A 72,089-nucleotide genomic window follows, 5' to 3' on the forward strand; every position below is an offset into this window, starting at 1 on the left:
TAATTGAGACACATGAAATACATCATACACTTTGCTTAAATCCATAGGTAAGGCTAACCTATAAGCTACTTTGCCTATCCTTTGTAGTATTTCATATGGACTAATGTACTTTGGGCTAAGTTTTCCTTTCTTCCCAAATCTCATCACTCCTCTAATTGGTGATACCTTTAATAACACCTTGTCATCAACTTCAAACTCTTCTTCTCTACGCTTCAAATCTGCGTAGCTCTTTTGGCGATCTTGAGCTGCTTGAATCTTAGCTTGAATTTCCCTTACTTGCTTCACTGTATCCTCAATCATTTGAGGCCCTAGAATCATTGTTTCACTTATGTCGTTCCAACAGATTGGACTACGACACTTTCCCCCATATAACGCCTCAAATAGAGCCATTCCTATGCTCGCATGATAACTATTATTATAGGAAAATTCAATCAATCTAAGCTATCCTCCCATCCTCCTTGGAAATCTATAACACAAGCTCTAAACATGTCCTCCAAGTTTTGAATGGTTCTCTCGGTTTGTCCATCGGTTTATTGTCACCTTATTTAATTCCCTGTAATCAATACAGAACCTCATGCTCCCATCTTTCTTCTTAACAAACAAAACTGGTGCTCCCCAAGGAGATGCACTCGGTCTGATGTATCCGTTGTCTAACAAATCCTGTAGTTGCTCCTTTAATTCACTCATCTCTGCAGGTGCCATACGATATGGTGCTTTTGATATTAGTGATGTCCCTAGGACTAAGTCTATGGTGAAATCAATTGCTCTCTTGGGTGGTATTCCAGGGATCTTGTCTGGAAATACATCCAGAAATTCATTTACCACTTCTATATCTTCTAGCTTTGTTACTTCATCATGATCCATGTTTCTCACGCTGCAAAAGTACACTGGATGCCCCTTTTCATGTACTTTGCCAACTTTAACACGGATATCAACCTAGGGCATTTGGTTTCACCATGCATCCAATAAGTCATTGACTTATTCTCACTTGTGTTCATTTTCACTTTTTGCGAATGACAACTGATTTCTGTATTGTACTTGCTCAACCAATCCATTCCCAGGATGACATCAAAATATTTTAACCCAAACTCGATGAGGTCAGACTGAAACACTTTCCCCTCGATCTCTAAAGGCACTTCTCTAAGGGTTTTGGTACAATTCACTACCCCACCCGTCGGAATGGTTATTGCTAAGTCCACTACTTCTACTGTTTTCAAACAGCCTTCAAGTTTCAAAACAATTCTTTTCGAAATGAAAGAAGAAGTTGCACCAGAATCAAACAAAACTTTAACAGGAATATAGTGAATAGAAAAAGTACCAGTGATGACATCTTTCGTGGAATCAGCCTCATGCCTACTCAACACATTCAGTTTTCATGCGGCTCCACTTTTCTGCTGATTGTTCCCATTGTAGCTGTTATTGTTGTTCTTCGCTCCATTCTGCTGCGCTCCTTTATTCCTAGTGAAATTATTGTTGCTTCCCTGAAAGTTCCTTTAGGTCCCTCCTGAATTATTATTCTTCTTATTCTCATTAGAACCTTTAGAGAAACACTCATACTCTCAATGCCCCAGCTTGTTACAAGCACGACAAGTAACCAAGTTGCCCTCACATTCCTTTCCAGGGTGGTTGAATTTGCACCTCTTGCAAAAATAATGGCTCTCATTCTTGTTATTCCCTTGGTTATTGTTTCTAGCCCCTCCATTGAAGTTACGTCTTCCTTGACGATTGTTACCTTGGGAATTGTTGTTGTTGTGGAAGTTATTGTTGTTATGGTGGTATTTTTGCTTCTTGAAGTTGTTCTGGTTACCCTGTTGGTTCCCAAAATTTTGTCCTACCTCCTTCCTCTTCTCTTTCACTTCCACTTCAGCCAGTTCCTTCTTTTTCTTCAACTCCAAAGCATACAAGTGTGCAGCAGTGTGCAGCTCTGCCATACACCTCATCCAAGGTTTCAAACACTTGTCCACATAGCTTTAGCTGTAAATCAGTAGTCAAACCACTCTCCAACTTCCTAGCCTTCGCCTTCTCCGTAGAAACGGACTATTCGGCAAAACGAGACAGCTCAATAAACTTTGTATAGTATTCAGTCACTGACATCCCCTCCATCTTGAGGTTTGAGAACTCCTCAGCCTTTTGCTTCTGTAAGAAGCTAGAGTAAAACTTATCTCTCACTTTCTCTTGGAACTTAGTCCAATTGAATCCAGGTAGCGCTCTAATAGTTGTCTCATTTTGCTGCCACCAAAGATCAGCTTCACCTCTCAAGTAATAAGTAGCACGCCCACCTTAGAATTTTCTAGGCAACCTACTGCCCCAAACAGTTTCTCAAACTCCCTTAACCAATTTTCCAGTATGGTAGGGTCAAGTTCTCCTTGATAGGTTGGTGGTTTGCTTTGGGCCACCTTGTTGAAAAGTTCTCCCTGAGCATCCCCATTGTTGGTTGAATTCCTGGCCAACTGTTGGGCCACAACTACTAATTGCCTCACAACCTCACTCAAATTACCCCCATTATTACCAGAATTACTTCCCCTTGCCATTTTGCTTCTCCTGAATTAAGAACAAGGGTTTATATTAGAGATGGCTTTGGTTAGCTCTCAAGACATACACTCATCTATTACTTAAGACCCTTGAAACATTCACAGTAAAATTTGAAGCTAACAAATTGGGATAGAAAAAGCTAAAAATTTCCTAAATTTGTAGCTTTGTCAATCAATTATTGATTGCTAACTAACCATACATTTAATAAAGCATCACATAAATAAATAAAATCATTCCCGTGGATCCCCATAGCTTAGAAATAAATTATTGGAATTAATTTGCTAGAAATTTGGCTATTGGAATAGTGATGTGAAATGGAAGATTTTGAAAAATAAAATGAATTATTTATCAATAACATAAATAATTTAACAAGGAAATAAATGGGATTTTAATTAATTAAAATAAACTAGAATTACTGAAATAAAATTGAGTTCTAGAAACTTATGTACTACATAAGCTCACTGACTCACCGTGGTCATGCCACTTATTAATTTAAAACTGAAATAATAATAGTAATAAACTGTAATTAAAACTGAGTATCCATAACAAGGAAAGTTATAAAATCTAATCCTTTCGGATGTTGTCTCTCTTGTCTGCCGACTGCTTGTAGCTACCAGGGTGGAACTCAGGATCATCTGCCTCCTCCATTGGTTCAGGTGACTCGGGTTCAGGTTCTACCTGCACGAACTCTCCCTCTTCCTCCTCATCAGAAGAAATTTCTATAATGATTGGAGTGGGAGGTGGATTTGGATTAGAAATTTCCATGAGTGAACTATCTTCCTCCCCTTGCTCTCCGCTCTCTGCTTGACCATCCTGTGAAGAAGAAGAAGAAGAACTCCCTAACTGATGACTAGGAGAAGGGGGATTTTGCCCCACTGGATTTTTGAAATAATAGTCATGGTATGGAAGGTGGAGTTGTCGACAATGGGCTTTCTCGACCCTAACAAGATAAGAAATCAAAAATCTGTAATCCGGGTACCATTGTCCATAATAGTCCCTATATTTGTAGTAGTTCGGGATGTCCCTGGTAAATAGAAATCAGAAATTTTGTATTTGACAGCATAATAAGGAGGCTTATCAGGCAAGCAACGGACAATCATAGTTGATATACGATCAGGGCATATCAAAAACCCTGTCCCTTAAAACATTGCTCCTGTAGAAACAGTAAAAGCGAATCTTTTGGACATAATCATAGGGATGTTCATTAGCTTTCTTAGTGAGAGTGCCTAGTTTGGTGTATCTGCTAGGAAGATTCGGCATCCTGTAAATAAAAGGCTTAGAAAAGAATTCCCTTTCCCAAAGAAAACAAAATAATACAGTGCTTGCATGAATTAGGTTCAATGTTCAATCAAACAATTTTTTTCTTATTTCTAAACACATAAATACATATCCTCAAGCAATATATTCACATGATTAAACATCCACAACCTAATATTAATGCATACAAGAACATGATTATTTCTAACTTATATGCCCAAATTGTTTCCTACCCATTCTCACCAACATTCTTTAAAAAAAAAACTGTAAACACATAATACTTACCTTAATCCTTGCTTTCCTGCAAAATAAACAAACTAAAAAAATATTTTTGACTCCTTTTTAATTTAAATTTTCGAAAATAATAGGGAAAAATACCAAGGAAAATTCGGCCCTCCCCCCCCCCCCCCCTAAAAAAAATTTCAGACATTCACAAAAATAAAAAAAAAATTCGGACCTCTTAAAAAAAATTCGGACCCTTTTCAAAATAAAAAGAAAAAAAAATTTGGGTTTAAGTTTAATCATTTAAATATTTGATCTTCTCAAAATAAAATAAAATAAAATAATTCTCCTAAAAAATTTTCACCAATAAATAAGTACTTGGCCAAGTTTAAAATTAAAACACTTTAAAACATGTTTTTGGCTTCAGTGGTAATAAAATCTCAACCAAAGCTCCCAAATACCACTTTGTAACACCCTAGAAACTCCTTTCTTTTAAAATACCTATTTTGCCCTTTTAAAAATTTAAATAGGAACATTTAAGATATTATCGCCACCAAGAAAACGGTTAAGGCAACTATCAAAGACACACAGCGGAAGACTCACCTTTAAAATAATTTAAAACGACTCAACTTAAAAAGTCAACTCACGAAAGTAATGTCAAACCAAAGTAAAACAAAGTCAAACCTACAACTTGGAACCATTGTAGGCCCTTAACCAAATCAATTCAACTTAAAAATTTTACGTTAGTCTCGCAATAGAAATGTCATAATATAAATAAAGCAATAACACATCATATATTTATGGAAACTAGCATGATTCGCTCTTCACTCATGCCCACCATAAATGTGCTTCATCACCTGAAAAGCTTCTCTCTACTTGTTTCCACTACTCTCCATTAAAAATGGGTCATCATAGGGCCAAGATAAAGACAAGGCCAACAAACACACAAAACACACAATCAACAAAGCTGAGTACATAAGCATATTTAACACACTAACATGCAATTACCTATCAACACATAACTTACCTTGTTGCACCTGTTTTTCAAGCATACAACATTCAACAAACCTTTCAACTCGACAACTACATAATTTTTTTAGCATTGATTACGCATCGAACGGGTTTCCCAACTAACCTCCCCCAATAAATGAGGTTACCGACACGGGAGCTAATTGTGTCAGCATCAATAACCACTCGTAAGTGGCGGAATTCCTGCACATAATAATAATAAAAGAATGTACAGCGTCCTGTACTCCAGTAGAAGTTATGGTTAAATATAAAACCCCATAACTCCCCCCATATGTTCATACTCAAGGTATATACGTTCCAAGAGTTTTGGTGCGTAATCTCTTTCACTTTACGTTATTTACATATTACTAAACTTGGTGATGACTCAAACCATAATCATTCAATCAACAATAATTATTCAAACAATCAAACATACCAACTTAATTCTTGAATAATTAGTGACCACATAATTGTTGAACCCTTTTTAAATCTACCTCGGTGTCAATGACACTTTAAACGCATAAAGCGCCACAAATCCTATCCCTCGGTGTTAAAAACACCTTAAGTGCACTAAGGCACCAACATACAATTTATTCCTCGTGTACATAGACACTTACATAGATCTTTTCCCATGCTTAAAGCATCCATAAAAATTATATGAACCATAATAAAATTTTCTTTTAATATTCCAAGCCAAATTAAACATTTAGTTTAATTAAACATGCTCTCGATCATGCCATAAATAAAAGTGTGGTTCATATACACTATTCCAAACTATTATTTTCCAACCATTAATCCAACACAAATAATTCATGTTTCGATATTCAATCAACAATAACAACCAAATCATAATTTCCATTCCAAATCTAGCATGATACTACTTGTAATCAATTAAACACATTTAGCATGCTACTACATCAATAAAATTATGCTAAGTACGCGAACGTACCTTGAATACGATCTTAATATTGCCACGACTAATAAAAATCACTCACTTCGAAATCTCCTACAATTTTAAATAATAGAGGAGTATTAAAATCCTCTCTACACAAATTTCCAGTAATATATACTATTATTAAACCCCTCATAATTTAATTAAAATAAGCTGAAATTATATGTAAAACATCATACTTTAATCCCAATTAATGGGTAATTAAAATTTCTTAAAGAAACTTGATTTTTAATATACTACCAAAAATCCCAGCATTATATTTTTATGAAAACTTGCTGTAATTAGGCTTTAAAACACTTAAATCAAAGGTTTAAACCATCCTATATCATAATCCTTCAATAATTAACAATTTGTGAATCTAGGGTTTCAAAATTGGGGTTTTTTTTAATTAAAATTAAAATCTGAAAATGAAATTACATGCTACTTATAATCAAACATCATAATCTAATCACAAAACTAATAATTAATAATTAGATCTAGGATTAAATTTATTTTTAAAACAAAAGAATAATTTTTTTTTTGGTTCGAAGATCCGGGCAGCAGCCACGGCACCACAGCCGGCTGCCGCCGTGCTGCTGGTGGCCCCGCTGCTGCTGCTGGTGGTGGCCGGCGGCCCACCGGCGGCATAGTAGAGGACGGTGGTGGTGAAGTCCGAAAAAGGGGAAGGGGAAAAAGAAAGAAAAAGAAAAGAAAAATAAGGAGAAGGGAGAGAAAGTTTACCTTGGGTTTTCTCCACTTTGGGCAAAGTTTGATATGCCTCAAGTGTTAAATATTTATACCCTTTCTCTAAAAACCCTTCTTCCTAAACTTTCCCTTTTTAATCTTTCCTAATCCCTTTCCTAATAAAACTTTAGTAAAATAAAACTTTCTTAAATAAATTCCCAATTTAAATAAAATAATTAATTAAATAAACTTTCCTTTTATAAAATATTTCTAAACTTATTAAAATGAATAATTAAAATACTATAAATAAAACATTTCAATTTATTTAAATACTTCTCAAAACACTTATTTTAAATAGAATATGTATAATAATACGGGGTATTACAACTATCTCTATATTTAATTACTTTTTCTAATTTCTCCTAAAACTTCGCGCATGGAAAAATGGAGCAAGTATTTAAAAACGAAGGGAGAAATATTTTATTATTAAATAAAATCTGATATACTAAGTATAATCGAAGTATTGAATAGAACACCTTAATTAAGAAAATGCACAACATTATAATAAGCTAAATATACTAGTATGATTCGTTTATATCTCAACTCCTACATTAAAAATGCAAAGAACTACCTTCATACTATAAGAACGCGGACACATTCCTGAAGATGACTATCTTCTTTCAGAAAGGCTACTTCGAGAAAGTTGCATAAGTATTGTTGTTGGACATGTTTTTTATACATCTCCATGCTTATTCACCCCCTTAATGACTCTAAGTTATTCATAGAGGCGAAAAAAACCAAAATTTATTTAATGGTTGAGCTCGCAGTCACTCTGGAAGAGTTTGTATAGATCTTCCAAATCCTATGACGTAATCTTCTCCACTAACATTTCCTTCAAGGTTAGATGATGATCTTATGCATTGAAATAGGAGGAGATTTTTAGAAACAATATCATTGATATTTGAAGCTTCAAATCTACTTCCTAAAAATCATTATGTTCATCGTATGGTTTGATTAGAATTTTCATCCTTAACAAAAGGGCAATCCACACGATATATATATATATATATATATATATATATATATATATATATATATATATATATATATATATATATATATATATATATATATATATATATATATATATATATATATATATCGCAACGACGGGTTTTTTCCATTTGATATTTGGATGGTATGTAAGAGTAGAGTTAGTTTAACTAAGCTTAGTGAGGAAACTAACAAGTCTAAAATTCTCGCAAGGTGCATGGAAAGAAGGAAAATAGGATGTGATTGGAAGTTTAGAACTTATTATTATATCAGTCACTAAGCCTTATTAATAAGGCATGCAAAATTCTTCAAAAAAAAAAATAATAGTAACCCATACAATAGACAAACAAAAATAATTGAAATACACAAATTTTTATCAGACAGATAAAATAGTACATAATCTTTAGTGTCTAATCATTTTCTAATCTATTCTAAGAAAACAATTTTTTTTTTTAACTTAATAGGTAATATATGAGTGATGTATTTTCTACAAATTGGTTAGCAAATGCCTGAATCTAGGACTCCATGAGTTATTTTTCTACCATATCCAATTCAATTCAATTATTTAATGACGAGCACTTTATTTAACCTAGCAATAATACGGAGTACTTACTATGAATACTATATAAGAAGTATACTAATTATCATATTTAGTTTATAAGTATTATCAATATTTAATTACTATTTTCTCTAACTATCATATATATTCAGTTTATGTTTTATGTTTCTCTTATTATAGGAAGACTATTCAATACATAAAAATAGTGATTTAGACCCTTCATTTTAAGGAGAAGATCTTATCCATTCATTCATTTGACCATGATTTTTTTTTTTAACCTAATGTTAATATAAACTACTTTTTTAACATTTAAAAAAAAAAAATACTTCTCCATTGGTAATGTACAGTATAACTGTTTTGTTCTCCATTGACGAATAATAATACCAATATTTACAACCTCATAGGTGGTTTTGTTGGAATTTAATTTCCATACACATAATACTTTGTATATAACACTAGGTCGTTAGGAGTTCGATTAAATCAATTATAATCAAATAGCATATGATAAATTCATTGTAGCATTAAATCGCAAAAAAAGGAAGCAGAGGAGATGACGATTGATAGAATTTTGGCAAATAAAGTTTTAATTTTGGACTATCATGAGGATTAGAGTCTCTTTAGAGAGGAAGAAATATAGCAATTGATGGTTTTGCATGCAAAAGAAACACAATAGATTTATTACGTAATTTTTTAAAAAAAAATGTTTTAAGTCAACTTAAGGAATGACATGGAATTTATACTCACAAATAATGTACGGCTAAGATTTAATAATTATAATGGCTACAATATTATTATTGTAGTCATTACAAAATTGTTCTATATAAAATTCGTGATTTTATATACAATATGGAGTACATATTATTGTACGTATCATGCATTAAATAAGAATATACAAAGTAAGTATTGTAGATTTAAAATATTAGTCAGATATGCCACAATTATTTTATGGAAAAAGGTACTCCGTAGATTTTATAGAGAATGATCAATATTTTATATGATTAGGAACTTAGGGATCGATATAAATGGTTGAGGTACTTGGGTGTGAATTGTGTAATCAACATAATTATCACTTTTAAGACAAGTCGGAGTAATGAAATCTCCAAGTCGATCTTGAGACCCAAGGTAGAATGGAGAATAGTGTTCCATTTAAGTCGTCCGATTTAAATCAAAGACCATCCAAAGCTTAGAAAAACTAAACTTCTCTACCTTAATCATGACTTTATATATTTCGTATAAGTTTGTACTCCATTGAATTCATAAAATTGGCTTGTTTATCTGTTTGTCTTTATCCTTTAAAGTTGTGATGCTAGGTTAGTTTGATCATTGACGATGACATAAGGTAAAAGTTATTAAAGGTAGATAGTAGTTTTTTTCGAAAAAAAAAAAAAAAGTTAATAGTAGTATTAGTAACAATGATCTTTCTTTTCAAGTAGTTATCTGTGTTGTTTTAATTACTCAAAAACTATCAATCCCTAGCTATTGCTGAATCATAAGTATTTTTTTTTTAAAATAATGATATGAGTAAGTTTGTAAATTATGATTTGTGAATGATATTTTGTCAGAACTTTTTTGATAAAATTCATTTTTGTGAGAAACTACCTAATAAGAGGTAAAATGTTACTTCGTATACAGTACTACCTCTGGCCAGATTTCCACCGATGACAAGATTTTTTTTTTTTTTTTTGGCATTTTTACATCATTTTATCTTTTAATTAGATAGTTTTTACAATAATTTTTTTAATTTGATAAATTAATATTTCCTAATTTATGCTACCCTTCGTCCTCCTTTCTTCTACTTTCCCTTAACGCCCATACAAAACTCTCTCCTATCTCAAGATTCTCAACCCATTTACAAGCATACTACATTCATTCTTTGTTTCTCTTTCATGAGTCTCATCATCCTGTTCTTCGTATCCTTATGTAGAGTTTTTAATAAGAGTGTTCAAACATTTCTCTTACTAGTACTAATATTGATATAGAGTTATGAGAAAGTTTAAGAGGGCGTTTGGTTCGAATAATGAAAACGGAGTAGAAAGAAAACAAACAAGAGGGGAGAAAGGAATCATTTAGGGCTTGATTGGCATTGTTTTTGGTTTTCAGTTTTCAGTTATTTTGAAAATCAAAAACCAAAAACAAGAAACAAGAAAAAGGTGTTTCCACTTTTCTGTTGTCAGCTTTCAGAATTATCAAGATTTTAATAAGTTTGACTAATTTTTTATTCATTATATGACAGATATCATATTATTTTAAAAAACAAAATACCAAAAACAGAAAACACAGTGATGTCAAACGAACCCTTAACTATTAGCTTTTCATTTTTTTGGTTTAATCATGGAAAGGTTATTTGTTAAGAGAAAGGTAAGGATATTTGTTACCCTAAGTTTTTGAGAGGTAACAAATAAAGGGTAGCCATTACCCTAAGGTAATGGTAAATATTGTTACCATGCCTTCAAACCAAACACATGGTAACGGTATTGGTTCAATTAATCTGTTTCCAATTCAAAAAATACACTAACAAAACGCCCCCTAAAGGTATTAATGAAATAACACAACTATTAAAAGTGTTACAATACAGTAATAATTGTAATATAAGCCTCCATCCGTATTTTCTTACTTGTTTCATTTCTCAAGACATGTAATTTTAGTGGGAATAGTAAAAAGTAGTACTCCTTCTGTTTTTTTAAGTGTCCACTTTTCCAAAAAAAAAAAAATTGGCCATTTATTTAAGTGCCTCTTTTCCAAATATATAAAACCCCACTAGTGGAGTAATTAATGGGGAGAAAATTAGTAAATATTTTTAAAAGTTTCCAAATTAATAATACACGGTCTCAAAAGAAAAGTGGATCAAGTAATAAATACAGAGAGAGTATAATCACTAGAATATACAGAAAACGATTACAAAGAATAAAGATTTCACAATGTATAAATATCATTAAATGTTGTATCAAACGCACTTACGTTAATTTTATTGAAAGACGATTAATATGAAAGTAACTTTAACAATTTTTATGATAACTTTAACTCTGTTAAGAGTAACAATTAATTTGTAATGAGTTTAATTTATTTTATTTTGTATTTTTAATGAATACATTTTATATGCAATAAGCTAGTATGATTACATTATTATTATAAGTATTTTTCCAAGATTAAATTTATGTTAGGATATAGTAATGTTTATAGTATATTAGGGTAACTATATATACATATATATATATATATATATATATATATATATATATATATATATATGTAGAATCAAGATATGTGAGAACCTAGGTCTATAATAGGAACTAGGAACTCATCTGGACTGTTGATCGCGCTCTATCTAACAGCTGAAATTTCACCCGCCTCCTTAAGGGCATTTCGTAATTTCGAAAGTTAAATGACCTCCGTTCTAATTCACACACACGCTTCATTTTTTTTCTCTCTTCTTTAGATTTTCTCTCTCTTCCTCCAAGTTCTCTAAGAGGCGATATTTTTTCTCGCTCTTCCATTTCTTCGCTCTTCAATTTCTCGCGATATTCTGTTAAGGTACGTAAATGTCAGTTTAATTTTTAATTTTCTCGATTTTGATATATGTTTTTGCGATTTTGATTGCGAAAATCTGATTATGCGGTTTTTGATTGGGAAAATTCGATTGACTTGCTATGGTTTTAGGCTAGATAAGTATACTGGACAAGTAAGTTATTTGATTGTGGTTTTCTTGTGTTTAATTGATTTTTTATACAATTGTTTGATTTTTTATGCTTTCGAGTCTGAAATTAGGGTTTTTGTTATTTTTAGTTCTAGCAATTTGCTAATTTGGTTAATTTTGCTGAGACTTTTTTGCGATTCTTGTTAATCTTTCTTGCGATTTTTTAAGGTATAGAGTTTTATTTTAATTTTATTGTCAATTTTCTTTGACTAGGATTTCAGTTGAAATCAATCTGATTTTTTTTTTTTTTTTGGTAATTTTTTTATCTATTTACTTTAAACATTAGAACCTTTACTTTTATCTTACGCCTTTCTTTATTTTGATGGTTTGATTTGCTGGTGTTGTATTTTCGTATGTATGTATTGGTAGCATATATTTGCAAGTGGTTAAAGGTGTTTGGAGAGGAGTGAACTTAGAGTTCTGTATTGTGTATATATACGAGGGTCTATAATAGACTATTCATTTCTGTATAGGTAGGTGTATTTATTTGGGTGGGTGCATTTGGATGGGGTTGATTCTTACCTCTATAACAGTGTAGAGCGTATAAAGAGGTTGCTCTTATAGTCTCAGTAATAGGTATGTGTTTCAGTGGCTATGGTTGCAGTTTTTTTTTTTTGTTTTTTTTTTTTTTTTTTTAGCTGTTGTTGGATTTCTTGGTGTTGTTGAGGAGGGGCAACAAAAGATTGAGTTGAGGCAAGTAGTGATGTCCAAGCGTGTTGTGTTGATGTTTAGGATCTCAAGTACATATCTCGATATGTTTTGGCCTTTGTGTTATAGTGATCATGCTCTTATATTAATCATCAAATAGTGCTACTGAGCAAAGTTGGGGTTTTCAACCCTCACATTCTTGCACCACTTCTATATATTAAGCTTTGGATGAATGCAGAAGTAAGTAATAGAAAATTTGTAGCTCAATAAGATCACATTTGTGCACAGTATGTAATATCAAATAAAGCTTACATCTGTGTGCAACCTTAAGAGGTGTAACAATGTTATGTATAGTCAAATCACTAAACTATTAATGATAATATAATCATCAGTATTTCTAAACAGATTTCATGCCCCTAATGAATCAACATATTATAGGTGGCTATGAAGTGTAATATATGCAACTAAATATATATATCTTGCATGTTAAACTTGCAGTTACCTTTATTGTCAATGTAAACTGATTTACAAGCTTGGGAATAGATATATAAGCTTCATCCTCTGTCATAGTAACATGTATGGTGATCATGAAGGCCATTTTGCCTAATATCCGACGTCTATAAAAAATTTTGATTTACTTTTGAGAATTTTTTCTTTACTTTTGAGTAATTTTTCTTTACTTTGATACGCTTTGTTAAATTAAAGTGAGTTTTCCCTCTTAGCACTACCTAGTGAAAATCAGACGAATTTATGATGTTGAGTTGTTGCTACTAATTCTTTGCGTATTGAATGTCGTTTGTCTGGAGTACAGGCAATATCTCATAACTGATTTTATGGGCAACTAAGCAACCACTTTTCAATATGGAGCAAGTGACTTCTGAGTTCCGACCCAGAACCCAGAAATGCAGCAGACCTTGGTTTGGTGTTTGATGCCTCTTACAGTGACAGTAGACACACACACATACACATATGACAAACAACCCAAAATTCAATATGTATTGCTTGCACTACTATTTTAATCTTGAAACTGATTATTTCAGATAACTTTGTTCTTCTTAGCCAACATTGTATAGAAGGAGAAAGTATGTAAACAAGCCAATTTCTGAGAGTAAAATTTGATAGCAAGTTCAAGAAGTTATCTAATTTTTTCTTTACTTTCGACATTTTTTTGTAACTTTTGAGTTATTTTCATTTACTTATACAAGCCTACTAGCTCAATAGGTAGAGCATTGTGCAAATGCACAAATAAATGTGGGTTCGAATCCCACGTAGGTTCTTTACTGTCCTCGTACGTCGAACTCAATATATTTGTTTCTTATAATTTGATTCAACTCTTAAGGATATGTAAGTCAATGACTCGAAGTTTTTGTGCTATAATGAAGTATCCTTAGTCATTTAGCATTTCAAGCTAGATAATTTATTATTCGTATACTTTGGACCTAATTTGATTTAGTTTAATAATATTTTGATTTACGTTTTAGCATTATTTATTTACTTTAAAGTAATTATGATTTACTTTTGACACATTTTTCTCTACTTTTGATTGTTTTTTGGAGTTTTTTTTATTTATTTATACTAGAGATATATTAATTTAGCTGACCCCACTTATGGGATTAAGGCTTTGATTGATTGATAGAGATATATATTAATTTTTCTAGTTTTCTTACTTACTTTTGAAAGATTTTGATTTACTTTTGAGGTATTCAGAATAACTTTAGAATGTTTTATAATTAATTTTAACATAACCTATGTAGGAATCGAACCTACACCTCTATGCATCCACATAGTGCTCTACCGCTTGAGCGAATAGGTTTACTTTATAGTCTTTTTTATTCACTTTAATTTCTTTTTTTATTTACTTTAGAGATCACTTAAGATTATGATCATTCTATGAAATTTGACAATTGCTAGTCGTCAAGACAAAAGGTATGAAAACCTATGATTCAAATTCACAACAGATGCATCATCACACTTGAACTCCATACATTGACAGCCCATGCATACTTCTAGGAAGCACCATTCTCATTCTTGTAGCCAAGGATTCTGCCATGACAACAACCAACTCTGCATATAATTATTTCCCTATAGCTATAATCTTCCCTCGTTCATCACTAATTACAACACCCAAGCCAGCCCCCCACCTTCGAACTCTGCTAGATACACGTGGCACCCAAGAGCTCCCAGCAGCTGCCCATTCAAACTCCTCCCTAGCTGTCCCAGATACCTATCAATGTAGTTTTAATAATCTCCAACAAGTCAAACAGACCTCATGACTATAATATCTCAATTCTGACATTACTCATTAAACATAACAGAGTTCCTACAATTAGACCATGCACCCCACACCGAAGACACAAATATAAAAAAGTCCTCATTAGTTTACTTTAAGAGATGATTAGTATACTTTAAGAGAGATTTAGTTTACTTTTATGAAATTTATACATAATTAAATAAATTATCTAAATGAAATGGACCTCAGATGGAACATCAATTGTGTTTGAGACTTTTAATCACCATTAACACACAACATATATATGTGACCTCTCACAGGAATTTCATCGAACAGTTGACATGCAAAGTTACAAAATAAGAACTTCTTTTATACTAATAAAATTATTTAACAAAACAAATCACTGAAACACCAAAAAAAAAAAAAAAAAAGATCAACAAAGTAATAGAAAAATTCAGAAATATTACTTGATTTCGCATATAATTTCAACTTCAAACACCTTCAATTACGCGCAACCTCAATCTCTCGCAACCTCATTTTGAACAACTTCGAATTTCAGCAAAATTTAACCTGAAAACACTAAAATAAGTTAGTAATTGCATAAAAAATAGTCCAGACATTATAATTTAAGACATCTCTACAATTTTACACAACTTCGAGCTACAAAATTCACTAAAACAAAAAAATATAATCACTAAATAAATCTGGAAAAATCGTTGATTTTAGACCTAAATTTTGCTAAAAATTATTTATAGACATAAGAAAGTGTAATCAGTACCTTAATTAGACATCAATTTTGCAGATTCTTGTGAAGAAATTTCAGCATCGCACCGAGAAACTTCGAATTTGCATAAATTTTTCGAATTCACACAAGTTAAACCTAATTCAATTTGAGTCGAAAATTGACACAAAATTGGATTCAAAATGTAGATTTCAAGATGTATATGGTCTTTAGCAACATGAATTTCAAGATTTCATGTTCAAGTAAGAAGAATTTGATCTTCATCGAGCGTAAAGAGGTGATTGAACGTTTTTTATGGAGGAGAGAGAAAACGACCTCTTAATTTTTTTAATTCGTGAAACAATTAATATGCCAGATTTAATCACATCCGTCCATTTCTATTTAATCGAGCGGTCGGCATTAGTTCCTAGTTTCTATTATAGGATTGGTTCTCATTATAACTTGGTCAAACACACACACACACTACCTCCGTTTCTTATTATGTGTAACAAAGTAATATTTTATATCTCACAAATAATACCCCTTTATTGCACATAATAAGAAACAGAGTTAGTATATATATATATATATACTCTTAGGGTTAATTTAACCCGTTATATAATAATTTAATAAAAAATTTGTGTAATTAATATGATATCACAATATTCAAGATATTAAAAGATACGAAGTATATTATATCTTTTAATATTATCTCTAATATATCCAAGTAATAAGCTAATCACACGTAGTGATAAACTTGATACAATGAAAAAGTTTATTGTACACAATTTATTTTAAAGTTAAATGAAAAAAATAAAATTATAAAGCTTGATTAAGAAAAACTGAATTTGCAACAATAACACTTAATTTCGGTGTAAATTAATGCTTCAAACAATTATATTTGTAAATATAGATAGGACTATATTTTAGCATAAAAATTATGTGACCAAAATTGCTTGGTCAAGGGTACTCGGTCGGTCACAGGTTACTCAATGATAAGGTGTAACTCGGTAAAATTTTAATGTATGTTAGCCAACCACATGCAAAAAGTTGATGTGAGTTTTGTTTTTCACTAGGGGTAACTCGGTAGGAGTATATTTTATGTCAGCCGGCCACATGGAGAAAGTTGATGTGAGTTTTGTTTTTAAGTTTACATATATTTATCCATCAGTCAATACTCATATAATCCTATTTTCATGCAAAAGTAATGTACTAGTGTATTGAGTTGACGAGAGGGTATGCTCGTGCATTGATTTGTATACCGTTATGACCCATTTTAGAGGCATAGAGAGATACATTTTGGTCATAGTGATTATGTGTATACATAGACATAAGATCTTGCTAATTTTTCTTTGAATTACTACACTTAAAGTTAGTGTAGAATAGATCGTGTGATTGGTTCCAACATAAAATGTAATATATGGTAAGATAGTGCAGCTGATACTTTTTAAGTGTAATTACCATATTGCGAGAAATACCCTAAATAGAAATGATATAGATATCTGAACTATAATAGATGGCCTATGATATGAGAAAGTCATAATGGTACTATTCTTTTGAAATTGTATTCAGATATCATAGTAAAATAACACGTGGAATGTACATTAAAGAAATTTTATGATATCGGTACATAATGGAATTGATGAATAATATGCATATGCATGATAGAATGGACTAGTGAATCAGGGATCTGAAATATATATATCCATCTTGATGTCGACATGATGATAATCATCAAAAGTTTATCATGGACCAGAAGTCCAATGAAATATGAATTTTTAATTCCACATTGTACAGTGTCTTGCATTGTTTTGAGTCTGATGTTCATATGCATGCATGTGTGAGTCACAGGTTATTAATTACTTATTGCATGTGTAGAAAGTTATTAGATGCATTACTCATTATATAATTTGTTGAATATCTTATCATGATTTCGATATCTCATATTGCATGCACTAGTTTCTTTACAATAATTGTAGTATATGTGAATATTTGTCCAGAGTATAGTAAGGCGTATTTACAATTTTGATGGAAAATTAGAAATATATTTAAATGGGCTTATAGTTTTGATGAAATAATTATATACTACGTCGATCTAATAGCATGTTATAGATCACATAAGAAGAGTTGCGGAAGAATTTATATATGACGTATTTAATTACATAGCTCTACAAATTTAATATTTCGAATGTTGCAATTATGATCAAACTCCTAAAAAAGTCTATGTGACTACATCATTGACAGTCAACCTAAAGATTGAGCTTGTGGCAGTTAGTGAGATTTACTATTTGTATCCGCAAGAGATATATCGTGTAAACTATGAAACGTCTAAAGAATAACACGGGATATTTACGTGTGAGAATGTTTAGTTATGGTCTAGATAAGATCCATAAGCAAAGTATATAATTACATGTTTTATATTCCTAATTCATATAAGATTGGACAATGACATTGACAATATCACATGTTGCCATCAAATTATTATTAATGAAAATTTTGATCATTAGTTTTTACTATACTTGATATGGCCTCTGGAAGAAGGCATTAGATTAATGTTTAAAACAACTTAAAAAAAAAAAAGATTTCAAATGATAGAATAAACACATATATTATTATCATAAATATGGTGAAATGAAGACACTCCACTTGTTCACACGAAAATTTGAAGATTCAATTTCAATTAGGAGGATCGAAGATCGTCAAGGAATGATATTTTTATACTTGTAAGAAGATACTAACTATATTGGATTCATTGCACTTGAAGATGATCTAGCACAATCCCGTAATCCTCATAAACTAATCTTGACAGGATCCTCCTTGGACTTTTTCATGGATCTTCGTACTTGTATTGATCCATCATAGGTCTTCTCATCTTTTGGGATCCACACATTTTATTTACAACTTAAATAAAATTACATAAATACTTAACTATACACAACCGTATTTAAATTACAAAAATATATCACAATGCGCAAATCGAATTTTTTAACTTAATTAAGCCATCATATTCATTTATAGTTATATAATATTATATATGATAAAATTTCCATAAAATAATTCACAAAACATGCTTGCTTAAAATATAATATAGAATATTCTTAAATAAGGCAACACATCTCAAATATCCCCATAATTTAAATTTGTAATTAGATAACATCTCAATATTATTTAATACTACCATAATTATAATATCATATACTTTAAGGAATGAGATAGAACCAAATTTTATTTAATCAGAAATCACATTTATTCACTACGATTATATTAATAAAATTGGGAGAGTTTATCCAAATAACTAGCCAATCAAATTTAGAATTTATTAATCTAAACTAATTATGGAATAATGCAATTACCAAGTCAATAATCCTATTAGAATTTTCTCAATTATTCTAAAATAACACTAATAACTTTCTTAATTTGCGCTAAGACTAAGGCAACAACAACAATCACCATCAGCGGCCACCCGAAGCCAGTCACATTGGTTGTAAGCTTTCGTCCGAATCGTTGTTTGGCTCCAGTCGTGTAATAACAGCACGGTGAAACCTCCTCTCCTACCAAAATCGCTCAACTTCCACCTTTCTTCTTGAACCTCCACCGAGCAACCATGGCCACGCCAGCCAACAGGTTACGCCACTTAACGTGGCTGCTCCACCCAAAAACCAATTATTTTTTATTGAATTATAAAGATTGTAAAACTAAATTTGGTTCAAGTTGAATTAAGCACAACAATAATGCCCAATTCAAAGAAAAAAGATTCCCCAATTTTATTTAAAATCTAGATTTTTCATATATTAACTTCTTAACATGAATCTTTAATCGTACAAAAATAATTTTTAAGTATCAATTTAATAAAATTAGATTAATGAAGCAATTATCCAATTAAAATCATCAAATCAAAGGAAAAAATTTCTAAGAAAAAAAACTAAGGCTAGCATTATTTGATATTTTATTTTCAGACCTAAGGTTCAAATTTTTGAAAATTTTAAAAATAATTAGGGTAAAATTTGTTCCCTCTAAGATAATTAAGAATTAAATCATCATTTAATCAAATTCCAAATATGAATTCTCTATTTAATCATAATAATTGATCCATATTTCATTTTCTCCCTCTTAATTGAATTAAAATTTATCATCATGAACATCAAAATAGTCTAATTATTATTATAACCAATAAAAGTATATACAAGAGGCTAACTAATACCACGATAGAGAATCTGTACTATACTGAGCAATTTCATGAATAACATCCATTCGTATTTAATTAGCATCACATGCATGACAGTTAAAGAATCATATTATAGTTAAAATGACGACACCTTTGAAGCGTGATTTCTACGAAAGCTCTTATATGAATCTAGGGAGAGTTATAGCCCCACATGTTATTCCTTTACTCGGTCCATAGTCACAAATCAATCTTTCACCGAAGCTAGTTGGAAGGGAGAAGAACAAATAAATGAAACACTCCTAATTCTAAGAGAAATTGTCGCCTCACGTGAGGAAGAGAGAGGAAGTTTGGTTTGTGTTTGCTAATTAAGGTTTGTAACAATTGGTTGTGTATTTAATTCCCAAGACCCTACAATTACAAACTTATATTTATAAATTAAGGCTTAGCCCACAAACTCTCATCTCTTCCTTTCCCTACATAGCCGACCACATGACTTGGGCCCACATTGGGCCTTTATCCCTTTGATCAATCCGTACCTTATTTATGTGACTTTATCGGATCCAGGCCATTCAATTGAGCATTGGATTACCTTTTAAACCAAAGTTTATAAGTACACTCTAGAAAAGACATAATGTCAACCTTATTAAACAAACTAATTATCCTATAATTGATCCATTTTTAATTTTGTAATTACACATTAGTAAAGGACACAACTCCTTCAGACCCTAATCTATTAACTATTACTAAAACAGAAGATGCTGACATCACCATTGCCCACATGTCGCTCTCTTAATAAAAAATTTCCCACCTAAAAGCAATGATGATGTCATTTTTTTTTTTTGGTAGAGCTATCATATTTAACATTTTTTTTTGGTAGAGCTATCATATTTAAATATTACTCATTCTACCTTACAACTAAAACTTATCAATTTATCATAGGAAATTGAAAAAGTTTTAAATAGCACACTAATAAATGACCTCCTACATTGAACTATGAATTAGACGACGTTGAACAGATACTATATCATAATTTTGATGAAAATAAAAGATTTTAAATTACAAAATGTTTGTAATTCTTATTTATATTCATGTATAATAGGGATTTATTTTTTAAATGTACAAATTAAAAATAGGTTTTATATGAATCGTGCATCGCATGGGTTCTAACCTAGTTTATATATATTTATATTTTTTTAAAATTCAACCTTGTTGTTTTTCTAAGCCTAATATGCTCATAAAAAAATAAAAAAAAAACTAGTCATCCATTTCACTTTTTACTTCCCCTCTCTCTCTTTAACTCACTTAACTCTAACTATTACTCCCTACCCTTATGTCTAGGGGTGTGCATAAAATAGACTAGACTCGAAACACAACTGGAATCGAACCTGTTTGGACCGGATAGACGGATTCAAGTTCAGTCCCGGTCCTTGAAAATCAAGGATTTTGGGTTTTTCGGTCCGGTCTGGGTAAAAACAGGTTTTTTTTGGTCCAGACCTGACTCGATCATATAATTTTTTTCAAAAAAAAAAAACAAAAAATAGACAACTTTTAGTCTCAACCATAATTTCTTGCACATAACTGACTTAAGCTTTTGAAATCTCTTTCTCGCTCATCTCTCCTACTCTCATTCTCAGTTTCATTTATGGCCAAACATACTACTCACTCACTAAATTCCTCACCATCACCAATGATAAGAGAAAGTCTGACCACCTGACTTACCAGGCCAATGGCTAGCCACCCTGAAGAGCGGCGAAAAAGGAGTGAAACGGGCCAAACTGGTTTTGTGAATTCATAGTTGTATTAGACCGTGTTCGTGAGTGTATTTCTTAATTTTGACAGAGGGGTCGAAGGTCTTCCATGTTTCCCTCCTGCTATTTGACATTAATTTAGGATGTAGATTTTGTATTTTTTTGTTTGCTTGTTAATTTATTTTTTGATACTTGTGTTTGTTTGCAGTTAGTTTGGAGTGCTTTGTTCCCCTTTTTTGGAGTTGTTTGACTGCAACAAACCATCTTAGTTTTATTTTATTTTCATACTTGAATAATTTTAATGTAAATGTTGGTTTACATAATTTATATGAAGTAGGTTACTATAGTTGGATTTTTATGGTTTTTCTCTATTTACTCAAGTAGTACAATGTATCTAAATATGCGTTAAAAAAAAGAGCAAGATAACGGGTTTAATCAGGTCCAAAATCGTTGATTTTTCAGGTTTGGACCGGAATCAGACCGGATAATTGAAGTCCGGTCTTCGATCCTCTAAAAATCTCAATTTCGGTTCCTAACCTAACTAGTTAAGGTTCGGTTTGGTACGGTCTGATTTTGGACCGATGTATAGCCCTACTCAAGTCAAAAGTCATCGTTGATCGTCAAAACTTTGGCAAGTGACACTCTTACTTACCTCCTCAAGTCAATAGTTATCGTCGACCATCGAATCTGCGAACAATTGCCATCACTCACTGTTGACCAGCGACCAATTCATGTTAGGATCGTCTAGCCTATCTCCGACTTCTCGTCTTCTTCTTCTCTAGTTCTCCTACTCATTTTCAAATTCTCTAGTCATCAACCTCAGTGTCGCTACATGCCGCATCATAGATCCTCCTCCTCGTCCTTTTCGTTTCTCTTTCCTCATTGCAAGTTTCTAACCATTTTTCTTTCTTCATATCCGATTATCATATTTGTCTCCTTTTCAATTCATACAATTGTTGATCTTGTTTCCATTTGTATTTGATTGCTTTTTGTGATTTTTGTTTATAGATAAGAGTTGCAATTTCTCATCACTTTTCGGTTTTATACTAATTTATTGCGTAATTCTATATTATGATTGTTTGATTTATCATGATAGGATGTACACAAACTATTGGGTGCGGGGACCTGCACCCAACAGTTCGTGCAGCTACTACATAACTCTCCTCCTTTCTCTTTCTCTTCCCTTCTTCTCTTCCCTTCTCTTTCTCTCCTATGCTCCTCCTTTTTCCAGATCAAAATTAAAATCAAAATCAGAAATTCACATTAATTATATTGCATAAAACAATCATAAATTAATCAAAATTGATGATTTTCTCTATTTGAAAGCGGAGGAGGATAGAATTTCTAGTTTGCGATTCGCTAATGTGCGATCGAAATTTGTTGAACTGCGATTTGCGGGTGGTTTGAGTTTGGAGGTGGTGGTTGTGCGTCTGGCCGTGGCTGCGACTGGGCTTCAACGTGGTTGTGGCTGGGCTCCGGCTTGGCCGTGGCAGGAAGAAGGGATAGCGTGGTGGTCGGTAGGGGTTGCGACAGGAAGAAGAGGGAATGGTTAGTTATGGTGATGGTGGGTGGGAGTTGCGGCAGGAAGGAGAATGGTGGTGTCGTGGTGGTTGTGTCGGTGGTGATAGGATTAGAAGAGAGAGAAAGAAATCTTGGGCTCTTGAGTCTTGGCTGATATAGTGAATCTCTAAGAGGAGAGAGAAAGAAAGAGTGGAAGAGTGGGAAAGAGGAGAAAGAATTAAAAAAAATTTAAACTTGTATATATTTTGTACATCAGCTAATACAAGCAATATATCAACCAATTATATTTCATATTAGTCAACATTAAAGACATTTATAAAAACGTATCAGCCTACAAAAGGAATATGTCAGCCAACAAAAGATGCATATCAGCCAACAAATGCTACTTATCAGCCAACAAAAAGAACATATCAGCCGACAAATAGAGCGTATTAGCCAACAAAAGGATGAAATCAGCAAAGAAAAGCAACAGGTAAGCCAACAAAATAAAAATATTAGCCAACAAAATAAAACATATAAGCCAACAATTAAAATATACATATCATCCAACAAAATAAACATATGAGCCAAAAAATATATATATCGGCCAACAAAAAGAATACATTAGCCAACACAAAATCATATCAGCCAACGAATGAAACATATCAGCTAACACATGAAATATATAAGCCAATAAGTAAAACATATCAGCCAAATCGGACGCACGAAAATCGGCGTGCGGGCATCCGCACGCAATAACTGCTCTAGAATGTAAGTAATAAAGACTAATTATCTAGGGGTATAAATGTCATTTTGTGCATGTGAGTAAGAGGGCCAATATGTAATTTAAGGTTAATGGGAGTTTGAAAGTGGACAACTTCGCTAATGTTGTTATAACAGAATCTCTTGGTTAACGTCAGTAACTTATATATTCATTGTTATTTTAATGTCATTTACTTCGACAATATTTAAATGCAACTTTATAAGTTTATAATAATTAGCTTTCATCTTCATTATATAGCTATAGCATAAGTGTTGCTAAATTATTACTTATATTAATTGGTTTATTATCTACATAAAAGAAGGGTCAAGTTTTAAATTGAAATCGTTTAATTGTCCAATATCAACCGACCCCAATGAGAACTAAACCGATTATCTGAAATCGATAATCAACCTGATCCGTTCTTAGTCAACCTGAAATTGAACTGACTTGAAGAATGTTACACCATAAAAGAATTATAATCGGATAACAAATTGAATTGTTCAAATTCAATCTTGACCAAACACAACTTCAATTGTTGTTAAACCAAACTATTTCCAACTCGAAACCATTTGAACTTGATAAAAATAGTTTAATCTAACAAAACGGCAAGTTTAAACTGGACAGTTTACAAAGCGCAGATTGTTTAATCCGGACTATTTACAAACCGCAAATCATTTAAACCGAATTGTTAGGAAACTGTAAACCATTTAAACCGAACCATTTACAACATGTTCGTTACTCATTTACAAATAATTAAAATTTCACTCAATTTAGTTAAAACTAAAGTGAAGTTTAAATGTTTTATTTCCCTAAGAAAATATTTTACTAAAGAATTAAAGGTTCCAAAGATCTCGAATTGATATAAAACAAACCTACTACAACCTAACAAAACTCGTTTAAAACTGGTAAACTGAATATACAATGTTGCCCATACAAAGTATACTTGAATTTTACCCCATTTGGTCATAGCATTTGTTGAAGGTGGTCTCAAATCTTATAACCACTAAATAATTTTTAAAAATTTATTCATATTGTACCATTTTTTTTGAAGGTGGGCTCAAGTATTTTTAACCACTAACTATAAATAAATTCTTTCTATACTAATATATTAAAAAAAAATTCTAGTAACATTTATGTGCCACGTGAAACCCTTCTCTTGGATAAAGATTTTAATTTGTGTGAATCTTTCAAATCATAAAAGAAAAATTTTAAGTATCATTGCAATACAACATCAATGTTTAATGTTTTAATGTAAAAGTAAATAAAGTCATGTAAATATTTCTGTATGAAATTATAAGTAGTTAGAATTTTAACACATTTATAATAACTAGGTCGGCTAATGCATGCAATGTGTGTGCCATAATTAACCATGTTCGGGGAGCTCTTTCGGTTTGGTCTTATATTACAAAGTTTTAGTTGTTGGCATCATTAATGAAGGAAAGTATATAAACCAATATTTTTTTAAGGGAATACATGTCCACACCCTATTTTAAGAGTACAAAAAAGAGGTAATTTACATTAATGAGGGTATATAAGTGTATAAATATTTTAGAGGGTATAATTGTCCAAACACTATTTATAAGAGTTATCTCAAACTAACTAATATTTTAGGGTTATAAATGTCCGCACACTATTCTTAAGAGCTCAAAAAAGAGACAATTAATATTAATGAGAGTAAATAAGTAAATAAACAATATATAGGGCCGATTAAAATTGTCTAAACACTATTTATAAGAATTATCTCAAACCTTTTACAAGGTAGGGATAACAAACAAGCATTATTTATATATCTTTTGTTATCCTAAATTTTTGTAAAAAACTATATTAATATAAGCTAATTTTTGATCCTGTATTGATGAGTGACATTTATGTCACTTTAAGGGGTAGTGTTAGCTAATTTTGGTGCTTAGTTTTTTTTATTTTTTATTTTTCTCTTTTATTATCTTATTTTCTCGTTGCAGGCGTCGCTCGAAATGTGCCTACGTGGTGCATACGTGAATATACTTGGCAATCATAGGAAGTCTAATTTGACATATCACAATAGGGACAAAAAAAGGGAGCCGCCAACAAGGTTTTAAGGAACTTGTAAAACGTTCATGGATTTTTAAAAGCAACCACAAAAAGGGACAAAACCAAAGGCAACAATAACTTGATCTATGAAGGGGTCACCCCATTCATAATCCATGATATTACTATCTCCATAGTGATCCTAAACCATAACGGGATATTCGAGGATGATGCATGGTCGGATTGAATCATGAACCCAATACTGCCCTTATTGGCCTCTACTCGATTCTTATAGAGACATGTATTATTTACAACCGAAAAGACATACAAACAAGATTCTATTCACTCTAAACTAACTAATCTAGGTTGGTTGAATATTTAATGCACACATAAATCTAATTATTGTGATCACTTGAATTAAGCAACAAGATTATTGGGAACTTAAATAGGTTGTCCAAATTATCTTATTAAGTGTGATATTCAATTATATATTCCCAATTAAACATGCAATATAGGTGATCAAAACAATAAATCCACTAAATAAACATGCGTAAAAATATTAGAAGCAACTCGATAGTAATTAAAGAAACGAATTTAAAACCATCCTAAACATGATACTAAATAATTATTAATAAAAATCTAGGCATGATACTAACAAGATTAAATATAATGCCTAAACATGATACTAATAATTAAAAATAACAATCCCTAAACATGATGCTAGCAAGAATAAATATTGTAGAATTAATTTAATAAAGGGAATAATTAAATCTACTTACTTCGATTGCGAAACCTTGCAGCTACATCATGAATAAAAGGTTAGTAAATTTAAGTAAAGTAACTAAATTAAAAGAATTAAATTAAATTAAAGAAAACAAATTAAACTGATCAAGTTTTGATTGAAACCCTTAGGGTTAGTTTATAATCAACCTTTCACGCTGAGCTTCGGGTGAAGTATAGCTGTCTAGGAGCACTTGAAGGAGGAATTTTGAAAGATTGAAAGTATGAGAGATTGAGAAAATAAGAGTATAATAAGAGAACATAATTAGAATACAGTGCCCGTAACCCGCGAAAGGCTACATTATTTATAGGAAAATAATGGGAAAAGATAAAAAATGCATCTTCCAACTCTGAAAATTTATCGCACCATGTCAGCACACGTTGTGTAGCAACTGAAATGTCATCTCGCACGGGTTCTTGAGGCGCCACATGACGAAAATGTCGCCACACGCTAGAATTCAAATTTCAAGTTTTATTAAAATTATTCTTAACACGTTCTGATTATGTAATTTTATCTGTTAATGGTTTTTGAATGCATTTAGACTTTTAGAAGTTCTTTTCAAACTCAAATTTCTTTATGAATCAGATAATTTTTAGAAATTAGTTGGAGAATAAAAATAAGAATTAAAATAAATGGATTGGGATTAAAATTAAAATAAATACGGGCTAGAAACTGGTTTAGAAATGATATCAAGTACTCCTTTATTTCAACACTAAACCCGAACCTAATGGTAATAAAAGGTTTCCCTGATCATCATGTTTCGGCCGGGGAGTTATTTTTAGGTGTCAACACTCGTTAATAAATTTTCTTTTTTATTTAGTAATTTTCATGTGTTTTTAGTTTAAGTAGTAATTTTTGTTAGTTTACTTCTTATTTTGTTTGATTTTATTTGCATGTATAGTTTTAATTAATTTTTAGTTTAGTTTTTGTGTTGTCTCTTTATTTTAATTTACTTTATTTATTTTCATTTTATTATTTTTTTTATTTGTCTTGTTCTATGCCTTGTCTTTGGTTGTATGTATAGGGGGTTGTTCGAGACGAGAAACTAATCATTTCAAGGTTGAAAGCACAAGCTCCACCTTGTTGCTGATGCTGCCTCCTTAGCCACTTAAACATCACCACCCCATCTTCCATATCCAACCTCCAATAGCTACCTGCCTACCTTACAACCACCATCACCGACACTACATCAGCCCACCTCGCACCTCACGCCTAGCCATTAATGCCTAGTAGTAGCACCGGCAATTTATTAAACAGGACAAATCGAAGCTCTAGCTGACTCACAACTCCTACGCGCGCAGCAAACTCGAGTACTCCATCACACTCGCAGCTCGCACGTAGAAATCGAGGCAAGAACTCCATAGATTTCAAAGGCCGAAGCTGCACGCGCAATACCCACATTTTGTGCTTGCATGAGAAATGAAGATCGAGCGGTCTCGATTTGATGGTTGATTAAATTAACGGCTTTGATTTATTGATGATGAAGATTTGCGATTGATGATGTGAGAAGCATCAAATAAAATCCCTAACATTAGAACTGCCAAATTCGAAGGAATGGGGGCTAAATGTTTAGTGGGATTTGTTTTAGTTTTCTTTTCATTTTGGGAAATTCTCTTTGGTAACACTGTATTTTATAATTTTCTATTTAATAAATTGGAAAATAAGTTATTATTTATGGTAATCACGAATTATTGAGATTAAGCCATGCATGACATTAATGATAATTTTTTTTTTATTAAGTCTATAAATATGGTTAGATTTTATTATTTTTGATTTTTTCTTCAATTTCTCTCATCCCACCTTTTTCTCACTATTATATGGATATACACTCACCAATCCACCATTACCACCACCTCATAATAACCACCACACCACCACCTGACCTAACCCAAAATACAACCTCACCTGACCCCACCCTATTCTTACCAACAAACCTCAATCCCACCCCAACCCCAAGTCCCCAACCTCGAAACCCACCAAAACCTCTTCACTCATGACACACCAATTAGTACAACAACAGCAACGAAGGCGGAGAAGGAACGTGGAGGCAAGGAGATGATATTAGAGGGTGATCTTGGTGACGGAGTACTAATGGAAGTTATTGGTGAATGGTGAATTGTAACTCAAGTAAAAGAGAAACGAAAGAATGATCATTTAATTGAAAACGTTAGTAGAGGGGATGTATGAATATTTGGGAAATTATGTCATTTTACCTTTTATTTTGTCATTAGTAGCTTTACCATAGTTAAGGAATTAATAAAAATTATCATTAATGTTATAATTAATTTAATGACAATAATACAAGATTACCACAAATAATAAATTTTTATCCAATTTACTAATGAGATAAGGAAAAAAACCTAAGTGTTAGGCCCCGTTCACTTCACCTTATTTTTGCTGAACTGAAAGTATTTTTACTGAACTGAAATTATTTTTGCTGAACTTAAATTATTTTTACTGAACTAAAATTAATTTTATTGAACTGAAATTATTTTTGCTGAACTAAAATTATTTTCACTGATTTTCTTTTATATTTCTTCTTTAAAGTTACTGATTTTTACTGAACTGGACTTATTTTTACTGAACTAAACTTATTTTTGTTGAACTGAAATTATTTTTACTTTTCTTTTTTCCTTACCAAAGAGAATTTCCCTTTCTTTTTTCCTTTTTATTTTTATTTTTATTTTCATTTTCCATTTTCTTATTTATTTCTTTCTTTTTTTTTTTAATCCATTTTATCCTTTTTATTGTCTAGCCTAGTATAAATACCAATTTTGGGCTGATTAGAAAATCAACTATTATTTCACATTTTAATTAAAATTAGTTCTCTCCCCCCCCCCTCTCTCTCTCTCTCTCTTAGCTTAGGTTAGGGTTTAGGAAGGATTAGATTCCATAATTAGGGTTTTCAAGTGAAGAATTTTAATGGTGGAATTTAGAGCTTGAAGAATAATTAACTTGTGACAATTGTTTTGGAGATCTCTTTATTAAATCAATGAGCATTTCCTACTCTATCTCAATCTTTATTTGGGATTTATTAATTGATTTTGATTAGTTAATCTCTTTTATTTGGTTAACTAGTGATGAATGTCATTTATGGCACTCTTAGGCTAGGTTTTCTTTGCAGTTTCATGCTCGTTTTTAGTCTTTTATGTCGTGGTTTTGCATAATAATGCTTGTTTTGCGTGTTTGTGTGTAAGTTTAGAGAAATGCATGCTTTTGATGGTTTTCTTGTTATTTTATTCATTTCTCGACTATTTCTCTCGCTTCTTCGTTTCTTTGACTTGTTTTGTAGGTGTGTTGAGTTTCCCGAGGTTTGATTACCAAGGAGGAAGCTCGAGCGCATTCAAGAAGGTTGATGGAGCTAAGTTCGGGAATCCAAACATGCAATTCAAGCTAGCTCCGCAAGCACAAGGACCTTGGAAGCAATGCTTTGGCTCGAAGTGTTCAAGTGCTTGGAAGATAAAAGAGTTGCCCTTCTCGCGGGCATCGCCTCGAGTGCACCAATGATAGGGATGCTCGGGAGCGCGGAGATCGATCGAGCAAGCGAAGGAGGCAGGCCACGAGCACCACAGCAGGGGTGTGCGAGCGCGGTCCTCACTGTGCATGCGCGCAGAGCCTGCTGTGCGCGCGCGGCCTAGGTGGTGCGCACGCACCAGGAGCCCCGATCCCCTTCGCTCGATTTTCTATTTATAGCTTTAGACTTTTCCTTTTTGAGGGGGGACGACTTATTTTGTACTAGACACTTATTTTCCAGAATTAGAAGAGAGAGAAAGTAGAGAGAGAAGCTTAGGATTACTTGATTGTACTTGAATTTGATCTTTGATTTCAACTTGATCTTGGATTTCTTCTTCAAATCAATGAAAGTTTGTGAGATTTCTTTCCTTTAAATTTACTTTTATTGCAATTTCCTTTTATTCTTGAATGTTTGATTTGAATTTCAATCTTTATTTGAGAAATTGTTGAATGATTGATTTTCTTCTTGATTAAGCTTGAAATGAATATGTTTGTTTTTCAATTTCACCATGATTAGTGAGTAGATTAGTTGTGCATAGTTGTGCATGTGATTAATTAGCCTAGGAGTGATCAACCTATAAGATTAATCTAGATTGCATTGCAAATTTCAATGACATGAACCCTTGATTTGAGAATTGCTTTAATTAATTGAATTTGATTGTGATTTTCCTAGTTAGCCATTCATAGTGAACCCTAGCTTGGCTTATAGAAGATAGCTTTTGGATTCCTTTGGTTGCAATTATTGTTTGTCCTTTGTAATATTTGAATTGATTGAGTGATCCATCAATTAGCATAATCATTGAGCATCCATGTGGAACCTATATCCCTAGTGTTTAGTATATTGAATTTCTCGATTTATCTAGCTTTCTCGATACCTTAGTTACAAACCATATCTTTCTACAATCTTCGAAGTAGCTTGACCTAGGCTATAGCTTGCACCTACTCATTCCTTTGGGTTCGACCCTTGACTTACCATATACTCGTATTAGGTTGTTCGAGTGTTTATAAATTTTGTTTGGCTCTAGGGGAGGGTAGAAAACAACCTACACTTTCCTTACGTCAACTAGTATATTAATGCTAGTTTTAGTTTGTTAATCATGTTTAATGCGTAGTGTTCTTGTGATTTAAACATATTCAGGAGTAAGGATTTGAGATTTATTGTGATTAAATGCTTTGTTGTTCTTGTTTTACTACATTTTGATTATAAGTTGCAAATTATATGTAATTTATTGAAAATAGTGTACCTAGTGCATCTTATTTAATCGATTCGATCTTGTTTATTACCTCTAAATATATGGATTTATGGCGATATCGTGAATCCTATGTGAGAGTAATCAATCACTACCGATAGCTTTTAGAGGATAGTATCTTAAATCAATAAGGGTGTTAACTAAGTTCACTATGTCTCCTTCATTACTAATTCTTGATTGTTGTTTGATTTACATAATTAATTTGATCCAATCTCCTCAGTTAAATTTGTTTAATTATTGATCTTTCTTATTAGTCTCCTCCTTTAATGTTAGTTTTCTCGTTCATTGTTTCAATTTAGTTTAATTGTTGGTCGTGTTTGATAGTGATTATGCCGTCCCCATGGTTCGATCTCTTAACTTACCTTTTATACTCGTATTGGGGTAGTTGAGTGTTATAAATATTGTTGATTGTTGGACGTTTCATACAACGACGTGAATTTCCTTCATCATGTGTTTTTTAGGGTGTTTAATTTGCTGAAATTATCAAACAGTTATTTGTAATGCATGACGTAAAACGTTTCTTAATAGACATAGATTATAAAAAGTTATTCGAGGCATAAACCCATGACACTCACTAATATTTAATTTTAGTAATACGCTAAATTTTTAATACACTTAAAACCTCAATTAACACAACTAATGTTAATGACACAGGTAATTATGCAAAATAATTTTCCCTAGTTGTCTCAAATTACAAATTAAAGCAAAGTAAAATCATTTAGGTTGACTTACATTTAGTTAACAAGGTCATGTTAACGACATCAAGTAAGTTACTCTTTTAAGTTGAAAACCTTTATAACTAGCTAGAATAAGCAGAAGAAACTATTATTTCAATACACATACATCATGAATCCTACCTCCTGCAATTTACCATATTTCCATTATTAGATTAATCATCTTTGATTATAATAAAGATAAACCGGGTAGCCTCTTGTAAAATTCGATGAGTGTTTTGCAATTTGAAAATATTATCTGTTTGGTGTAATTTGCATTTGAATTGTTTCTTTGATTTTTTGAACTTGTTGCTTAAGTTAATTGCTGACATTGGAATTATTGTAGATTTAAATTTAAAATAATGTGAAGCATAGATGTAACCGGTTGAAACCCGAATCAGACTGGAAAAATCAAGTCCAAATTAGAACCCACACCGGTTAATATCGGTGTTGTCCCCAATTTGTGAATCTTTTAGATCCAAGTCCTGGTCCATTTTGGTCTTGGTCCGGTTTAGTTTTAGATCGATACATAGCTCAAGATTATGGAACTATGCATTCATATGTATTTGATTAATATACAAATCATAATAAAATACTTCAATTTAGTTGTCTATGATTCTACATGCAACATAAAAAGTTAAAAAAAAAAGCATAGAAATAATATTTTACTAAATAGCTCAAATACTCAATGCATGATAAATTTGCATTATAGGTTTAATATTATTTATGCAAATTACAAACTTCAAAGTATAGTGATGCAATAATTATTAAATTAGAAACTTAGGATGAAATAGCAGTGAAAGTAAGTGTATGTAGGGATTGGGTATTTCAAGTTCAACATCAAAATTGTTGGAAATTTGGATTTTTAACACCACAAAATTGGTTTTTAACACTACGAAAAAAATAATTTACTTTAATACCACAAAAAGTTTAGGAAATTGGATATTACCAGCAGTTAACAATTTTCGTCTAAAAATCCATTAAGTGAGGTCCATAGTGACACGTGTTTCCATATTATTATTGGTTTAAAAGAAAAAGAAAATAAAATTTTGAAAAAAAATTCAAATTCCTAAAACTACCTAGCAACTCTAGCCCCACCACCTCCATCCTCTTCTCTGCCCCCATCCAGCGCTGCCGCTGCCCCTGCCCTACCCCCTCCCCAAGCCTAAAACGAACCGCCCTATCGGCATCCTCCCCTCCCTTTTTCCCAACTAGACCTGGTTATTGGATAGGTTGGGTCAGGGTTGGTGCGGGTCGAGTTAAAGAGGGTCATATTTTATAGGGTCAATATTAGGTCGGGTCAATGCGAGTCGCGGGTCAATAATGGGTGAGCCTACAAAATATCAATTAAAATAAATATTAGACAAAGCCATTATAACGTATATATGAATACAAATTTATCTATGTAATTTTTTACATTATCTACTTTCTTTATCAATATTATTGAAAAAATATTTTAGCCCTATACTGACCGTACCCAATACGGGCCCTGTCCAATAAAGGTCCTGTCCATTAAAAGCCCATTAAGATTGGCCCTGACCCTATTATCATTGGGCTACCCTACCTAATAACCAGTTCTACCCCCAACCCTACACCGCCCCAACATCGCCAAACTGCCGTAGCCCTCCTTCCCAAAAAAAAATTCTTTTTTTTTTTTGTTTTTTAATTATTTTTTTGGTCAATAACAAAGCTACATGATGTGGCACTATGACCCTAACTACTTAACAGATTATAGACAGAACATTTAAGTGGTGGTAAAATATATTTCTATTGTAAATTTTGGTGGTGTTAAAATAAATTTTTTTTTGGAGGTGTAAAAAACCAATTTCAGCCTTAATCTGGTGTTAGAAATAAAAATTTCCTTATAATTATAAACAAATTATTTCATGAATCACCATTATATACAGAACAATTTCTTTAATAGATTTGTTGTTAATATGCGATGATGAACAACAACTTCTATAATAAAAATTGGTCAGTGTTACATAGTCTAAATTAATAAAGTTTTTTTGAAAGCAATATATAGTCATTTAAAAAAAAAAAAAAAAAAAAAAAAAAAAAAAAAAAAAAACAACGGATTTTCAATGTTTTTTTAAAAAATAAAAATTGTAGGAGAATAAAAGGATATATATTTACCAAATACTTCGTATCTCTTTAATTTTCAATGTTTTTTGTTTTCCTTTCTATCTAATTAGTTTCATCAAAATTTTTAAATTACATATTACATATTTAATAATTATAAATTTTTTTTTAAAAAAATGTACGTAGTCTATAACTATAAAGTTGGTTAACTTAATTCTAGTACTACTTTCTTGATATGAAAAATGTTGGTTAGTTACATAGTCTATAATTATAAAGTTTTTTAAAAGCTATATATAGTTTAATTGCTCATTGTATAATGTAAGCACTAAAATCGCTTCCTCTATTTTTAGAATTTTAGATTTAAGAAACATAGAATTGGAAAATATGGTCTAGGAAGGTTAAACAAGGTTTGTAGCATGTTGTAGTTTACTATTATGATGTAATTTGTATTTTGAAATGCGACATATGATTGAGGCAATACATTTTATTTTATTTAATACATACACAAATATTGGCTTAACCCAATTTCACAGCAACCCAAAAATACAAGAGAACAATCCTTCAATAAATTTAAATTTAACCAAAAAGTTTAATTTGTGCATCGTACAGGCTAAATACCAGTGAAAGTATATATATAGTAATTATGTTACCAACAAAAAATCCCCCATTTTGAATTGTTACATGACTATACAAGCAAAAAGGTTATTTTAGTAAGAGAGAGAAAGAAAAAAAAAAGAAGTTTAAGGGAGAGGGAAAGAGTAATAGAGGAAAGAAAAATAATTAAGATTAATTTTAACAAAAACCAAATATATGCACAATGTAGTTTAACATTCACTACTACAAAAAATGGAATAGAGAACGGTTGAAACATACTTTATAGAACGCCTCAGGAGCGATCTTCTGCTAAGCGATGTATAAAGTTTATAGATTGGGTGGAGGAGGCGTTCTATAGCAAAAGAAAAGAAAGCGGTTATGTGAGACAACCGTTCTCTTTTCCTTCACTGAATCTTGTAAAATTATCGAGGACAAGAGAACGGTTGACTAAGATAACCGTTCTCTTTGCTATATTTTTTTTAAAAAAAATAATATTTATATCCTTTTGCAATTGCAATAATCACGGAGATTTCATTTCTAAATTATCAATTGATGCCAATCTAATTGAAACTAAAAAGCCAAACTCAAATGTCAAAACAAATTTATTCTCCTCTGTATTCAATTAATCGAAACCCAAGTACATTTTTAATACAATGGAAATGCAAAAAATGATGAACGTGATACTAAAAAAAATGATTCCAAGATCTTTAATCAGTTCTCCTCCTTTGTATTTTGATTAACCTGTTGAAGAAAACAAACAAAAATAAAAAAAACAAATACGTAAGACATGGTGATTACTAAACTAGAACATCTTTAACAGCAAAATATTCATTTAAGTTTAGGAAATTTTGACTTTTACCACCAAAAAATTTGGACAAATTGTTTTTTACCACCTACTCTTTTAAAAGTTGTATTTTACCACCAAATAAAGTTCTAAATATTGTTTTCACCACCTACAGTTAAGAAAACCGTTAAATCTAACGGTGTTAAAAAAAATTCTTCGATTTTCGTGCCCGAAATATGTTTTTTATAGGTTTAGGGGGCATTTTGGCCCTTTGGGTCCAATTTGAGATCAAAATTGATAAAAAATGATCCGAAATCCCTCGTTTTGTGTGTTCACGCAATTCGATGTATTTTTAAACACGCAAAACGAGGTATTTCCGATCATTTTTTATCAATTTTGACCTCAAATTGGACCCATAAGGCCATAATGCCCCCCTAAACCTATGATTAACATATTTTAGGCACGAAAATCGAAGAATTTAAAAAAATTCCGTTAGATTTAACGGTTTCTTAACTGTAGGTGGTGAAAACAATATTTAGAACTTTATTTGGTGGTAAAATACAACTTTTAAAAGAGTAGGTGGTAAAAAATAATTTGTCCAAATTTTTTGGTGGTAAAAGTCAAAATAACCTTAAGTTTATGTTCATATAATCATATTTAGAGTAATAAGTAGTACGGAGTAATTAAGCTAATATCAACCCTTGGTGAAGCTTCCAACTAAAAACTAAATATAATCAAGGAATTTTAATCAAATTGCAAATCGAATTATTCTGTAATCAATAGCATTTTATGACTGCAAATTGAACAAATTAACCTGTAACAAATCGGAACAATTGAACACATGGAACTGTAAATCTTCATCAAAATCATTTTTAAATAAATTTTACGAGTAAACAAATACAAAATTAAATCAATTTAAAAGGATAAAAATTCACATCTGATCAATTGAATATAGACGAAAATAAAAACCCAAAATAAATTGAATGTCGAAAAAGAGAAGAACAACAAATTACTTCCACCTTAGTCAAAAAAGTTGAAAGCTTCCTTAAATTTGACTGGTTGCTCGATCGCCGATCATTATATGGGTTGGAGTAGGCAAAAACTTTGCATCAAAAATTAGATCTTCAACCAAAATGATTCAATAATAATGGAAAAACGAAGATCTGATTTAAGAGAAGTTGAAACATGGTGATTGTACAGACAATCTGGTAAAAAACACAAAAAAAAAAAAAAAAAAAAAAAAACAAAAAATCAAGAGTAGAAATTTGATCTCTTTTACTTCTCAAGATAAAATTTCAGAGTATAACTTTTTTTTTTTTTTTTTTTTTTTTGGTTTGTGAATTAAAGAAAAGAAGATGAAAAGTAATGGTATTTGGTGCAAAGGGAGTTATACGGCGACTGGCCAAGGATACGGAGGTGGAGTTAGGTTTTTGTATACTACGTGTAAAGAATACACAATGGTTATGAATGAAAACGTTTTGTATCTTTATAAAAAAAATTTAACTTAATTTATTTTTTATTGTCTAAAAATAATAAAGATCGTTTGTCAAGTTAACCGTTCTATATTCCTTTGTATATAAAACGACTCCAAGAGAAAATCGTTCTCTATTATTTTATACAACGCTTATCTAATTTGACTATTCTCTATCTTGCGTTTCTTATTCCACTTTTTGTTGTAGTGATTCTAAATAAAGGGGGTTTATTTTTAGTTGTATTGATGTATGGATCCTTTATTGTTTTTTCATTTACACTAGAAAAACCATTAATTTCGAAGGAGGCATTATTTTCCAAAAATAACTTATAACCAATTCCTAAAAAGAGGGTTGATATTTGTGTCTTTGAAGTGAGAACATCTAATTAAAGCTTGTAATATTATTCTTAGTTTTGGTTACCTCTCAATTTTTTTTAATCAAATAACTTTTCTTGATATTGAACATATGCTCTCCTCATTTTTCTTTACCCAACAATCTTAATCATATTCATCAAAACTATCTTGTTTAAATTAATCCTTATTTTTCTTCAAATTTCTTTACCACCTTCACCAAAACAAAACGGCATCCATAAAAGATATTGGCAAGGCTTACAAAAACCTTGTTATTAAATGGAATCATGATAAAAATAATTTCAACAAGCATGAAGTTTCCTCCAAATTTCAAGATAACACTCAAAGTTATAAGGTAAAATCTTCAAGCATACTTAGTTTTTATACGATTATATAGCTACATACAATTTATTCTAACAATTGATACATTTTGATTTTATAGAATTCTAATGACAAAAACCAAGAAGGGAGTTGGAATACTCCAACAACTTCTGCAAAAAAAGGAAGTTTTCATCATAAACGCAGTATGGACGATAGTTTCTTTATACGATCTCCTTCATTACTCTTAAGGACTAATAGTAAAAGAAGTCACACTCCATCACCTCACTTAAATAGAAGTTATAGTCGATCAGCCGACATGATAGATTCCTTAAAAAGAAGTATACGTAGAAAGGGTGCAACAAGCTCATCACCTGTGGAAACTCAAAATATCACTTTAAGTAAACTGATGAGTCATAATCATACAAATATAACTAAATTTTCAGGTGACTTATCAAGAAATACAATTCGTAGGAGCACAACTCCAATTATATTTTCTCAATCCAAAACACGGAAGAAACCACATCAAGTTGAGAAGAGGCTCGAATGCTCATTAGAAGAATTATGCTTTGGCGCTACTAAGAAAATAAAGATAAAAAGAGATGTTATTTCAGATGCTGGGTATGTCTTCTATCCCTTCTTATGTTATTGAATTTTCATTATCTATCATATGAATCTTACAATTTTGTTAACATTTTTATTTATAAATCATTCTTAATTTTGTGTGTGTAGTACAAACTTATATTGTAACATGATGCCTACATTATAGAAACGTGTATTTAGATTTGACAATGTTGTTGCTAGTGTATTTTACTAATACACTCTTTATGGCGTACCTCCCCATTGGTACACTATGGTAGTACTTCTTCTGTTTTTTTTTTTTTTTTTTTTTTTTTTTAAGCATCACTTGGGATTTTCTACTATTCATATTTTTACCTTTGCCGTAACATTTTAACTAATATATAATTTATAATTATGATCTATAATATGTTGTTGGTTTTCTTAAAATGTCTACTTTTATAATATAATTGTTTATATAATTTTTGCTAATATCTAATTAAGGATATTGAAGGTCAAAGTTGTGTCTCAATAGATATGAAAACTCAGGTGATGCATTTAAAAAACACAAAGTGAGTAGTATAAGTAAAATTATTAACCATTTTCCTTATCTTATTATTTATTATATTTAAATAGAAATTAAGGTAATGTATAAATAGTAAATAATTTCTAATATATCTATTGTATTTTCGCAAATAATAATTATAGTAATTCAATCTAATTTCTAATTTAAATTGTTCTAAAATATAATACATAAGTTATTTCCATTTTTACCTTCAACACAATATTATGTTATATTGCATCTATTTTTGATAAAATTAACTAATTTCACAATGTCGGTGCTACTCTTTAAAAACTATATTCTTGATAAAGAAAATGGAAACCCCCCCCCCTTTTTTTTATTAATATTGGTATTTTCTATGTTGTGCTTGATTGTTATGTAATTCTAAAAAAAAACTTGTGATTTAATTTGTCTTGATTAAGGGCGTGTTCGACAATATCTTTAGAGTAGCTTTTAGTGGTTTGACTTATTCAAACCATCACTTAGTAAAAAAACATGAGTGTTTGGGAATGTAGTGGTGGAAATAGAGTTTAGTGGTGAATAAGCTTTTGTGAAAAGTTAATATTATTAGTTTTTGTGAAAAGTTAGCTAGTTCTTGGAAATTTTTCTTCTATATTTTTAGAATTTTACAGCTAATAGATAGTCAATAACTATTTTACCAAATACTTATAATTAATTTTTTATTTTCACATCTAACAGCTAGTTGACAGATAACAACTACACATACGTCCAACATTTACTATCCGAGCTAACAACTATCTCAACCACTACTTTTTGCCAAACAAGCCCTAACTCATTCTTTCCCCCAAAACTGAAACCTGATACAACCTAGTATCATAATTTTGAACATTAACAGTAAACTTAAAACTAGTTTTGAGTTATTCTAAGTAATCCTAATGAATTCATTGTCAATTGAATTAAGATTAAAGTGTAATTATTAAATCATGCTTAAATCACAATTAAATTGTAGGACAATCTTTGTAAATTCAATCCATGAAGAGAGAAATAATATATGAAGAAAAATAACCCTAACCATATTCCATACGCAAATAACCAAGTCAATGGCGCCTAGTAATTTAGTATATAAAGTTGATTTGTAAAATGTTGTTTAGTATATATGTGTATATATATATATATATATATATATATATATATATATATATATATATATATATATATATATTTCTTAAAGAAAAACAAAGCAAAAATACAAAAAGAGAACACTTGAAGCAATGAAGCTCTTGATAAAAATTACGAAATATATACCTCCTAATAATGGTATGTCCAAGGTGACCATATATACACAAATCCAGGTATTTTTTAGTAGGAGAAACGAGACATTTTCTATCTTTTTTTGTCAATTCTGACCTCAAATTGGATCCAAAGGACCAAAGTGCACCCTACAACCCTTGAAGACCATGTATTTCGCACAAAAACCGAAGAATTTTAAAAATTCTGTTAGGTTTACCAGATATTTTTGACGGCATGTGGTAAAATATAATTTTTAAATTTTTTTTATTGATAAAAGTCAAAATATCCTTATTTTTATTGAACTAAAAGAATTTTTACTGAACTAAAATTATTTTTATTAAACTAAAATTATTTGTATTGAATATTATTTTTGTAAGGTGAAGTGAACAGGCTCAATACATTATTTTATTTTAATTTAGGTGAAAGGAACGAGGCCTAAGTGTACTTGAAATTTAATAAATAAGATCATGGTGTTAAAAAGCTATATTAGTTTTGTCTCGATTTACAGTATTCTGAAAAAACTTATCAAATAAAATTCATATTTTTAATTTGTTCAAAATGTGACGAATATAATTTTACTTTAATTGAATATGTCAAGTTTACCTCTTATTTATCTACAATACCCTAATAATTCCTTTAGTTTAGAATTCCTTCCCCATAAAATATCTAAGGAAGAGGCTTTTATAGTATTATCAAACACAACACAACGGAAGACTACTTTCCAAAATTAATGTGAAAATCCAACAATAATTACTGAACTCCAAAACAAAATAAACTAATATACAAAATCCAAAATCAACTACTAAAATTTAGAATCATTAACGATCCAAAACCCAAAATCAACATAAACCAAACTAATAAGGGAGTGAAAGTTCGATGTTTGGTTTGGATTATGTTCGAAGCCGAAATCAAATCAAAATAATTTGGTTTTAAGTTTTTTAACCTAAATCCACACCGAATTAAAATACGGTCCAATCAAAACTGAACCGAGTTTCTAATTTTAAAACAAAGCCAATCCATAAACCAAATTAGTATTCGGTTCAATTAATCCTAACCGAATTTCTTATTCTAAAATTGAATCTAATGCATAAACCGAAATTTCTTACATTTTTTTTGTTTAGGTCTTTGATATTTCTAAGCAAAATTTATAATTTTAATGGCAAAGTAACAAGATCTAATCAATAAATACTCAAAATATTTTTATAAATTAAACTCTTATAGGCTTAATTTTTCTACTAATAATCACAAGAGCTATTGTCGTACATAATACATAAAAAATATATATCAAATTTGCACGACACTCTTGTGCTTCGTCGTATATAACTCTGGTGAAATTAAGCCTTCATATCCATCTTCATCATCATCCCAAAAAATATAAAAATCGATATTCATCATATTACACTTTAAAGTGAATGAAAACAAATAAAAGAGTTGTATCCAGTTGTTTATCTGGGGGTATAATCGTCTTTTCAAGTACCACTGGAGGGGTACATGCGTCTTTTCGTGTACTAGTTGAGGGGTACATGTGTAATTTCCTCACCAAATAGTAAATGCAAGTTGGAAACAGTAATTGAACATCTCACCAAAAGTACTAAATAAATAACCACGCTTTTTCAATATATTTACAGAAATGCCACCAGATTAACAAAAAATTCGTTTATCTGACAGATAAACTTGTATTTGCTGTAAATAAAACCAAGAAATTAGCATGAAATAATAGAAATATTTATACCCTTATGTAGATAGATGAAATCATTTGCGACGTTCTCTGTTCTCATTCATGTGTAGCTTGTATATGTAGTATGAAAACTAAATTGATGAGAGCAAGATATTGAAAATTTTAGCCAGAAGACAAGATGAGAAAGAAAGGGCTTAGTTTACAAATTGGGCATATTTGGTTTTGAGAAGCCTAAACCCAAATCCAAACCGGAAAACTGAATTTGTAATTTTTCCAATCCAATCTAAATCGAATAAAAATAAATACAATCTGAACTAATAAACCAGTTCGGTTTGCGGTTTTTATTTGAATTACGTTCACCCCTAAAACCAATAAATGTTAAAGCAATAAATAAAATCATATAAATTAAGACAAATATGGAAGAGAAATAATGAAATTATAGTTAGATCTCAATCCTCAATCCTATCATGCTTCCCATGCTTCCACTACCTGTAACTTCTCTTTATATTGTTTTGTTACTCACCATAAAACTCAGTTGTTGCATGAGCAAGATAAAAATAAGGTCACAAACACAAAGTAATGTATAAATCAGCAAAATAGAGTGCATACACACTAATGGGCAATGTACAAAATTAACATGCTTCCTCCTGATCAATATATATAATAAAAAGAGAAAAAAATCTTGCTTCTCCAAAAAATGATACTTCAATCATCACTTACTTCACTCAATTTTAGCTGCTCATCTATATTAGTTTTAATTGTATAACACATCAAATAAGTTTTCTTGCCTTACCTTGCCTTTAATAAAGGACCTTAGTGTAGGAGCTAATTGAGCTAATATCAAATATAGCTTGTATCACTCATTAAATGATGGAATTCCAGCTCATGAGTAAATAAAGAAAGCATGGCGTTTTGTACCCCTTGTAGAAGTCATGGTTAAATATAAAACTCCATAAACCCACCCCCCCCCCCCAAATATTCGCCTTTTCTGGTATATATGTTCCAAGAGTTTTAGTGCGTACCCTCTTATATTATTATTGATGAAAACACAAAAAAAAAAAAAAAAACCATCAATAAATAACCATCCAATTACCTCCAATTTTATTTCTTGATTATTTAGTGAGTATCAACATATTTATTACTTAATTTAATCATCCTTGCCTTGGATGTGCACAAAATAACACTATTACTACCTTGATGTATAAAATTAAAGCATGTGGTTCATAAAAACACAAAAAAATAATGCTTTCTTTCTTTACTAACTTATGCATAAAAACACTCATAAAAGTAATCTTTCCTTGACTGAACCAAATTAAACCATGATTGATAAATTATTAACCATACTAAAATATTAATACCTTCCTTCCTTGATAAATAATTCAATAGACTTTTAAACATGCTTAGCTTATATTTACTAACTAATCTCATGGTTCATATCCATCACAACTTGTATCAAGTTTCCATGTAACATATCAATTATCTTCCACTTGCACCATAACCCTTGAACTATAATGTAAGGATTATTGAGTTCAATTAAATTCCCTTTTATTGAGATGATAGAATGAAGATTCGAACATTAAGGGTTTTTATTGAATTGGAGGGTAGTGGAAAGTGGTATTGTCAATGGTGTCCAAGAGGACAACGATGGTGGAAGAGCTACAGCTAATAGCAATAAGAATGGTGACTCAAACGACCTTTGCTTCATCAACAGTAAGTAGTTTGTTCCTTTGACAAGGGAGTGGTTTTTTTTTTTTTTTTTTTTTTTTTTTTTTTTTTTTTTTTTTTTGCTTCAATAATGGCATAATTCCCAAATTGCGATAAGATATAAGTTGATCAATGGGTGGAATTGAGTATGAAATGCGAATGAATGATGGGGAGGGTTTAGAGGTTAGGAATATTTTGGTTGTGTAAATGTATAATTGGGGGTATTTATGCAAATATAAGTGCACGTTAATTATATCTTAACATAGATAACTAAAATGTATTAATCTTCTGATATCAATATGGAAAATATATCACACAAATGTATATTTTAATATGATTATATCTCATCCATATAATATTGTATCATGTTTTTAGTTCAATATGATGTCCAAAAGCATCCTTAGTGTTTAAGTAATTAATTACTCTCCTGTCCTACTATATTTGGAGTGGGTAAATATACCTATTCCATCTCCTATGTAAAATAAAAATAAAAATAAAAATAAAAAATTCTTCCTACCTTTTAATTTAAGTTGGGTCCCACACTCAACTTCCTTTTTTTTCACTTGCAAATTAGTTTGAATATTTTGCCACCCTTATTTTTTGTTAAATCATGTCAGAATTGAAGTGTCAATGTTATTAATGATCAATTATTTATTGTAGAATAATTGTTCAAGAAGAGGAAACTTTACATATTAATGTCAAGCCGGGTTGGAGAAAAGGAACAACGATAACATTTGAAGGAAAAGGTGATGAAAAACCAGGATATTTACCTGCAGATATCATATTCTTGATAGATGAAAAAAGACATGCTTTATTTAAAAGAGTAGGCGATGACTTAGAGTTGGGTGTTGAAATCTCTCTACTCAAAGCTCTTGTTGGTTGTAGCATAACCCTGCCATTACTAGGGGGTAAAAAAATGTTTTTAAGAGTCGACGACGTAATATATCCAGGGTACGAAAAAGTTATTCAAGATCAAGGAATGCCCATGTCTAATGAATGTGGAAAGCGAGGCGATCTACGACTAAAATTTATTGTCAATTTTCCGAATAAATTAAGTGATGATAAATGTATAAAAATTTGTAACATCTTAGAAACTTGTTTTTAATATGAAATTTTGTGCATTAACATATTTTAGTGTCACTTTTATTAAATGCCTTCATCATAAAGTTAATATATCTTTCTACATTAAATCGATCATACCACACCAAATTAATTCATTTTACCTTGAAAACCCATGAAAAGTAAACATAAACCTTTTAGATTAGATCAACATCAACATTAATTCTGAATTCATCTATGATTCAATTTTTGTACTATTATTTTGTATTAGAATAATAAAAGGAAATTCAATGTCATATACTTTGTACCAATGCAACTTTAAACATTGTAACCAACTTTACCCTTTCATTAAGATCACAACTTTTAAATAACTGTAAATCATCTTTAAACATCTACATATATAAATTATAATTATATGAATGTAGGAAAGTGATATGTCATTAAAAGGAATTTGAAAGTAAATATATATATTTGCAAACTATATATTAGGAGGCACAAATGTTATATGGATTGATTTTTTCCATCTTATTAAGTGTCATCATGCTACCCTAAATTGGCTCGAGGATTAGTATTTCATTAGAGCATGAATATGCTTCATATAATCCGTTGTTGTCTTTATTTTAACATAAAGAGGAAAACAATTTATATTAATGGCCTAATGTCCACATAACAAGTTACTAATAATCAGTTTGAAGAGGCCAAGTCTAACGGTTTCCTTTTTCAAACAAGAAAAAGGCAACTTGAGTTAATTAAAAAGGACATAATAACAAGCTTTCATAGCAGCAATAAAACAATATATAAACTAACACAACTACCACAATTAATATGTAAAGCAAGGCGTCAAACCAGAAGCTTGCTTGAAATCCCCAGAGCATACAACAATTCATTTCCTCTTTTTATCTTTCATGAATACATCGACAGCACAATCAGAAGGGAAGTAGTGGAATTTATTATTCATGTGAGAACACACCTTGCAAGGTTGTGCGCCACGATAGACACCTTATTTTGTCTCCCCAAAACCAAACCCTGTGATGAGTACCTTTCATATCTTTGATTATCGAGTAAGGTGAAATTTTGAAGAGTCTTGTGAATTTCCCTTTTCTAAAAATGTTTTAATTCAAAAATTATTCTTTTTGTGTCCTATTCATAAAAAACGTCCAATCCAATTTAGTTTTATCCATAATCTGGGTCCAATTATTATGTATTTGGATGGGGCTCAAAAAGACCTTTCCAACGATATATTATAAGCCCAAATCCGAGTTATAACGAGGAAGTTATGGTTAAAATACTAAACTAGGCCCAACCCGAGCTTCATATGCGGACCCAATGATCATGTGGAGGGTCCATTAATCTTAATTATATTTCTAAAATCATTAGTATTTATCTTAAGCTTCTAGAATTATCTAGAAGGTTGTTTTAAGTCCTAAAGGCATTAGGATTAATTACTAGCTTCAAGAATCTTCTAGAAGGTTTTAATTATCCTCGTTTTGAAAAAGATAATGATTAAGTACTTTATATCAGATAAAACATGATGTGTTTTTTAATAGATTTAATTCTGATAAAATAAGGATAAGTACGGATATTCGACTAACCCAATTTGATTGGAAGTCAGATTCCGTACAAATCTTATCTTCTGAAAAGCATTGCGCAACGATGGAACCATCGCACAACGATGAAAATGTCTCGCAAAGGACGTATGGACTTCGGATCGTTTTCTGATTTCGGTCGCTTTTTCTCTATAAATAGGGGACGATGTCCTCCATTTTCATTCACTAGCAGTCATCTAATTCTCTACAAGCTAAAAGTTTCTTCTCTTTCTCTCTCTCTTTCTTAGCCTAACTAAAATACACAAACACCATACGTCCTTTGCGAGACTCTAATACTCCTAGCCAAACTCGTAGTTGCCTTCGCCCACGATGTGAAAGGTTGATAATTCTGAGGGTTTGGTCCCAAATCTATATTTAAATTATTATTTGATTTGTTTGTTTTACTCTTTCTTGAAATTTACTAATGTGTGTATTGTTTTAATAGAAAGAGGTATGAGGCTTCAAAGTGAGTAATTCAATTACTCTATTCCTTAAGAAATCAGGCTTATATTATTATGATTCCTAGTATCATGTTAGGATGCTTTTATTGCTTTCTAGTATCATGTTAGGGTTAAAGCTTTGATTTTTATTTAGTGACATGCTAGGATTTGTTATTAATCATGTTAGTATCATGCATAGGATCTTGCTAATATTATTATGCTTTAATGATGATATTTATTAGGAAAAATTGTCAAAAATAATACAGACTTTGAACAGTCCGCCAAAAATAAGTCAAACTTTTATTATTTCTAAATAATACAAACCTTAAAGAGTATCCGCTTTAAACAAGTTATGACCTATTCATAACCTAATTAACAGGTTATGTGGGACACGTGTCATTACCTTATAGGTTTAACCATTTAATTTTTTTTGTTTTTATTTTTAAAGATTATTATTATTTTATTTAAAAAAAAACTCCACTATCTTCTCCACCAGCACCACCGGCGCAACCTCCCTCTCAGCCCTCGGCGCCGGTAGCGCCCTGATCCCTCTCCCCCGGCGGTGGCAACGACCCCCTCCCCCGCGCGTCATTCCTTTCCATCTTCCTCGGCACTAGCGAACCCCATTTCCCAAAACCCTCCCTCCCCCGCAAAACCACCAAAAACCCATCTCCCACCCTCGAAATACCCTAATCAGACCTCCCCAGCCACCGTTAGGGGTTTAATTAGGGTTTTTCGGGGTTGCGAGATAGGTTTTTGGTGGTTTTGCGGGGGAGGGAGGGTTTTGGGGAAGGATATTAGTTTGTTGACGGGGAAGAAGGAAGAGGGTACGGTGACACGCAGGGGAGGGGTTCAGTGCCGGCATGGGGAGGGGGATCTGAAAGCGGCCAGTGCTGGGAGGCTGGGAGGGTTTGGGGACGCCGGTGGTGGGTGGCTTGTGGCTGGTGAAGGAATCAGGAATGGGGTGTAACCTTCACACTCATGGACGGCTTACAAGTTCCTAAAACTTGTTGGCGACTCTTTTGTTCTAGCTTATTTTCCTTTGGATGCCACCATGCTAAGTGTATGATCATAGTGGGGCTCAAAGTTGAGGGTTGAATATTCCCTACAGCCACATCATTAGAATCTCTTTTGGCATGAAGAATTATCACCATCAAATCTTCCTTCAATAATTGAAAATGTCTTGAATAATCATCCCTAGCTCATGTTTTAAATTTTCCTCTACATTTTGTATCATCTTTTTCAAGGCATTTTCATTTGTTTCAAGCTCGAGATGATGGATATTATTAAACTTCTTTGCAGTCACCAAACCTTGCTGCTTCAGGGGATACCGGGTAGACTTTCATGGAGAAACCCACCAACCAGGATCCACTGTTGTTTCTGATTACTCCCACACCACCAGTTCTACTAGATCATTTCCAACTACCATCCGTGTTCAATTTTTTGCAGCCCATTTCAGATAATTTTCATTCAGTTACAAATATGTTATTTGAAATAGCATCACCATTCTCTGTTTGCAAAATTTGATTATTGAGATAAAGATCTTAAGTGAACTTTGCAAAAAGATGCATTATTTGAGTCATAGATCTCTGATTGGCCGTCATCGAGCTTACCAGCAAAGATAATCCTATCTTGGTCTCACTAACTAATAGAAAGGGTAAGAAAGGGTCGAACCCAAGAAAGGCGTTGAATCAACCACAAAGATACTACCGTCTAAATAAGCTAAATGAAATCGAATTCGACTAGGTTAAGTAGCTTCTACTAGTTCAATTCAATTAAAGGCTAAGAGGAGATTAACAATATTAAGAAAAAATCTATTGGTCAGGTTATACCACTGAACTTCATCACAAATCACAATTAGCATGCAACAATAAAGGTAAATTAAGGGGATTATATAGGGGAAGTCATTTAAAGCACCTAACTAATCTCTCAAGCTATAGGGATTACTTGAATCATGAATACAACCTACGTACTCTCGTGGTTTCAAAGCATAAAACAAGTGTTAAAGCATCATCACAATGACATAAATGTTCCCTTAACTGGAAATTTCAATTTAATTAAGCATAAGGGAGCTAACTCAAGTTCATCTCTTGATCATTCGTTGAGAAAGCTTGGATGTAGAGTCCTAACATTGGCCAAATGCAAGAACTAACAAGGAAACCACTTAAGCTCAACTACTAATAAACACCCAAAATCACGAAATTATTACATACAACAAGTTATTAGTGATTACATTGAGGGTTTTACCCAAACCCTAGAAATTAGACTACTCACAATCCATGGAATTTAAAGCAATCAATGATTATTTCAAGCAATTCATGAATAAATTCAAACCAAAAATTAAACTAATTAACAATCTAAGCATACAAGAATTAAGAAAACAGTTAGCAATTAAAGAAGAGAAGATAGAAGAAAAGAGTGAGAAATAGTTACTAAAAGCTTTAAATTTGAATAACAATAATGGTGGAACTTGTCTTCTACAATGATTTGATTTGCAATTTCCAAGATTAAGAAATAAGATCTAAGCAATAATTTGAGAGTTTTGATGAACTTAAATTGCTAACTAAGAGGAAAAACTATGAAAACTTGGATATCCGTACAAAAGAACCCTCAAAACTATTTATAACACCCCAATTACATAGTAAACTCAAGAAAAGTCGTAAAAACTATCGGGCGCCGCCGCGCCAAGCGTGGAGAGGCCGCTCCAAAAGACTGGAGAGGCCACGCCATGGCTTGGAGAGACCGCTCCAAACTGAGTGAAATCAGGGCAGGAACTTCAGTAGCAAGGTTGAGAGGGCTCTCCAAATATGTGGAAAGGGCACGCCAGGTGGAGAGGCTGTGCACCTATAATGGAGAGGCCTCTCCGCATTCTTCCTTCAAATATGCCAAAGGGAGGCAGGAACTTCAGCATCGAGCTGAGGTGGAGAGGGCTCTCCAAATAGGTGGAGAGGGTGTGTCAGGTGGAGAGGCCGCGCACCTATGCTGGAGATGCCTCTCCTCACAAAATTCTTGAATTTGCCTAAGGTAAGCAATAGCTATAACAACAAGGTGAAGAGACCGCGCTTGAGGAGAGGTCGCGCCACTCTTTGGAGAGGGTGCTCCATTGTAGTTTTCTCTTTCTTCTTGATTTGGGCTCCTTTACCTTGGCTTCTTTCCATCATCTTCTTGCTTCCAACTTTGGTTTACCATCCATAGGCTTCAATTGGTCGTTTTTAGACCTAAAATCTCAACAAAAACACTAACAACCCGTGAAGCATAGGATATACAAAATTGAATAATAATAGAGTAAAAGTGAACCAAAACACCGATTTATCAAGTAAACAAGGTTCAATATATAGCACCCTAAAATCGTAACAAATAACAGGCTATCAATCTCTCAAAGACAGGTTTATTTCCATAACTCCAAAGATGCCAAACAGCAATTGAAAACATTCACTTTTTATCTTGATTAATATTAAAAGTAATCCAATCCCACCAATGACAATTCTGGAATTGAGCCAAATCTAAATGTGAATCAATTATTTTTTGTCAAAAATAACACTCCTAAATCCAGATGAGGAGGGGCGATCTCTAAAAAGGTGCAAATGATCCTCATACGCTCCTTCACATATAGAGCACAAGAAATCAAATAAATTTGGGATTTTTAATTGAAATCTAGTTTTCACATGTAAAATAGTGTGCACAACATTCTAGAATAGCATTTTATAGTTAAAGGATACTCAAATGTCCCATATGCTTTTCTAGTTGTAATTTAGGGAAGAGGTAAAGAGGGTGCTTGTAGCAGAAATAATGTAACATGATTTAATAGAGAAGGTGACATTAGCAAGGTATTTTCATCTTATTCAACAGGATGGTTGACAATTGAAGAAAGAGGAGTGACTAGGATTTAGAGTTTAATGTGGGAAGAGTAAGGTATGTTATTCTATCAAGATTCCAAGCTCCATCAACAATGATATTTGAAATACACCAGTGAGCAATAAAAGGATGAATTTCAGCAGTAACATGGTTTCAGATGGAAGAGTCACCTAGGGTGAGGTGGTTTTCACATCCCCAATAGTTACAATAAGACCCTAATTTAAAAACTCTTTCCCTTTTAAAATTTCTTTCCATATGGTAGAATGGCTAGGAGAGGGCATAGTGTCCATGAAGTTTGAGTTGCTTGTGAGAAGTCTAATCCAAAGCTTCCTAGGTTGATTTAAACTTCCATACAAGCTTAGCCATGAAAGCTTCATTCCACCTGTTCAAAGATATAACTCTCAATCCACCAAGTTTCATAGGTTTACAAACCACATCCCATTTAGTTATAGGAATATACTTAGATCTATCAAATCTATTCCAATGAAGTCGCTTATGATTTCTTTGAATCTCATCCATGACATCAGTAGGGAGAAGATTAATTTGCATCATATAAACTAGATAGGAGTTAAGAACAAATTTTACTATTGATGTACGGCTCTTCTAGCCATGTTTAGAAGTTTTGCTTGCCACACCCTCGAATTCTCTCTTTTGTTTTGTCTAAAAGATCAAATTATCACTTTTCAAAAGCTTGTTAAAACTGATTTTGACCCTAAGATACCTTCCAAACAAAATAGAGTGATTGATACTCATAAGGGAGGAAATCTCATTACGAATACAATGAGACATTTTGGTAGGGAAATAGTGAACTTAGAAAGATTAATGTGTAAACCAGAAAGCGCACCAAAACTAGAGAGGACTCTATTTAATAGTGTCATTATTTTTAGCACAACTAGCCCTTCCAAAAAGAAAAACATCATTTGCGTAAAAAGACGCTAAATACTAATGTACTTGGTTACTTAGATAGGATCCCAAATTTTCTCTCCCACCACTAATTTAATCATTTGGGAAAGACGCTCAAGACATAAAGCAATGCAAAGATATCCATGATAGGGGATCACCTTGCCTAATTCCCCTAGAAAGAGAAAGAGGCTCAATGATCTCACTATTCCACAACGTAAAAATAGCAGAATCAGTAATGCTAGAGAGAATGCATGCGGTTACATAAATTATCACGGTAATTAAAACCATGTAACGTTTAGGCTTAGTGAGATCAATTTTTAAAGCTATGATATTTGGACCTTTTTTAGCTTTTTTGAAATAGTGAGCCATTTCTTTAATGACAATGATGTTTTCTTCACAAAGCTAGATTGGATTGGGCTAACCACGGAAGCAAGGAAAAGGCCTAATTCGATTTGTAATAGCTTTGGTGATTAATTTGTAGATAGTGTTACACAAATTGACTGGCCTAAAGTATTTGAGAGAGAGGAAGGATTATCTAGCTTAGGGGTCCTTTGTTGTCTTAGTTATTATATTTACTCTTTACTTCATCTAAATACCCAACAGTGTATAGTACAATATGAAATTTTTTGTTGAGATCATTATATATGTGTTTAACATTTTCACGTCAATAATATCAATGACATGATTACATATACATTCAATATGTAACATCTTAAATTCTACATTTTTCAAACCAAATACCTTTAATAAAACATAGGAAAACTATTTACATGTCACTACTACGTTACATGTTCAAAAGTTAAGGTTTTATTGGAATTTAGAAGTGCAAACTTCATGATCAAACTTTAAGACTTAAAAATATATTAACTTCAAGCTTTAAGTCTGAAAATAATAAATCAATAAGTAAACATTTACAATTAGAACCATTTAAGGCCCTTAGTAAAAACCAAATTCAATATTCAAAATCCAAACATAAATACACAAGAAAATATTAATTAGCGCATCACAAGAGTCAAATACTATCAATTACACCAAACTCTTGATAATGTATATGTCAAATCCTTGAACTACATATCATGAAGTAAACATGTGCAATACTGCTCTCTAATAATTCAAGGGTAATAATTAGATCATCATTTGGTTATTGAAAGCGAAGGTCATGCATGACCAAATAAAAAATATACACACATGAAGAAGCAATTAACAAAGTTTTGTACATACATTCTACCAGTATTCTGAACCTAACATGCTTAACTAACTAAATTATTTAAACACATACAAAAATAATTCACCCATTAACAACTCTATAGTTAATTGCGGAGTACATACATTTATACTCTACATGATTCACTAATCAATTCCAAACACTTTACTCTTCATACTTAATTCGGCTAAGTTGTTCAACTAACCAAACCAATTCTGGCCAAAATATAGATCTAAAATATAGCGCAAATGCAAGAATGGGCTTAACTTCAATCATACAAAGTCAGCCTAATTATATTCCCATCTAACTCTTTATACATATATATATATATATATATATATATATATATATATATATATATATATATATATATATATATATATATATATATATATATATATATATATATATATATATATATATATATATATATATATATATATATATATATATATATATATATATATATATATATATATATACATTTATATATATATATATTAAAAAAAACCTAAATACCAAAAGAAAATAGGATACATTTATTAAATGAAACTCAGTGTAAAGATAGGGTATTGATGAGTGACATTTATGTCATCCTGAAAGATAAATTTTATGCATTTTCTATTTTAATTTCCAATTATTTTACTCATAGCTTTTATTTTTACTACTTTCTTATTTTCGTTGTTTGTCTCTAAATTTGAGTGTTTTTGGTAATTTTAACTTATTTTCATGATACATTTATATTATGTATTTCCTCATATTTATAGAGAGATATATTTCACAAAAGCTAGTGAAAGTTCATTGGGTGTTGGATAACATAACTAAAAGTAGAAGTAATTAATTGGATCAAACATTAATTACATAGATCAATGCGTGACTTTGGTAAGCTATCCAAATTAATACCATTTTAGAAAATATTTTATAATGTTATCCAAGGCCACAGGGAGCTCGTTAGCAATATCCATTTTAATGTACAGAATTACAAAAAATTATTAAAATTGATACAATGATTACTTAGATTTCGTGTTATTAGCTGACATAGATATTTCTTAGTAGTCTTTCCAAACTAAAAAAGGGACACGTGTCAGCCTTGGAGCTAGTGTAGCCTATTTTAGTTATTGTAATATAATAATATAGGTGCTCATTTGGTTGTCATAGAAATTTAATTCCTATAGAAAATTTCACTTGATGAGATCGATTCACTTCCCTTGTAAAATTCCTAGGAAAATGAGTTTAGTTTGTTGGGTTAACTCTAAGAAACTTGCACCTCTCATCTACTAATTCACAAGCTTTATTAAATTTAATTTGATCTTCACATGTAATATATTATTAATTTAATTTAACTATTTACTATGTATTTTTATAATTTATTTAACATTTTCTTCTTTTCCCTAATATTGCAACAATAAGCAATTTTAATTGGAAGATTCACAAATATTGCAACATTACCATACAAGCACATGTTTTTCTCTATTTTTTTCTGCTTATTACATAAGTCCCTATCTTTATTTCTCTCTATCCTTTTCCTCATCTTAAATTACGTCGTGTCTTTCCCCTTTGTAGCATCATAAGGATAACGGAGGAAGTAATTAGTCTAAAATAAAAAATTAACTCAATCAAAATTTGTAAATAAAAAAGAAAAATAAGTAAAAATTACAAATTAAACAACACAAAACAAAACAGATCATACATTAGTCATAGTACGCGAAAGAGTACGCAAATATAAGGGAAAATTTATCCAGTAACCCTTTACTATAAACACTTTTCCAAGTTGTGCCCCATCTTTTTGAAAGTTACACACTGTAACCTAGTAGTTACGTTGTTTGTATCCGATTTCAAGTTTAATTTGGATCTCTAAGAACTAAAATGACCCCCAAAACCTTACCTGAGCAATTTCCTGGCTTAGAAAAAAAAGACTCCCAAATCTAGACCTTTCATGAAACGCTACATGAATCATTTACGATTGTTTTTAGCTTAAATTGGACTCTTAAGTGCCAAAATGACCTTTTAAACTTTTAACATGACATTTTTTTAACGCAAATCGAGGAAAAAAATTTATTACAACCCGTTGGGCTATTTGGAACACGAGAAATCCCTAGATTTTTGAAGGTGAAAGGTGCAAGCCAAAGAAATCAATGGAGTATGTCAAGAAGATCATGGGAGAGCTAGCGAAGGAGGAAATAGAGGTGAAGGTTATGGGAAAAGGAGTACAAAAGAGGTGGAAGCCACCAGTTGCTCGGGTCCTGAAGGTGAATGTGGATGGTGGTGTGATGGAGGGGTTGGGGTCTTCTGCTGGTGCTGTGATACGGGGGTCTGATGGGGCAGCAATGCTGTAACCTATGCGGGTCTAGTCTGGGTTGGGTCATGCTTGAGTCGGGTCACGTCGGGTCATACATCTTATCGGGTTTGGGTCGGGTTTAGGTCGGGTTAATAATAGGCGGGTTACATTTGGGTCGGGTGAACAATACGTCGGGTTTAATTCGGGTTTTCACGGGTTAATACGGGTTAGGGTAATTCTCGGGTTCGAGTCGGGTTCGGTTCAAGTCAATAATCTGCGGGTTAGAATCAGGTCGGGTCATTCTCGGGTTTGAGTCGAGTTCGGTTCAAGTCAACAATCTGCGGGTTATAATCAAGTCGGGTCATTTTCAAGTCGGGTCATTCTCGGGTTCAAGTCGTGTTCGGTTCAAGTCAATAATTTGCGGGTTATAATCAGGTTGGGTCATTTCCAAGTACGGTCATTCTCGGGTTCAAGTCGGATTATGTTTAAGTCAATAATTTGCGGGTTACAATTAGGTCGGGTCATTTCCAAGTCGGGTCATATTTGGGTTCAACTAACTATAGATAGATAATTATCATTTTTATCAAGCTAATTATTTCCTTTGACTATAATATATATGGAAACTACTAGGGAACTATAGTCTATAATTAAGGAAGATAATTATCTCCTATGACCATACAATAAATGTATACTATATTTAACTCTTAAATTTGGGGATGATGCTCCTTTCTTTTGCTGGCATGGACTGACTTGGTCTCCCTAGACAAAATGCTTTGATCAACAATAATAAGGTGGTTAAATTGAATTTAAGGTGATTTGAAATCGGATCAGGAACAATTTGGGTTGAATTTAGGTCGGGTCAATAACAAGTCGTGTTGATTTTGAGTCGGGTTAGTAACAAATCGAATTGAATTTTTGGGTCGGGTTAGTAATAGGTCGGATAAAATTAGGGTCGGGTCGATAACAAGTCGGTTTGAATTTGGGTCGGGTGAATAACAAGTCGGGTTGATTTCGAGTCGGGTTTATAACAGGTTGGGTTAAATTCGGGTCGGGTTAGGAACGAGTTGGGTTGAATTCAGGTCGGGTTATTAACAAGTCGAGTTAAATTCAGGTTTTGACGGGTTAAAACGGGTTTGGGTCAATTTCAGTTCAAGTCAGGTTCGGTTTAGGTCAATAATTTACGGGTTACATTCGGGTCGAGTCATCTCCAAGGTGGTTCATGTTCGGGTTCGGGTCTCACATACTCGGGTCAACTCGGGACTAGGGTTGGTTTTAGGTCGGGTCAGGTTAGGTTTGGGTCACCAATTTTTGGGGTTCAGATGGGTCGATTATTAATCGAGTTCGGGTCATGTGGGGAATATTTCAAGCATCCCACACTTGAGCCCCACTATGATCATACACTTAAGCATGGTGACGTCCAAAGGGAAAGAAGCTAGAGTAAAAGAGTCGCCAACAAGTTTTAGGAACTTGTAAACTGTTCACAGGGTGAAGGTTACACACCTTAACGATCCAGGAGATCGTCAACTCCAATAGGTCTGGAACCATAACTGGAAGTTCAGGGATGAAGGTACAAATCCAACCTAAAATAGATTGAACTTGCCCTAAATAGGCCTCTACTTTATTCTTCTCATATTCATGTGCGCTTTCTGACTAACATACAATCAATAGGTTAACCCTAAACCTGTTTCATCTATGTTGGTTGAATATTAATGCACAAAAAAACTATTATTGGCGACCACTTGAATTATAATCATATAAGCCTAAACAAGATTATTAATTATCTTATTAAGCGTGATTACAAGTACAAATTCCCTTTAAATATGCATAAAAGGCGTGATCAAGCAATAACAATAAAAAAAATATAATATCAAGCAACATAATAATCACAATCATCATAATTTTCTCAATAAAGCATAATAATATTAGCAAGATCCTAGGCATGATACTAACAAGATTAATAACAAATCCTAGCATGTCACTAAGCATTAAAGATCAAATCTTTATTCCTAGCATGATACTAACATGATATTAGGAAAGAAATAGGAAGCATCTTAATAATATACATGATATTAGAAATTTTAATTAACCCTAAACATGATACTAGGAAGCAATAAAACATCCTAACATGATACTAGGAAGCAATAAAATAATCTAAGCATGATTTCTATATCAAAAGATCAATAAAACAATTAAAGTACTTACTTGGATGCCTCGTATCTATTTCTAATAGCAAAATACATGCGTTAGTAACTTCAAGGAAAAATAATAAATCAAAAAAATTAAATTAAATAATTGAAATAAGGATTTGGGACCAAACCCTCGAAAATATCAAACCTTTCACGTCTAGGGCGAAGGCAACTTAGAACTTGGCTAGGTGTGTCTAGAGCTAATGTATGTGGAATTTTCTAAGAGGGAAGGTTTAGAAAAAGAATAGAGAGAGAAGGAAAGCTTCTAGCTTTTAGAGAGAGAAAAAGAGATGATTGTGAATTGTAGATTGTAAATGATTGAAAACAGGGAAATTCAACCCCTATTTATTGGAAAAATAGCACGGGATCAAAGAAAATCATATTCGGAATAAAATACCTCCTGTCGCCAACGACAGGAGTCAGCGCCAGATGATAAGATCGTCGCCAGGCGACGAAGGTCAGCGCCAGGCGACGACTCTGTCGTCTCTCGCTGGTTCAAAAGTACAACGCGCTTTTACACGCGGGATAACTTTTTAAACCGGTTACAGGTAATTCTGCGTCCATGCAGATTTGAAATTAGATTTAATATATTTTATTCGAAGTAAAACATCTTTTTAAAAATATAATTATCAATCCTAACCTTATAAGAATTAAAGAGAACCTTCTAGATATTCCTAGAAGATCAAAATCAACCCTAATTACTTTAGGAATAATAATTAATAGGCCCTCCTCTAGATCATTGGGCCACATTTAAAATCATTGGGCCTGATTTAATTTAATCCATAACTTCCTCATAATTCATCGGAATTAGGCCTATAATATATCATTGGAAAGCTCTTTTGAAGCCCAATCCAACTACACTATTATTGGACCCTTATCATGCACCAAACCAAATTGGACTGGCTATTTTCATAAATAAAGTAAAAGAAGAAATATTTTTGAAAACAGAAAGAGAAATATTTTAATAAAAACATCCTCATCACTAGACCTTTCACACTTTCACCTTGTTCAATAATCAAATGACTTGAAAGGTATTCATCACTGGGTTTACTTTTCGGGGAGACACATTTGGGTGTCTACAGAAGCCCCCACTTTGACTGAGTTTGGAGAAACGCAAGTTTCAAAAACGAAAGTCAAAGTAGCGATAGTGAAGGAGAATGATCCAGAACGTTATACGATCCTAAATCATTCTTGTAACACCGATACCTGCGAACTAGCGTTAGTTAAAACAGATAAAAGAGTTAAGAAACGCGTATCTTACACCGTCGAGCACACGTCTCTGGAGTAACCAATTTTGTTTGACGATCTTCCTCAAGCTAGGGGATACCGCCTGAAGACTACCACGCTTGCAACTGCCTTCAATTTCCGTTGTTTTATGACCATCTTCCACATTCTAGGGAATATGATCGAAGATAACTTCGCTTGAAGCCATCCTCAATAGTCTGACAACTTTCCACTTCCTAGGGAACGCTGTCGAAGATAACTTCGCTTGAAGTCATCCTCAGTTATTGCAATAATATTCCGAAGAAAATTACCGTAGACCAACGCTTGTCGATCCTTAAAGCTTGCTTGAACTTTGCTGTTGTGATATTTGCTGAAATTACCGTGGTGTTGGTACATCGGCGCATTTTGCTGCTGTTGATGCCTTGGGGGTGATGACAATCCTCTCTTCTTTAGTAATAGTTGCCAACATAACTCTTTGAATGATGTACGACAATCCAATTTAGGGAAAGTTGTCAATGCCACGTAACAATCCGTCCTAGGAAATGTTGCCATGATGAAGCGACAATCCGTATCTCGGAAATTTTGTTAAAATCCAATTTTGGGAAAAGTTGCCAATGCTTCGTAACAATCTGTCACAAGAACCTTGCTATGGTCGACAATCCATGTCTTGGAATATAACTCTTGAAAGCAATCCACCTTGGAAATTTGCCAATGTTATGCGACAATCCTTTTGGGAAAATATTGCCACAATTGACAATCCGCGTTTCGGAACATTTGCAAAAAAGAGTCGATCGGCAATCCCTTTTGGAAAATTTGCCACTACTGAAATGAATGACAATCCACGTTGGGGAACCTTTGCCGAAACGTTAAGATGAATAGAGACCCATGACAATCCTTTGGGAAATTTTGCCATAGGGAACTTGATGCCTGTATGACAATCCGAACTTGAAAAACTTGCCAAATAGAGAAGGAGTACAACAATCCATGCTTTGGAAATGTTGCCAATTTGAGATGACAATCCAATCTTGGAAAAATTGTCTAAGATTTGTATGACAATTCGAACTTTGAAAAACTTGCCAATTAGAGAATAAGCACGACAATCCATGCTTGGAAACATTGCCAGTTAGAGATGACAATCCAATCTTGGAAAATTTGTCGTTTGAAGAATGATGCTCGACAATTCACTCTTGGAAATATTGTCGTTTTGGTGATGTGCTTGCTTTTAAACTAATGCCTTGGTGCTTGTAATGAGCCAATGATTAGACGCCTTAAGCTAAGTGAGACGATCATTTGTCAGGTCGATCACTTACTGCGATTATAATCGAGCCGACTACTAATCATGTCAATTTGCTTATAGGGGCTAACTGGCGTACCAAGGAACCCAATAAATCAATATGACCATTTGACTCTAGTTGATTTGCTAAGTCGTTTGCGTCCTTTTGCTTTAAAATTTTTGTAAAGATCACTTGTCCGTCTAGGACCTAGTTTGCCTGCATTTATATTTTGGACCATAGGACTTTGCTCATGTCTTTAAGGTTGACTTTGTGTGACTTAATGCTATTGTCTGACTCGACGTGTAACTCGATGTACTCAAATCGACTCGTGTGCGTAGACTTAACTCAATGTGATAACACGACATTACTCAATGTGTACATGATTCGTGTGTGCGTTGTGTTGTGATGTTTTTGACTCAAAATGCAGAAAAGCAAAAATTTCCCTCATTTTTTGTGGAGGGTACCGATTTTCTCCCAAAAAAGAAAGACGCAAAAGGGAAGGAGTAAAGTGCATGTTGAATGAGTTTAGTCAAATGCATGCGTCGACTTTGTATCTCATAGTGCAAGGGTTATAACATCCTAGGCTATCTCAATTGTTGACTCGATGATGAAAGTATTTGGGTAACTTAGGCGCGGAGGCTAAGCACTTCATACTTTGTGATGCAATGATGATTATAGCGATGAGTGATTTCGATATGACAAGGCATGCATGCTTCAACGTTGTGTTAAGATTTCATGACAAAGGGTTCCTAAAGGTAGGATTATTTGGTCATGTATCTGTGATGTGTGTGAAAGTGATACTAAAGATAGGCTGCAAAGGCTAAACGTATGAAAAGATATTATTTTAAGAAGAGTCAAATGATGGTGACTCTTAGGCTAAGTACGCTAATGATGTAAGGATCAAGCCCCCAAGTCTAGCTTCTAAATGGATAGGGATGAGCATAGGATATCCCTTAATATGATCAATTATGAACGTAAATATGAATGCATTTTTATTACGGCCGCACCCCAATGTGAGGTTGCCTACGTATCCGTTAGGAATCAGGCCGAACGTAGCTCTAGCCGAACCTCGCACAAGTATGTGTATACCTCAAAGAAGTCTTTTAAGGGTTGTAACGTGGTTAGGCTAAAGGTGGAAGAAGAAAGGGATAAAGGCTCAAGACCCTAGATAAGCCCCCAAGGTATGAAACCTTGCTTTTGAATCTTTGTATTATTATGCTTGAGGTTTTTCACTTTTGAGCTCTTTCTTTTGTTTATATTTTGCTCTCTCTTTTTTTGCTTTTGCATTTTTTATTTTGAAATTTTTTGATAAGTGTGGGCAATCCCGATCATGCGGTCTATCACTCACTTGGCATTCATGTTTCTCAGGCACGGTACTGAGCACTCGATAAGAGACGCAATCTGAGACGTGGTCATATCAAAGACATGTTCATGTCAATGACATCGGAACACTTGCCCTTTTGTATACTTTTATTATTTTTTGCTTTTTGCTATTTGAATCTTTTGAAATCACTCAAGCTTTTATTCTTTGAAAATTGCATAAGTTGCACACCATCCCATCCCGAGGTTAGATAGATATGGGTTGAAGGAAGAAAGGTCTATCGTTTAGACGAGGCTCAAAGTGGTTTATCAAGAAAAGATTGTATATTTGAAGGGTGAAAGGTAATATGATATGGCTACAAGGGGTGCCTCAAATCATTAGTATACCTTGTGCTTAGTTCGACATTTTTTTTTTGTGCAATGCAATGCGATAATCATATGCAAGAAAATAAATGCTCATTTTATTAAAGGGAAAAGAAAGATCCTACAAAATAAATCTAATGGAAAATAAAAGGTGCCTATGCTAGACTTAATGAGGATAGAAAAAACATAAAAAAGAAACAGAGGTCATGAGATCTTGTCGTTGAAGCTCGCCTTGTGTCGTTTGCTTGATCATCACCCGGTCTTCTTGCTAGCTAGAGGCAATGGGATCTTGTTTGCTTCTATGAGATCTTGAATGGGATTTTGAAATCTGTAACATTCATCCGTGGTATGACCATTTCCTTGATGGTACTTGCAATAAGAGTTGGGATTCCATCTTGAAGATCGCCTTTCTGGCGTTGGATCTTCAGTGGGGCCAATAGGTTTGATTAATTCCCGATCATGGAGACGATTGAAAGCAGCATCATAAGTCATTCCAATGGGCGTGAACTCTCTTTTTGGTTTCTTTTTAGATCCTTGATTATCCATGGCTAAGACACAATTTAAGTCAAAGGTATTAACATTGTTACTAGAGTGGGTGTTTTCGGAGGAAGAAGGATTGTCGTTCTTCTTTCCTTTCCAGCCACTGTTGTTATTGTTGTTAGTAACTTTTCATTTCGCAAGGTCATGTTCAATTTCAATACCTATGTCGTAGACGGCCTTGAAAGTATTCAAATTATGTTGATATTTCAGATGCTTCAAATACTTGTCTTGAAGGTTCTTGATGAACATCCTTACGGACTCCTTTTCAGTAGGAACTTCAATCATATTAGCGGAAGTCTCCCTCCACTTGTTGAAGAAAGAAGTGAACCCTTCGTTTTCTTTTTGCTTTAGCATCTCCAGTTGTCTATGGTCAGTTTCAACTTGAATGTTACACTTTTATCTATCAATGAAAGCGTTTACAATGGCATCCCAAGTAGAGGTTTTCTCTTTGTCAAGGGAAAAGAACCATTGTTGACAAACGGTTTCGAGTGATAAAGAAAACAGTGTATGAAAAATTTTCTTATCTATCCCCTTAATGTTCATTATTGTCTCGAACGCTCTTAAGTGGAAGTAAGGATTATCTGTTGCCTTGAATCTAGGGATGTCATTGGCGTTGAACTTTTGCGGAAGAAGTTCCTTGTCCATTGAGACCCCTTGTGAGCTAATGCCCTGGAATCTATAGTCATTGGATATTTTGCTCAAGCTTTCTTGCATGAGCTCCATTTGTTGTTGCCTCACAGGGTCATTGACTTGAAGAGCTACACTCTTCATCAATTCAGTTAGGTTGGCCACGTCCTTCTTGAGTTCATTAACTTCTTCTTGAGATGCCATTATCTTCTTGGCTTTTATTTTCCGACTGATGGCTTTGTAAAAAAGTAGTACTTGAACAAATGTATTGTCTTTGATTAACCGCCCTTCCTTTCTTGAACAAGTGCTGTGAAAAGGAAAGTTATGGATACTTTTTTGTTAATTATTTGACTCAAGCTCTATTCAACATGCAGCAGATGGAAGGAGGTAGGAAGAATGAAGGTTGTGATGTGGAGAAAGCATGTAGAGAATGGAGAGATATGAAATAATTAGGAATAGAATGTACCCCCAACTCGAATGACGGGAAAAACCGACTCATGCATGAACCTAAGACATGGTCATGATGACATATACACAAGGTGTGTGCTTTATTGGTGAATGTGAGTGACAAACTTTGACTCTTGTGTAAGACCATGAGACTATGTGCCTAGACTCAATTAAGGACTGAACATGATTACTGTCATTAATAAACCGATTAAATCGTTTTAGCAAATTGATTAGTCAGACTCGTCGCGAAGACTCGAGCAAAAATACGGGCTGTCGTCAGACGACAGAACTGTCGCCAAAAGCTAAAGGTCAGCGTCAAACGACAATATTGTCACCTGGCGCTCATCACTAGCGCATGATGCCACATTCCAGATCACTGCGCAATTATTGGAACATCGATCTAGGACTGTTTTCGGTATTTTACTCTAAAGGGACAAGCTTAAAAGCCGTACTAAGTCAAGTTTGATCAATTTAATTAGACTTTAATCATTTGTTAATTAATTAATTAAATTAGCAAAGTCCTTTAGTCATTAATTTATTTAACTCATTCACATGTCAAACAAACGGTTAGGGGAAAACACATATAAGATATGCACAACAAATAATGCACAAGTAGTCATATAGTCATGATATGATGCAATGAGTTTGCAACCTAACCATGGCTCTAGTTCTCTAAAGTTCGGGATATGGGTTAGTCAAAGAGGGGCCATGGTTATGAGTCCTGATGCACCGTACGGAAGCCTTACCTTTGGAAGGGTTAGCGCGAGTGGATGGGACCCTGCGAGTTAAACTCGCTTCCACGGTTTGGTGGATTCAACAAACTCGGATGTACCCTTCGTTGCCAGGAGTGTTTGATTGGGTAGATAGAGCGTGAATCCCCAGAGGGTTATGGCCATATGTAGAACACATATAGGTTTCAGAAAAAAGGGAAAACCTTAATCAGTAAGTAAAACCGAGCAAACGGTACTAGAAACTAGTCGAAACAAGAAGGTAGATTTCTGGCTCGGTATTGGAAGAATTCGGCGCGAGAAAATAGCGCCTGTCGCCAGGTGACAGCGCCATCGTTTGGTGCTGACACTGTTTTCTCAGCGCTAATTCCTACATGCCTAAGCATCTTTCTGTTCTTGAATTTTCCAGTTTTTTCCGTAGTGTTATTTCGACTTTAGTTGTGAAAGATATTTCCCTAATTTCCTACGTTTAAAAATCCTATGTTTTTGACGCATTTCGGATGGTCTTTCCAATGCAGACCTTTTTACGCATATGCCACAATGTTAATTAAAATTACGCACATGAAATACTTAGAACTTTTCGAGTCTCATCCACTCATTCTAAATCATTGCCAAAATAAATTTTAGGAATTAAAATAGAAATCCTCCCCAGCGGAGTCGCCAAAAAACTGTGGGAAATATTTCAAGCATCCCACACTTGAGCCCCACTGTGATCATACACTAAAGCATGGTGGCGTCCAAAGGGAAGGAAGCTAAAGTAAAAGAGTCGCCAACAAGTTTTAAGAACTTGTAAACCGTTCACAGGGTGAAGGTTACACCCCTTAACGATCCAGGAGATCGACAACTCCAATAGGTCTGGAACCATGACTAGAAGTTCGGGGATGAAGGTACAAATCCAACCTAAAAGAGATTAAACTTGCCCTAAATAGGCCTCTACTTTATTCTTCTCGTATTCATGTGCGCTTTCTGACTAACATACAACCAATAGGTTAACCCTAAACCTGTTTAATCTTTGTTGGTTGAATATTAATGCACAAACAAAACTATTATTGGCGATCACTTGAATTATAATCATATTAGCCTAAACAAGATTATTAATTATCTTATTAAGCGTGATTACAAGTACAAATTCCCTTTAAATATGCATAAAAGGCGTGATCAAGCAATAACAATAAAAAAAAATATAATATCAAGCAACATAATAATCACAATCATCATAATTTTCTCAATAAATCATAATAATATTAGCAAGATCCTAGGAATGATACTAACAAGATTAATAACAAATCCTAGCATGTCACTAAGCATTAAAAATCAAATCTTTATTCCTAGCATGATACTAACATGATATTAGGAAAGAAATAGGAAGCATCATAATAATATACATGATATTAGAAATTTTAATTAACCCTAAACATGATACTAGGAAACAATAAAACATCCTAACATGATACTAGGAAGCAATAAAATAATCTAAGCATGATTTCTATATCAAAAGATCAATAAAACAATTAAAGTACTTACTTGGATGCCTCGTATCTCTTTCTAATAACAAAATACACGCGTTAGTAACTTCAAGGAAAAATAATAAATCAAAACAATTAAATTAAATAATTAAAAAAGGGATTTGGGACCAAACCCTCAGAAATATCAAACCTTTCACGTCTAGGGTAAAAGCAACTTCGAACTTGGCTAGATGTGTCTAGAGCTAATGTATGTGGAATTTTGTAAGAGGGAAGGTTTAGAAAAAGAATAGAGAGAGAAGGAAAGCTTCTAGCTTTTAGAGAGAGAAAAAGAGATGATTGTGAATTGTAGATTGTAGATTGTAGATGATTGAAAACAGGGAAATTCGACTCCTATTTATAAGAAAAATAGCACAGGATCAAAGAAAATCATATCCGGAATAAAATACCTCATGTCGCCAACGACAGGAGTCAGCGCCAGACGACAAGATCGTCACTAGGCGACGAAGGTCAGCGCTAGGCGACGACTCTGTCGTCTCGCGCTGGTTCAAAATTACAACTCGCTTTTACACACGGGATAACTTTTTAAACCGGTTACAGGTAATTCTGCGTCCAAGCAGATTTAAAATCAAATTTAATATATTTTATTCGAAATAAAAACATCTTTTTAAAAATATAATTATCAATCCTAATCTTATTAGAATTAAAGAGAACCTTCTAGATATTCCTAGAAGATCAAAATCAACCCTAATTACTTTAGGAATAATAATTAATAGGCCCTCCTCTAGATCATTGGGCCACATTTAAAATCATTGGGCCTAATTTAATTTAATCCATAACTTCCTCATAATTCATCGGAATTGGGCTAATAATATATCATTGGAAAGCTCTTTTGAAGCCCAATCCAACTACACTATTATTGGACCCTTATCATGGACCAAACCAAATTGGACTGGCTATTTTCATAAATAGAGTAAAAGAAGAAATATTTTTAAATACAGAAAGAGAAATATTTTAATAAAAACATCCTCATCACTAGACCTTTCACACTTTGACCTTGTTCGATAATCAAATGACGTGAAAGGTATTCATCACTGGGTTTGGTTTTGCGGAGACACATTTGGGTGTCTATAGGTCGGTATTTCGGGTCGGGTCAGCTTTTGACAACTCTAGGTGTAGGGTACCATTATCAAGTTAAAGGGTACTACTCACAAGAGTTAGGGTTTGACCATCCTAAGGTTCCACGTCACTGAAGTAATTAACTATTCCACTGAACTACTGATTTGTTCCACTAAAAAGACTGAAGGATACGTTCAGACTTAAGCGGTGTAGGGTACCATTATCAAGTTAAAGGGTACTGTAATTCACAAGGGTTAGGGTTTGACCTTTGGAACCACGAAGGTTACCACCAGAACCATGTAGGGTACCATTGGAACAAAATTGTACACCACCATAAAGGGTCCATTGTTGTTAATACATCCAAATTTAAAATCGAAGCCGACAAAGGCTAATAGGATGTGACAAAAGCCATATTAATTAATTCCCATGATTCTTACTATATTCGTATTTAAAATGTAGTTTAGTCATGGACACTTTTGATTAAAACTTATGAGTTTGATTAAAACTTATTACTCTAACAACATTAACTTCTGAGTTTGATCGCATTACTCTATTATTCAAACAACTTACGTCCATGACTATTTATAATCTTACTCTAACTAATGGCACTAGATATTAACACTATTGACCAACAAGGTTGGTGGTTCGTGCATTAACAATAGGATGGGTGGATTATACAAATGTTTCTAATGCATTGAAATCAAAATGAAGGTTCCCATTAAAAGAAAATGAAGGAAAGTTTCACATTAATGCATTGTACTCAAAATGAAGGATCAAACTAAACGAAAATGAAGGAAGATTACTACTCCAAGTTAAATACTACAATTTAAGGTCATTTCATGATGAATATGGACATACAAGGATAGGAAAAGGATGGGAATAACCACTTTAAAATTCAAGGGTACCAGTAACAAATTGTAGGGTACAACTAAGAACATAAAGGGTACCACTAAGACACGTAATAAAATTTGAAAAGAATATAGTAGTTACTGTGGGGTACCATTAACAACATGAAGGGTTTTGCTAAAAACTTCAAGGGTACCACTAAATATGTAGGATACATTTAGACTTAAGCAGTCTAGGGTACCATTATCAAGTAAAAAGGTACTACCAAGAGCATGAAAGGTACTACTTACAAGGGTTAGACCATTGGAACCACGTAAGTTACCACTGGAACCATGTAGAGTACCATTGGAATCTTTAAGGGTATCATTGACCCCGGGGTACCTTTGGGTTCTTTTGGAACGATATAGGGTACCATTGGAACGATATAATAGGGTACCACTGGAACCATGTAGGGTACCATTGGAATGTTAGAGATATTTTAGGGAAACATACAAGAACTATATTTCGAGGTAAACATCAAACAACATTATTATAATGTGAAATACAAACAAAATAATAAAACCTGGTCTCCTCAACAAACATTATTCGAGATTACAAGATCAATATAATGTGAGCGGGTTGTATGTTTATGGGGCAACTGCATTTGGAAGCCTTTCCTCATTCTCTGCTGTATAAATGTGTACGTAAAATAACCCGCTTGCAGCATAATAGACCTTCAAAATCTCACCGGCAACAATGGCTTTATCCGTAACAAATGTATCCCATCCTTCGTGAAAAATCACTGGTCGACTAGATGTAACTTCAGTCCCAAGAAGAGTTACATCTCACACACGCCCGCGATTATTACGCATAACTCTTACGGAATCTGTAGCTCGACGAAGTAACGGTCTCCACTATGCAGGAAGTGCCTATACAATGACACCTTAATATTATAATGCCAACCCTAACATAATCATTTGCAATTAATGTTTTTTTACTCTTAAACGTTATGTCATTATAGGAATGAATGTTCATATTATAACTTACCAGACGGTTGTTCATGTAGTTCTTGGATGCTATGGTAGTACATAGAAGACCTTCATACTCCATTTTTTGTAAACACAAGTAATGTTGAATTGAAGAAAAGAAAAACAATGTTGGTGGTGAAATAAAGAAAAGAAAAAGGATGTTGTGATGAAATAACAAACTCAAATGTGGGTATTTATAGCGACCAATGAGTTGAATTTAGTTGTGAAAAAAGCGCAAATAGTTATCCAAACAACAATTGTTCTATTTTGGAATTGTAAATGTAAATAGTAAACTAGTTGAATTTACTGTGTGAACAGCGCACCGTTCCAAAAAAAATCATGGTAGACCATTGAACTTGAGCGTGTGAATAGGGCATTCCACTGATGCTTATCAGTTGAATTTTGTTTGTGAATAGTTAATTCCAAAAAACATGATGTTGGGACAATGAATTTAGCGATTGATGCGTCTTAGTTGAATCAGAGCACCATATAATGGACTTCCACTGATGACAATTTGGAAACCACTAGACTATTAAAATATCAAATTCAGGTTACGAGAAATTTGTTTTCAATGGGCCTAGACCCAAACTGACCTATACACCATTTCATAGTAATTTCAAGGCGCGAACTGTAGGGTTTTTTTCCCTCTAAAAAATAGAAACTATTCCATTCTATTTATAAGAAGCAACGCAAGGGCTACCTTTCCACACCAACACACACCTCCATTACAAATCAAATGCTCAATCATGTCTTCAACCTCGATAGGAAGAGGATCAAATGCTAGGGGGAGTCATTTTCATAACTCGGACTCAGACATTGTATGGGTTGCTAGGAAAAGTTGCAGCTATGGCGGCAACACTATAGTGGAGTTTCGGATTTCCCTTTCGAAAACAAATCCTAGAAGGCCATACTACAAGTGCAGAATCTGTACCTTTTGGCAGTGGGCTAGAGAAGAAGATCTCATCAGAGCACCGTCCGGGAACCAAGGATTTGCATTTATTTTGCAATGGCTAGATGCAATTCAAGAAACTGTTACAAAGATAATGAAGATAGCCTTGATTGTTGCTTTAATATTATTTGTTTTCTATGTTAAGGGTTGAACTCTCTGTATGTTGTATGTGGAGGTCTTAAGGTGTTACGGTAGAAATCTGTTTGAATGCTGATATAATTATAAATAAAGTGTAATGTTTGTGACTTCAGTGCCAAAGGTAATGGATTAAAATTTAATCACCTTAGGGGTCTGCACAATTAATTGATCCTCCTTATTTTAATTGCAGTGTTGCTTAAAATTCCAATTTGAAAAATCGTTCTAAAACAACAATTATACCACACCACAATAGAACATTAACAATATACCCAAACACCATAACAATCAAATTAACTACCAAACACATGACATAGTTCATACATGCCATTAACATAGTTCATCACAAATAAGCCACACGTAGCCGAATAAATTCATTACATATTACTTGGAAATCCTTGAAATTAAGCAATAATAAGCTGAAAATAAGCCACACCGAAGACAAAATAATAAAGACGCCCACTGCTATCTTCAAACCCACTGCAAACAGCTTAAAACTCCTCCGATGCGCCCTCAAAATTGTCCTGGTCTGAATAATAAGCGGAAGAAGATGGCAAAAACTGGGTATGGTATTTGGTTAGATTGCAATTAGATTTATGGTAAACAAAATACAACCTTATCATAATTTCAAATAAAAAAAAAAAACTTATCACTTTAACATATATTAAACTTATCGATATACCTCCTAATGCTTAAAACGAGTTTACTTATATAGTACTAGAAGATCTAATAGACCAAATTAATAAACTTAGAAATGTAATTAATCATCTAAATAATTTTAACAATTAAATTAAATAATTAAATAAACATAGCAATTTAATTAAACAAAACGATAAATTTACCTCAATTGCAACCCCGAGCTGGTGACCAAAACCATGCGTGCCCTTATGATTCACCCACGAGTACACATCCTGCTTGGCCCAAATGAGAAGAACACCACTGTAGCCATTGTAGGTTCCAAATGCATCCACTTCATAAACGCCATTAAGCTGCTCTGTTATGTAGTATAACATTGAACTATCAAACCAAGCCTCAGTGACTATGACAACGCCTGGTGTGTAGGCGTTGAACAGCTTTATGAATGTCTCCTTGAAAGATGGTCTATGAACATAACGAGAATTCCAAACAACCACAATAGACCCAATGAGGAAATTTGGAGTTTGAGGCAAAGCGTTGGTCTTGGTACCATAGATGGACACACGGTGGTACCTCACCTTGTTCTTTTCAGATTTGCAAGCAAAGACATTAACATTCACCATCTTCATCTCATCATGTACCTCCATCACATGTATATCTGCACTTTTGTGGGAAAAGAATAGGTGTCTTTCTTGAAGGGGGAGGGTATACAGGGGAAGCGACTCAATTCTCACCTTCGGCTTCAAATCAAATATTGGAACGAGTTCTGGAGGAACAAAGGTTTCATCCTCACCTCTTTGTTTTGCACACACCCACTTCACGTAGGCACCCACACCTTTCTTCATCTACCCTTCGAGATTAAAGAGGATTGGGTAGTAAGCTGGCCGAGCATCATTGTCTTCTACCTCCATCACACTTTTTCGAATAAAAGTAGTGGTGCGGTAATCAAGGGATTCAATCAAATGGTCCCCAAGCTCTTTCATCGGGATAGGGTCTCGCATCTGATAGAAGTCCATATGGTTGGCATAATATGGAGTGTCATTGAAATTGACCTCAGGCTCGAAGGTAGCAATAAAGGGACTAAAGTAGAAGATAGGTGCAATTAGATGTGACTGCATGGTTACTCACTTACTCCCCTGACACTGTACATGGGTTGCTGGGGTTGTGGAGATAGGGCGACTCTGTTTGACATTTTGAAGAAGATTGTAGATAATAATTTCCCTAGTTAGAGTTTGATGTTTTTTTGTAAGATGTTGTTTTGGAGAAGTGAAATGAAAAAGGCAATGAGCTTTGCTTTGAATTGGAGGTGGTAGTAATTAAGCTATGGACCCTTAAACTACCACAATTCAAAAAAAATTAAAGATGTCATCGGTAATGAGGAAAACAACCCAGCAAATTTGATAAAATCTGTTGGCAACAAGTAACCCTACTAACATACTGTCTAGTGTGGCTGAACAAGAAAACCTACAACTGACACTCTTTACTTAGGAAGGGACATTTTTAAAAAAAAAATGGAATACAATGAAAATTAATGTTGTACTTCAATTACACTAAAGACAAAGACAAATATAAAGGATTTTGGAGAAACCTTAGTACAAATGTAACATACTAAAGACAAAGAAAAAGATTTGAAATTTTTAGGACCTTTTATTAAGTATATTCATAAAAGTAGTTGAGTAAACATTAAATTTGTTTGAGGAAGTTTATTTTTTAGGAAAGGTGGCCAGCAATATTATTTCACCCAAGCATGTAAGGGTACAAATTATTTAAGTGTTTGCTTTAGATAGTTGCTATTGATAGTCAATGGGTTAAAGCAAATTTCAAACACAAACAAACAATTGTCAAGAATCCCATAAAATTTGGAAACCTGACTTACACTTGATACCACTGACAAGATTTTTTTTTACTATATTGAACACTTAAATCCTACTGCTGACACAAATGTTATAGAGTATACCTATCTAAAGACAACAGATTATACCTTAGAATTTATCTTTGCCCATTGTCATGGTTGTATAAGAATTAGATGGGTTTTAACACAGTAATGTGTTTAAGATCATTCATTTGTCATTTCAATAAAAAATGCAATAATATTCAGTATATAGCCTTAATGCCACAAGTACTTATAAGAAGCCCAATGTGTTTAAGATCAACCAATTTAAAATTTAAAGGACAGTGGCAAAGAGACTTATTGTTATTGTTTTACTTAGGAAAATATCCCTTAAATTCCAAAAATTATGGATATCTTCATTTTTAAAAAGACACACTAGTGTGTAAAAGAATACAGTTGGAAGCATTTATAGTTTAACTGGTGTTTCTAGTTTGATGAAAAGACATATGAACTGGCACAAAGAAGGTCTGCAGCGTTTGGCTCTAGGCAAGCTCCATTAAACTTGGGTGAATGAAAAGGACAGAAATATAAAACAAAGCTATTATCAATTATACTCCAAATATCATTATGAAATATTATACAGAGATAGGGTAGGTAAAACAGCATTTATCACATTTACTTCCCCATCCATCTTAGAGTAACTCCAATGACAGGCTAATTTGACAATTAGCTTGCCA

At 32.8% G+C, this 72,089-nt stretch overlaps 1 protein-coding gene and 2 long non-coding RNA genes across 3 annotated transcripts; 1 reads left to right on the plus strand and 2 right to left on the minus strand.

Moving 5' to 3' along the window:
• Window positions 1-14,418: 14,418 nt before the first annotated feature.
• On the minus strand, window positions 14,419-15,832 carry LOC145563817 (uncharacterized). The gene is made up of 3 exons (XR_014094618.1): window positions 15,597-15,832; window positions 15,286-15,388; window positions 14,419-14,812 (listed from the first exon to the last, which is right to left on the minus strand). It is a non-coding gene; the product is annotated as an uncharacterized LOC145563817 (long non-coding RNA).
• Window positions 15,833-35,246: 19,414 nt separating this feature from the next.
• Window positions 35,247-36,677, minus strand: LOC145563818 (uncharacterized). Its single transcript, XR_014094619.1, has 2 exons — window positions 36,459-36,677; window positions 35,247-35,396 (listed from the first exon to the last, which is right to left on the minus strand). It is a non-coding gene; the product is annotated as an uncharacterized LOC145563818 (long non-coding RNA).
• Window positions 36,678-36,804: 127 nt separating this feature from the next.
• Window positions 36,805-44,437, plus strand: LOC145565066 (uncharacterized). Its single transcript, XM_081625173.1, has 3 exons — window positions 36,805-36,865; window positions 38,026-38,200; window positions 43,993-44,437. Exons 1-3 carry the CDS (start codon window positions 36,805-36,807, stop codon window positions 44,435-44,437), a joined length of 681 nt encoding a protein of 226 aa, XP_081481299.1.
• The last annotated feature ends 27,652 nt before the right edge of the window (window positions 44,438-72,089 follow it).

Source organism: Chenopodium album, chromosome 10 (genome assembly GCF_948465745.1).
Source record: "Chenopodium album chromosome 10, dcCheAlbu1.1, whole genome shotgun sequence".
NCBI lineage: Eukaryota > Viridiplantae > Streptophyta > Magnoliopsida > Caryophyllales > Amaranthaceae > Chenopodium > Chenopodium album.

Bases quoted from the DNA above. Each gene is read 5' to 3' on its own strand.
- LOC145565066 (XM_081625173.1), top strand. From the start codon at position 36,805: ATGGTATTTGGTGCAAAGGGAGTTATACGGCGACTGGCCAAGGATACG. The intron at 36,866-38,025 runs GTTTTTGTATAC...CTAAATTTTCAG, and splicing joins GGATACGGAGGTGGAGTTAG to GTGACTTATCAAGAAATACA. The intron at 38,201-43,992 runs GTATGTCTTCTA...TATTTATTGTAG, and splicing joins GATGTTATTTCAGATGCTGG to AATAATTGTTCAAGAAGAGG.